The sequence below is a fragment of the Pleuronectes platessa genome, chromosome 19, assembly GCF_947347685.1.
Source record: "Pleuronectes platessa chromosome 19, fPlePla1.1, whole genome shotgun sequence".
Classification (NCBI taxonomy): domain Eukaryota; kingdom Metazoa; phylum Chordata; class Actinopteri; order Pleuronectiformes; family Pleuronectidae; genus Pleuronectes; species Pleuronectes platessa.
This window is the reverse complement of record NC_070644.1, coordinates 19,540,749-19,605,109: the sequence shown is the minus strand read 5'-3', so window position 1 is coordinate 19,605,109 and position 64,361 is coordinate 19,540,749. Positions and strand designations below refer to the sequence as shown.

Genomic DNA, 64,361 nt, shown 5'->3' with positions numbered 1-64,361 from the left:
TTATTGATCTTATGACCAAACAGGTGGAAATCAGCTGTTTCATTTACCTTCAAATATCTAAATAAACTCAGATTCATATTCAATATACATCTTTGTGTCCCCTTTGTAACAAGGCACTCTACACCATAGTGAGACTAATAGAGGATTATCTTATCTTATCTTATCTTAACTCTTCTTATCTTATCTTAACTCTTCTTATCTTATCTTATCTTATCATATCTGATAGCGAGGATGCAGACAAGTTAAAATGGCAAAATGACAAATATCCATCAAGGCCAATTGAATGGATTAAACAACATATTTAGTTTTTAACGATCTTTTAAATGATAAAGACAAAAACAAAGATGCTGTGGTGAAGACACTGATGCAGCTTCCAGGACCAGGTGAGATTTAAGGAACGTTACACGTGTCCAACCTCATGTCGTCTTTACAACCGTCCTCAGATGAATCATTAGTAAAGTGGCTGATTGACAGATTTCAGTATTTGGAGCAGAGATGATGAAACATGAACCAGCGTCTGAACCCTGGAGGATTTTCTAATTTTCTACGAATTATGTAACTGAAGAAAAACTGAAACTCTGGATTTATGAAATGTGGAGATGTCACCTTGGGCCCCAGAGGAATTCAGGTCTACTCTCATTTCATGCGTTTTTTATGAAACTGACGGATTCATAATGATAATAAAGAGCTGTCAGGTGGATGGAGGACGATGGTTCATCAGCTGCAGCTTCACTGTTTCTCCTCCATCGTGATTCATCCTCAGCTCCATGTTGGGATCGATACCCTGACATTGTGTTTACATGCACGCTGACATTAATGCACGAGCAGGAGCCAGACCGCTGCTGGTTCGAATCCCCCTCCTCCTGCTGTGTGGCCTTGACGGGTTTCATCCTGATATCACGATGACTTTTGAGAATGAGAGCAGGTTGTGGCCACGGTTCTTTAAAAGGCGTCTCCAGCCCCGGACCGAGCGGCTCCTCGTCCCGGAGGAGATGGAACCGAGCGGATGGATGGATGGATGTTCTCATCCCGGGATCTGGACCCTGAGGCGCCCGACGTGACATTTTAAATATAAACCCAAACGCACATCAACGTGTAAAACGCTCCCTGACGTTAAACCTCCCCAGCCCCCCCACACAGCGACCCGAGCGCGGTCCCCGTCCCGCACGACACCCACCTGCGTGTCCGCGGAGGAGAGGCCCGGCTCCGGCGGCTGCAGAACACGGCATCGCTCCCTGTCCGGTTCGCTCCCCGGTGCCTGCGCGCCTGGCTCGGCTCGGCTCGGCTCGGCTCGCCCTGGCTCCGCCGGTGCCTCCTCACAACTCGGTGGGATTAACGCGCTCCGCCCCTCCTGCACCGTGACGTCACCGCGGATTAACGGTGCACAAAGCGCCTTTGCTGATGCGGGTCGTTCAGACACAAACAGTTCCGTGTGAAGCCTCCTCCTCCTCCTCCTCCTTCTCCATCTCCTCCTCCTCCTCCTCCCACCCCTCCTCCCCCTCCATCAGCCTGCAGAGCTGCTGCAGCACCGGTGGCTGCGGTGTTACCACAGTCTGCCGGCGGGGGGCGCTGTGATCCACCTGTTCAACGCGGCAGAAGATCAGTGGCAAACACCTGAGAGAAGAAGACAGGTGGAAATTAAACGTCTTTTCCTAAAAGACAACAGCAGCAGAATTCAGTTTAGGAAAAGTGGGCAAGATTAAAGAATAAACCATAAAAATAACGTGCAAAGGAAATAAAATAATGCTCAAGATGCATTTCTACGGTGGTAGAGAGTTCAGCGCACTGCAAATTAGGAAAAGACAAGGAAATAACATAAATATGTATATATATGAATAAATAATTATCAGGATAAATGTTGTTTTAAGTTTAAAGCCTCATTTTTCTACAGATCTGAATAATATGTGTTTTATACATCTACACTCTGTTCCTGCTCAATGCAATTACTTGTTATATGATGATATAAGATATTGTTTTATTGCCCAGAACAGAAGTAAGTTCATATATATGTTTGTCATTTATTCATTTATTTACACGTGTCACTTTTCTGGTGAAACACTCTGACGCAGCAAAATGATCTAATGTTCAAACAATAAGAATAATTTAGTTCTGATGATCCTGAGCTTATTAATATCTCAGGATATTCAGCAGTGATGCTCATGACGCATCTAACTCAGTTATTAACCCAGCACTGAATATTAATGAAGTGTGTGTGTGTGTGGGGGGGGGGTCTCTATGTTGTGGTGCCACTCGGAGGCCGAGCAGATCAATAACACCCTCGTCTACACACCGTCGAGCTCCTGTGACACATCCACACCGACGTCACGTGCACCCCCCCCCCCCCACAACCCCCCCCCCCCCCCCCTTCTGCCGGAGCAGCCGTTACCGTGACAACCACACGTGACGGAGGATGGAGACGGAGTGCGGTTGCCATGGCAGCAGGTCTGTTAGGGCCCTCTCTCGTTATCGCAGAGTGCACGACCCCGCAGCCAATCAGGACGCTCCGTGACACAAAGTGTGTAACCTGCAGAATCAGGAGGTGAGAGCACGACTCTGCTGATGCTGCTGCTGGAGTCACCTCATCTCACACAACCCATTCTTCATCCAGGCGGGTTCTCTGCTGCTCTATTTCCGGAGAGGACATCAATAATTTGTGGTCTTTCCCTGCGTCTCTGTGCAGACGGGGCTGAGGATCTACTGTACAGGCTCTGACAGCTGGGTTGCATGCAGAGAATCCATCAGTGGAATTAACACACATCAATGTTTCATCATTTTCCTTCGCATGTCTTTCTCATATCACGCAAATAAAAAAAAGCCAGTGGCCTCGATTGAATGCATCCTGCAACTTACAATATGCAGATGAGACACCAGGGCCGGTCTGCAGGGGGCGCTCTGCAGCAGGATGGGGGGGGGGAACCAGATCCCTTTAACTCTGTGTTTGCACAATTAAGATTTTACTTCTACTTTCAGTGACAACCGGCTCTTGTTTTACAAATGTATTGAATTACATGGCGTATGAATGATGATAACGTGGCTCCATCCAATTAGAACAGAGCATCCACCCAGTGTCTGATGATCCAGACGTTTTCATACAGACACAGTATAATATTTATAATATTGTTGGGCTGCTCCCAGAGAAAAGGGTGGAGGACCTCATATACTGGGGAGAACATTAAATAACTGTAACATCATGCAAAACAATAACCTGTGCCCCCCCACTCTCAGTATTTATTAGAGCTCTGGCACAGATATGACAACCAGGAAATTAAACAGATGACTGATGATTTATGAATTGTATCCTTTGAACACAATCTCTCTTTCTTCTCTTCCCCACACTGCTACACTTGAATATGATGATGTAATGAGTCATTTCCAGTCCGACTGGGTTCCTGGTTGTTTTCACGAGAAACATCAGTAACAGCTGTGATCTTAACTTACACACGTACACACTTACACAAAAACGTTGCTAACGCAGAGGAGCTGGAGGAATGAGTGTGATCAAGAGACAGAGACAGAGAGTCGGACAGATGGATCACAAATGTGGATGAGAGAGCTCCATCGGAAAAAAAAAAAAAAGTTACTGCACAGTTTAATCTCCTGTTTCCAACATGGCACATTCTTCTCTCCTCTACCTCTCTCAGCCCATTCCCTTCTGCAGCTTCCCTCCAGTGAGGCTGTCACCAAAAAGTCCCTGAGACCCGACTTTGACTCATATTTCTGAATAATCTCTTTTATTCATCTTTGAGGATTCTGCCTCTCTGCCAATTTCCCGAATGGCTCATTTTTATTGAAGATAAAACTGCTGCAGACTTCAGATTAATGAATGCACCAAATGCTTGTAATCTGGTGAAGACTGAAGCCAAGACAAATATTTTAGACGATTGCAAAGTGTTTTGATTCTCTGTTGGTTTGGAGAACACAGTTTGGATCATTTGTTTATTCAGGCCTGTCCTCACTCAGCGAAGCATCGTTTTCCTCACAGTCTGAAAGTGTGATGCAATGATACAACTTACAAACAGTTGTGTATTCTTCACACCTATCGTCCAAAAGCACTTATAGTCAAAGCATTTGATGAGATTATGAACATATTAATAAGTTAAAGACACAAAACAGAGAGATCAGTTGTCAAAGACCGACCAAACTCCATCGTAGGAACTTGTGACCACATCACAACATCTGGCCCACTTCCACCCTTTGTGTTCTTTAATGACAACAGAGACTTTCTTGTGGTTAATGGAAGTTTACTGAGGTCCTCATTCAATCTGGAGAGGGAGGTAAATGACATGAAGATGGACAACGTGGGATGAAGCTAAAATATCCTGTCATCCTGAACTGGTGATAGAGGAGTTCAACCAATCGTGAGTCAGTCACCATCCACTAACACTAAGGAGGGGAGGGGGGTCATGATGGTTAGCTGTCATGTCGTCCATCTTCATACACACATATGTTTCCACCCTGTGTAATGTGTGTAGCTGTGAGGCTGGTCAACGGCCAACACACCAGATCCTCACCAGAAACCTCCTGCTGGCTTGAGTTAATCAGAAATCTGTCATTTCTACTGGTTCACTGTGGGAGTTCAATATCTCACTTTAAATGTTTCTACTATTTAATTCTGAAGAGAGTTTTTGTTTTTAGATAAGGCATCATTCATTTCTCTCTCAGCCAGAAGAGGATGCTCCGGAAAGTTATATAAACATAAATTTGCCTTTGAGCCAAAATCGTCAGGTTGTTTTTCTCATGAAGAAACTTCAAGATTATCTCCTCGACTTTATTAGTTTATTTCTTTCTTAACCTTCTCCCCTTCTTTCTCTCACTCGTTCTTCCCCCACCACCTCATCACTCACCTTCCTCCTCCTCCTCCTCCTCCTCCTCCCCCTCCCTCTGTTATTCTCCTCCTCCTCCCTGCACTGGCGTCCAGACACACACTTTTCCCCTGTGGAGATTGTGCAGTGTGCTGCCAGTGTGCGAGCTGGAGAGACACTCAGGCAACACACAGACACAACGGGGGAGGAAACTTCAAAAACAAAACTTTTTACTTGTTGTTTCTCCAACTTTGGCTTCAAGACCCACTCCAGCTTCTCCTGGTTTCCTCTGAGAGCTGAGTTCTTTCCCACTGAAAGCTGCGATGCTTCCATTGTGCCTCCTGACTTTTGCTGGTGAGTTTGTTTTAATGGTGCATGAGGGCACGGTGCTGTTAATGCCAGTTGCCGTGATTCATACTTACCATTCCCTCTCTCTCTCTCTCTCTCTCTCTCTCTCTCTCTCTCTCTCTCTCCTTTTCCCCTGTCTGTGGTGGCAGCCGTCGTCCAAGCCCACAACCAACTGCTGCCAGGCTCCTGCAGCTTTGAGTCCAGCACCTGCGAGTACACGTCAGACTCAGACTTCGCGAGCTGGACCCTGCACAAAGATGGTACAGCACTTCCACAGATCTCCCACTGTGTCTTCACCCCCCCCCCTGTTCAACACCTCTTCAGTTCAGATGCTTGTATTGTGGCTCTTACCAGTAGCAGGAACAGGTTTTTCGCTGTGATGCTGAGTTTTGGCCGTACCACCACATCTGGAGTGCATTGACTCCAGCATCTCGGTCTGCACATCTGGAGTCAGTGAAGGAACACATTTAGGCATTCTGCTGGAGTTGGTACCGCGGCTGATACAGACGAGCGCTGCACACGCCCAACTCCACGTTATGTCAGAGAATCAAAGAAAACAGACGAGTTGCTTTTTACGATTTAATTTACGTCACAATTTAAGTGTCTTTAATTGCTCGGACATTTGCTGCATCTGCACACATGTGGATTCATGTGTGGGGGTTGAAGTCCCTGCAGCAGAGGGGCCTGGCTGAGGGCCCCCAGCTGCACGGCCCTGTCACTTGAGATGGGGCCAGGTTTTAAAGAGGTGGAGGTCATGTTGATGTTGAAGGAAACTCTCTCAGATTTCTAACTTAGCTTTAATCATACAAAACCCCGTCCATAAACCAAACCACCTACTTTTGAAAAGCAACGTCAGCAAGAACCGGTTCAGGTGCTGGTCAGATTCCAGAGGCAGGTTGCTGCTGACACACCAGACACGATTGGGCAAGAGTCAAACTACATGTGTGCAAGTGCAGCTTCAGAACATATTTAAGATAAACTTCAATCTGTCAAAACAAGAATCTGAATTCTGTTTGACCCTGTGGTGAACTGTGTGTTCCTCTGCAGAGATGGTGTCAGGAGCTCTGTGCACAAACACCATGTTAACTATGGACAGAGCTAAGCTAGCTGCTTGATGCTAGCACTGTGTGTAACCAACAGACATCATGATCTCATCATGTGGCAAAACCACAAACAAACAACCAAAACAAAATCATTTTCAATTAACTTCTTGGCTGTTTGTCTGTAATTAGGATCAGAAATGTGGGAAATAATCCAAAATGTCAGTTTTCTCTTTAATCATATATTCAAACTGCTCATTTTGTTTGAGCAACAATTATTAAAAACTAGTAGTGTTGACAAACTAATATTATATAAATGGGACGAACGTGGATCAATCACATCTTAGTGCCTCAGGAGGATGGAGTGGTACAGTCACTTCCTCCACTCTCCTGCTGCCAGACTCTGCTGTGAAGGCCTGGTGATTTTTTCCCACCACATTTCTCCGCTCTAACTTTTCTATAAACCTCCACAGCCCGTCTCACCGTCTCCCTTTCCTCCGGGATACGTCAGCCTCTTTCTCTTTTTCCTGTTTCCATCCTCGGTGCCGCCGGCTGGTTAAGAAGGTCAGGGCGGTTGGTGCGTTAATGATGTGCTCATGCAGTTTCCTGCTCATTTACTCTCCGTCCACTTCTCTGGGCTCTGAGCTGCACAGTTTGAGCTCGAACCCCGAAAAACAAGTCGTGTCATCGATGCTTTGTTCTTCTTCTGCAACTTCTGCATATTGAGACAACATGTGTGCGTGTGAGGCCACGTTACGTAAACACAAACATTCATCTTGAATTCACTGGACTGAAAGTGTGGAGAAATGAGCTCAGCCCTGGTGGCTGTGTGTGTGTGTGTGTGTGTGTGTGTGTGTGTGTGTGTGTGTGTGTGTCAGTGAGAACACATGAATACACATGTGTTTGTCAGGATGCAGCAGCCCGGAGGCAGCGAGGGCTTTCTACAGGGGAAAGTAATAAGTGACAGACGAGTGCAGGGATCTCCGAGCGCCCTGCAGCACAGACACAGCTCACAGTCCATGCTGCTGTAAGAGCTGAGCTGGATCTCACGTTGCACCAGGTCACCAAGTAGTTTGTCTTTGGACATCCTCGTGCAAAATGTCTCCTTCTGTCAAAACACACATGCAACTCATCTAATTCCTCTCACCTCCTGGTTCCAGGTCACTTTGTGGCAGTGGACTCGGTGGATGAGCAGGACGCAGAGAGAGGTGCAGGTGAGAAACCCGGGCTCACCGGGGTTCTGCTGAGTCCGGCTCTGGAGCAGAGCGAGTGGAGCTGCCTGAGGCTGGTGTACCAGATCACGGGCTCTGGGAGCCTGGAGGTCCTGCAGCGCTCCGAGGGCCGGAGCTTCGACAGGCCTCTGTGGAGCAGCCGGGCCCCGTCCGACAGCTGGGTCATCTCCAGCATGGACCTGCAGAACAACACGGAGCCTTACAGGGTAAAGCACCGACCTCCAATCTGTGTTTAAAATGTTCCAGCGTCAGATATAAACACGTCTAAAGCTTCTCTAACGGTCTCTGAAGGATGTTTAGGGTTTATTCCATCGTATGGAAACATTAACAAACAGGCAGATGATGGAGCGAGAGAAAAGGGGCCTCGAGACCTCAAAGTGGAAAGGGTTCATCCTCTGAGGAGAAGGATTGTTTGTCATGTTTGAATCTGCAAGATTTCGATTCTTAGGATTTGACGTTTGACGTTTTGTAGTTGTGGTTAGAAAAGTTTTCTATAAATCTATGCTTATATATTATAAATCTAGTTTTATAAACGATGGAGTTCAAGGACCGCTGTTAGAAAAAATAAAAAAAATAAGAGATTTAGATTAAAGTATATAGAGAAAGATACCAAATGTTATGATAGTATGAAAAATGTAATATTACAAGAGAGAGAGTCTTACAATCTCCAGTAATTAATAATATTTGACAGCTGTGATTTTGAAAGCAGAAAATCTATTTCTTCATAAGAAAACCATCACAGATGCATGGTTGGGGGGGGGGCAACGTAACTGTCGATTCCTCTGAAACTGCTAAATTAGATAAATTACTGTGGTGATTGCAAACGAGCAAAATAATGTTGTAATAACTAAAGCTGCTGATTTTCCAGTTCTGTTTCTTCATAAACCAAACGGCCGAGCTGCAGAAATCCACCTTTCATGCAGCTGTTTAAAGAAGAGACAGATATAGGTGGAGATTAAACACACAGGCCAATATGAACACACACCTCCAGGGACACACATTATCCAAACACTGTGGGACCAGTACAGCACAATGTTTATATTACGTGCAGAGGCAGAGTCGACTCTGACAGGGTCGTGACCTCGGTAATGCTCAGCCAGGCCTGTGCTGTGGGGGGGGGGGGGGGGGGGGGCTCCGCACACAAAACACTTTCCAGTCCAGACCAAGGTGGAAAAATGTTAATTGTATATCACAGGTTTAAATTTAGAACTAAAAGGTTGTTGTTTACTTTTCTCTCCACACAAAAGCCACCAAACTATTCTCGAGTCGCCAAAACGACCTCAGTCGCTGTCAAGCACGTTTTCCTTTAACGTCTTCAAATCATCGCCTCAGATATGATTCATAACTGCATTAATATGAAGATTGAAAGCAGGAGGGAAACAGCTGGTCATGGTTCACTTCCTCTAAAGTGAAGGAATGTTTTAATTACATGATTCAATACAGTCACTAAAGAGCTTTATTAGACGTATGTATTTAACTACCTAATATCAGAGATATCAATCAGAAAGTGAATTAGGATAATTCCCTAAATACCAAACTGTAAAAGAAAGGCTGAGTAACATATTCTCTGGGCTACAGAGCTTTTTTCAGCCTCTTTTAGATCCTTGTTTTGGTTTCACTGCACATTTGTCTATTTCCTGTTCACTCCGTTCTACTTTTTAACAGTTAGTTCTTCTCAGGAGTTGGTGGAGACCAAAATCGAGTTAAAAGGAAGTGAACGTTGGTTAAAGTCTCCTTTAAGGTTTATAGATTTAAATATTTGCTGTTCGTTGCTTCAGAGTTTGACTCGTATAATATTAATCTAATTAAGTTACACACACACACATATATACGGGCCCTGACCTCATGTAATAATCCGGGTGTGTCTCTTCCTCTCTGAGTCATTCCACATCAAACCTGCTGCTCACGCGAGCTCGGAAACTAAATTGGATTTCTCAGTTTCTCATGCGTGACCCCCCCCCGACCCTCCGCACTGTAGCTAACTGTGTGTGATGTCATCGGTGTGTGTCTGGCTAACGTTACTGAGCACGTGTTGTTGATCAGGTCGTGATCGAGGGTAAACCTGGAGGGAGCCCCGGGAGCAGCGTGGCCATCTTCGAGATCCACATCAGCCCCGGATTCTGCCTGGGTCGGTGACTTCACACACACACACACACACACACACACACACACACACACACACACACACACACACACACACACACATCTGCTGCCATGTACAGTTACAGCAGCAGCGCGGTGTGTTGATGATTGTTCACGTTGTGTGTCTCCAGAGTGCGACTTCGAGGAGTCTCATCTGTGTGGATACAGCAACCAGTGGAACGCCAATGTGAACTGGTACGTGGGAGGGGGGGAAGTCCAGCTCCTCCACAACGGCCTCCTCGATGACCACACGTTCCAAAACAGGACAGGTGAGTGACATGTGACCCACATCTGCACAGAGGGGGGTCGGAGCCCTGCAGGTTTAACTGCTCTGGAATAATTTAACTAACTTAAACCAAATTTCTCCTTTTCACTGTCTTTTTGATCAATTTAACTATTTCCTTTCAAATCTGGGGGTTTTATGTTCTCGTCCCTCAGGTCACTTAATGTACGTGGACTCCATCTACGCCAAGACCTTCAAGGAAGTGGCCAAGCTGGTGTCTCCCATGACCACGGTGCCGATGTCCGGCTGCCTGAGCTTCCAGTACCAGCGGAGCGTGGAGAGAGGGAACCTGTTCTCCGTCTACACCCGCGACCGCCTGGGCCAGTACCAGGAGCTGTGGAGGCCGGAGCTGGAGCAGCAGAGCGAGTGGAGCGGGACGCTGGGCGAGTGGATCCCGGTGCAGGTGGACCTGAAGGCCCCGTACTCTGTGCAGGTCAGCGTGGGGGCCACACGTCACAGAAACAGATACTGGGACTTCTGAAATGAGTAGATTCAGTCTTCATGACCTCCGTGGTGGACGTTAAAGAGCTGTCGTGGCTGCTGGCACCAGACAAACCCTCCTTAAATCAACCTCTGTGCATTTATGTGTGTGTGTTTATGAGTCTGTCTGTCTCCATGCGTCCCTCTGTCCTCTCAGGTGGTGTTTGAAGTGACGTTTAACAGTCCAAGAGGAGGACGAGTGGCCGTGGATGACATTTCCTTCTCCTCAGAGTTCTGCAGCTCGGACACCGGTGAGCTCGTTAAAACAGTCGTGTTTATCTCAGAGTCAAATTGAAGGAGGTGGACAAAGGGAGGACAGGGGGGGAGGGGGGGTGAGGACACACAAACAACATATTTTACAAGAACTAAAAGACCATTGACCATAGAAGGAACAGTAGTTTGTCCTGTGGGTGGTCAAAAGAGGGGTCAAAGATAACATATCATCCTCCAGCACCTTTTAAATCTAATAAAGACCTGAACACTTCCACGTGTCTCCACAGAGCCGACCTTTGACCCCTCCGTCGCCAGCTGTGACTTCGAGTCCGGCTTCTGCAGCTACACCCAGGACCAGGTGACGGGGTCGTCGTGGAGGAGAGTGTCCGTGAAGCCCAACATCTTCAGGAACGGAGACCACACCACGGGAGCAGGTGGGGACACAGAGAACTCATCCTGTACTTTATCAACTGATTGAGTTTCTAACAGAAATGATGCAACCGGCTTTAAAACAGTGAAACCATTGAATAAAAACGCTCTGAAACAAAGAGAACTAAGATCTGCCTCGGTCCCTGACGAGCAGATTCCTCCAGGAATTAAACGCTGTCTCCTTCCTGCAGGATCCTTCCTGTTGGCTAACTCTCGGCTGAGCCCACGCTCCGGCTACGTCAGCCGCCTGGAGGGTCCGACTCTGCCCGGGAACATGAAGTACTGCCTGAGCTTCTACTTCTCTCTGAGGGGTGAGCGCCACCACCACACGAGCTCCTCTCACTCAAGGATATTAGATTCTCTCTGGGCCCGTGTGTGTGTGTGATTCATTGGCTGTGATTTATCTCACTGACTCACTGAGCAGAAATAACTCCGGCACCTGCAGGTTTCAACCAGACGGACCAGGCCCTGGCCGTCTATCTGCAGAGCGGCAGCAGCCAGGAGAAGATCTGGAGCCAGGGAGAGAAGTCCAGAGGAATCTGGATCGCTGCGGACTCCACCTTCCATACGTCACAGCCTTCCAAGGTCAGAGGACAGGAAGTGGGAACACAGTTCAGTCTGAGAGGGTGGAGGAGAGAGGGGAATGAGGAAAGGAAAGGAGGAGGAAACAGAAGGAAAGGAGAGGAGAGGAATGAAGGAGGAAAGAAAGGGAAAAGGAAGGAGGAGGGAGGAAGGGAAAGGAAAGGAAAGGAAAGGAAAGGAGGATGAGGAAACTGAAGAAGAGGAAAGGACATAAAAAAATAAAAAAGTAAGGTGGATAGAAGAAAGAAAACTAATATTTAAGCGATAGAAACTAAATTATTGTTCTCAGACAACACCTTCTCATCCTCACACGTCCTTCCTGATGAAGATCAACTCACTCTGAAGCACCGACCACAACAAAGTGTTCGTGGCTTCGGGTTTCAATCAGAAAACCATCAGTGGGTCAACCATCTCACTTCCTGTCCCCTGCTCTGCTCTTCAGGTGGTCTTCATCAGCACCTGCAGGAGCTTCTGGGACTGTGGCTCAGTGGCTCTGGACGACATCAGCGTGAAGCTCGGAGACTGTGAGCTGCCGGCAACAGGTAACAAGTTCAGACTCAGTGGATCTCAAATCCTCCACCATGACCCAACAGGTTCTTTAATTAAATCAAGCTGCACCAAACTCCCTAACACGATAGAGATAGTTACTGGCTTAGAGCCCTAATTTTCAAATATGATATAAATCTGAAATTACACACTCACAGATATCAGTCCCCTTAATGTGCCTGATTGTTATTATAAAGATCGAGGAATTCTTCCCTGGAAAATTGGCGAAAAAGTCACATAAACAAAGATGAGTCAGCTCATAAAGCTGAAGAAAGTGTAGAAAAAAACCGGCTGCTAACCAGGGCTCTATATTTAATCTGAAATTTAATAAACTTTTTGATACTTTAAAACTTTAAATACAAAACTTGGATCAGATTAAGATGCCAGACTGGAAAATGCAGCCAAAAGTTACTCATTGTTAACTTCAGGAGTCTTAACAGATTTTTCTAGGTCTTCTTTACAATTTCCTGAAAGATTTCAGTTTTTCCAGCTTTGAGCTTTAAGATCTGAGTCTCAGTGAAGATGACCCTGAAGAGAACAATATAGAACATGCATCATGTTATCACCCCCCCCCCTCCAGCTGCTGCAGACTCGCTGTCGTCCCCTCTGCCCGGTCACTGTGGCTTCGAGGCCGGGCTGTGCGGCTACACTCAGGACAAACAGAGCGACGCTGCAGACTGGGAGCTGAGGAGAGGACCCACCCCCACCTCCTACACGGGGCCCAGAGGAGACCACACCGCGGGACTGGGTGAGCGGCTCCTTCCCCTTCAGCCTCCACCACAGGAACATCTGCACGTCCACAGCTGTGATGACACCAACCTGTTGACTTCTGATTGACAGGATACTACCTCTACCTGGAGGCCTCGACCATGCTGTCCGGCCAGAGCGTCCGGCTGCTCTCTCGCCCCCTGAGGGGCTCCAGGGGGTCCCAGTGTCTCAGCTTCTACTACCACATGTACGGCTCCGGCACCGGCCGGCTCGGCGTCCACCTGGACAACGGAGGGGACGACGTGTTGCTCTGGCAGCAGAGCGGCGAGCAGAGCATCGCCTGGCTGAGGGCCAGAGTGGAATACCAGAGCGACAGCCTGCATCAGGCAAGAGAGGAGCGAAGTCTCTCCGAGCTGCTTTATTAGATTCTAGATTTAAGTACCAGGCGTGGATGGATTTGACTTGTGATGCAGTTCTCAATCTTTGATTTAGATTAATCTACATGTGTCTCTTAAATGTGTTGTTGGGTTTTTATTGGTCTTCAAGTGGAACCACAGCTTGACATGAGAAATTCAATATTCAGGAGCTGATGGGTTCATTTCAATAGGTTAACATACAAATACACGATATGAAACACAGTGAGGTTGAAGGAGAAAGAAAAACACTTTGAATAAACAGAATAGAATCTACACTGTAGATATTTTTGGCTCAGGCTGGATTTCACAGGATGAATTATAACTTTGCTGCCGTTTCGGAAAAAATGTTTGAACCAAATTTGTCCTGGAGGAGACGTAGATAAACTTGGAGCCAAATCTATTTTAAAAAATAACAGAAAACATTCCATGTAGAGAAATTGGGCAAAACTTCAAAGTATTTTGAAAGATTTATGAGAAGTTTATAAACTAGATTTCATAATGAATAACTATGAAGTGGATGTTTGTCTTGTTCCTTAGTTATCGGACTGCTCCAATTACTGTCTCACCAAACAGCTTCTGTGCTAAACGTCTGCACAGGACACATCTGTGATCTCATCCTGCAGACACACAAGTTGATGGCAGAACTTCATCAGTTTCTCAAAAGGGAGGAAGAGCGAGAGCAGGAGGAGGAATTAGCAGAATGGAACTTGGCCTCGACTGTGGGCTCAAATAAGACGCTGCCAAAACAAGAGCTGCTTCGCTTGTTAGAGGGTTTGATCACAGAAAACTGTGGCAGCTTTAAAGGAGACATGTGAGCAGATTATGTCACTGAGAAGAGAATGTTAGTGGGAACCAGTCTCCACCAGCGTTAGGTCACTTTCCCCATAAACGTGCCAACAGTAAGAAGTTGTGTTGAACCCACGGTCTTGCCACTAACAGGCTTTTGCAGAGGTTGTGTTTTCCACTGCTCTCTTTTCAATGGAAACAAGGAGACATTAAAAAAACAAACTCTAACAGCTTCTAAAATAATCTAAGATCTCCCTGTTTCCCTTCGTCTGGTCCCAGCTGGTGTTTGAAGCCACCAGAGGTTCTTCAGTGAGGGGCGACATCGCCATTGATGACATTACCTTGGAAGGTGGACCCTGCCCAGGTAAGAAAAAAACTAGATATTCTAGAGATTAAACATCCTAGAAAGACAGAAAATGAACCAATGTTTATTCAAAGATATAAAGCAGCTTCCTCGCTTTTTTTATTTCCCTGCAGAAATAGAGATCCAAGCCACCGTGGGAACCTCCAACGAGATCGAGTAGAGAACCGCTCAGTCGGATGCATGAACCCTGGATTCACATATTGTTTTTGCACATTAGACAATTAACGTGTTGTCCCCCCCCCCCCCCTGGAAAACACGTCAATCAGAACCTGTAGGAATTAATTTGGGTGAAACTCATCATGTAGTTCTGTTTTCATGGAGCCAAACATATCAGTTGTGTCACAGTCGACGTTTCCTTCCTGCTCCGTATCAACAGAGAGTTTGTTAAACTGTGTTTTGTCTTCACATGTATATGCATTAGATTAATGCTCCACGCTCAAATAAAGTGAGACGGTTCTTCCACACGACTCTTGTTCTTGTCTTTTCATCGGCAACAGCAGAGGCCAAGACACAGCTATGATACCCCCTGCTGGTTCTTTGAGAGAATACAGGTTTCAGGCCTCTCAGCATTGGTTTAAAATAACAAAAGAAAAAGGGTTTTGACTTTTGGTGTGGAGAAAAAACATAAATCCAAATAAAAAAATGAATATTCAAGCAGCTGCAAACAAACAAACACAAGGCGACGCAATGATAAAACCAATATATTCAGATTTATTCAAACCACTCATACTTACACTGTACATTTCATAGGAAAGGAATCACTAAAGTTTCATTTGGTCCCACGGACGCACGTCACATGATGCACGTCCCGTCTTGCAGGTGTTTCACGGACTCCATCTGCTGCGTCATGGCCAGAACCTCGTGAAATCCGGTGCTGAGTCCGGACATGTGCTGAAAGTAGGCCTCCTTCTCCACCTGCACCGACAGGTTATTCACTCCGGCGTCTTTCAAAATGGCCGTCACCTGTGATCAAGGGGAAATAAGCGAAGGAATCAGAACCTGTCCTCTCGGTTCTAATGTTGAGGTAACGTTCAGGAAAAGGTTTATTGTGAGACGGTGAAAAGAAAGAACAGGAAGTGAACCTGCTGCACGATTCTCTGCTCCACCACATCGGCCATGATCTGGAGGTGGATGGTTCCTGCGACCACGCTGGCCGAGTGTCTCCAGAAATGAGCGTCTCTGTACGACAGAACTCCTTCGATCTTCTCAAGCTGGAGAAACACAGGGAAATAAAGACCAGGATATTTAAATATCTATAAGAACCCATGGCATAAAACATCATGTTATATACTAAGCATCATTTTTAACATGTTATATTGTGTTTGGGAGACTGTGTCAATGCTCAAAATATAAATAGATTTACGACAGGGCCTGTTAAACTCCTGACAGCTAGATGGCAGTATTCTTTAAATCATACTTGTGGTAAACCTTCAAAAAAAGACTCCACTGATTTCAGAATCAACATCACTTCACACTGAATGTGACAAAGAGACGTAGAGTAACATTGTTCTCACTGCATGTGACCTCTCACCTTCTCCAGAGCAATGTTCAGCTCCTTCTCGTTCTCCGGGGGGGATCGTAGAAGAAGAACCTCGCAGGCGTCCTTGATCAGAGGGATGACGCTGAGGAAGATGAGCGTGGCGATGAAGAGCGAGCAGATGGGGTCGGCGATCAACCAGCCGAACTGGCGGATGAGGATGGTGGAGATGATCACACCAACGCTGCCCAGAGTGTCGGCGAGGACGTGAAGGTAAACACCTGGAGTCAAATAAAGAGAAAACATGAGAACTCAAATCTGGTAACGCTTCCTTTCTATTGGGTTTGTTTCTGTGTAACACACACACCTCTCATGTTGGCGTTCATGCCTCCACCGCCACCTCCACCTCCACCTCCCGAGCCATGGGAGTGCCCGTGGCTGCCGTGTCCACTGTGCCCTCCGTGGGAGTGGCCGTGATTTCCGTGGGCGTGGCCGTGACCTCCGTGGGAGTGGCCATGCTCGCTGTGGGAGTGGCCATGGTGCGAGTTGCTGTGTTCATTCGATGAGCAGCTTTTGCCGCCGTGGCTGTGGGCGTGGCTGAACGCGCAGATCCCCACCAGGTTGACCAGCAGCCCCCCGACTGACACCGGCTACAGGACACAGGAGAACCAGAAAACAGTCAAAACAAATAGTAATGTCAAACTCATTTGAACTTGGTTTTTGGAAGAAGTGAGGAACCAAGTGTACATTCGGTCACAAGCCGTTTTCCTCACCGTCAGCATGTCTGTGTTGATATTGGGAGGATCCAACAAGCGACTGACTGACTCCATGAACACAAAGAAAGCGATGACCATCAGGAACAGGCCGTTGATGAATCCAGAAAGTATTTCAACACGACCATACCTGTAGGACATTTAAAAAAGCAGCAGCATCTTAAATACATTAAATGATTCCAACATCTCCGATCAAAGCAGTTTCACATGATCTCAATGGACTTTTACCCGTAAGAGAAAATCCTGGTGGCTTTCCAGCGAGTCATGAGGGCAGCAAACAGACCCAGGACCAGAGCGGAGCAGTCGAACAGCATGTGGAAGCCGTCAGAGATCAGCCCCAGACTGTTGGTCCAAACCCCGTAAAACAGCTCCACAAAGGTGAAGGCCTGAAACGCACAGAGCAATGCATCTCTAATTCCAAGTGTGAAAAGAGAGATCTAAACATTTCTCTACACGACGGGGTTCAGTTGTGAGTCTCTGTGACGCTGCACGTACCAGGTTGAGACAGAGGAAGTAGAAGATTTGTCTGGAGTCGTATTCCTCCAGGATCTGTTTCAGCGAGTCCTTGATGAACCGCGGGAGGGACTGGGACGTGTGCTGCAGGGCGTCGCCCATGAAGCTGTACAGGGGGGTCCCCTCAGGCGAGTAGCCCACCAGGGTGCCCTTCTGACCTTTCTTTGAAGGAGACGAGAGGATGCTGGTCGCTGTGGAAAGACATGATGGCGAAGGAGAGACAGTGAGACGAGATCAAGGCTGATATCTGCAGCTATAGAACAAAGAAGAGGTCGATTCCCTTCTTCTTACCCATGATGAAGAAGACGGCGCTGACCAACACTCCCCCGGAGAGCACGTGCTCCGTGCTGACCTGCTGCGGCGGTTTGCTCATGGAGCGCAGCTGGTCCGTCAGTGGGTGGGTCCAGAAGTTGGCGAGCAGCAGGGCGCTGAGGAAGAGGGCGATGGTGCCGTAGCGAGCACATCTGGGCGTCTCCATCTTGGCGCTGCAGACGGCCTCGACGTAGAACTCCAGGGTCATCACAGAGAAGATGATCATCCCGAAAGGAAGGATGAGGGACGACCAGGAGTCTACTTTACTCTGGAGTTGAGACAGAGTGAAAACACAGGAGAAAATCAATCACAATTTAAAAAGGGGATTAAGGACATTGTGATTTTGTCACAGTTTTTGTCTTTGCACTTACGTCTGTGGTCACTGAGAGCACGATGACCCAGGGCAGCAGAACCACGGCAGAAACCAGGTTGTCGAGGGCGTAGAGGCGTTTTGCTCCACCTAATTCCACTGATAACTTCCTGGAGAATGTGTGAAATCCAACTTTCAGACACAGGGAGGCCACCAGCAGCACAACTCCACCCTGACAGGAAGAAAAGACACAATTAACACAAAAGAAAATGAATGTAGGATGTAGTAAAATGTGTGGAGGGAGCCTCTCTTACTTTGTGATCTGCAACCCCTAAAAACGCGATGGCGGTGTAGAGGAAATGAGTGAGAGCGCTGTCGTGATGTCCCTCAGCTGTAAGAAAACCAGTCAAGGCAAACTCAACACAATCAGTGACGTATGATAAATGCACAACACAATCCAAGCAGGTCGACAAACAGTGCAAACAGTTGATGCTGTGTCTGAGGAGCAAAGGATACGGTGCTCGGCCATCTTTGCCATGAGATCATCGTTGTCAAAGAGGAAGAGGCAGATGACTGCGATGATGAAGAGGGCAGCACCTCTGGTCTGTGCAGAGTAAAGGACATGACTATAAGGTAAGACGATAAACCTGAGAGGGACGAACATTCAAGGCTCAGAGTGTGTGTGTGTGTGTGTGTGTGTGTGTGTGTGTGTGTGTGTGTGTGTGTGTGTGTGTGTGTGTGTGTGTGTGTGTGTGTGTGTGTGTGTGTGTGTGTGTGTGTGTGTGTGTGTGTGTGTGTGTGTGTGTGTGTGTGTGTGTGTGTGTGTGTGTGTGTGTGTGTCCTCCTACCTTAGAGGGTCCCCCCCCAGAGCTGGTGAACAGGACGCCCAGAAGGGCGATGACCACCACGTCACTATGCTCAAAAAGCAGCAGCGTCCTGTGGAAGCCAGGGTTTAATTATTAACACTGTCAAACACTCAGTAAACACACAGACAGTTAAATGAACTGACTCACACCCACAAACTTGATGTCTTACACAAGTTTCTGTTATATAGAAAACTATTCACCTGAGAGGTCCACAGAGAGTCAGACCGAAGAATCCCAGGAGAGACACGACACAGCTGAAAACAGCATGTTTCAGTAACTTTATCCACTAGAAAGAGAAACAGAGGCATTAATACAAAGAGTCAGTGTTAACATGTATGTCCTGGTTGTGTTGCATGATGGAGAAGTGGTGGATAGAAGCAGAAATCCAACACACCTGTCTTTTGGAGATGACTTTACCAGAGGAGAAAGGCTTTTGAAAGAAAAGCAGAATAACAGCGCTCCTGTAAAAGAGAAAACTCTCTGTCAGCATCTTATAAAAATACAGAGAAATACAACATAATACCAAATACGAGTTCAAAACGATCCTTGAAATTAAAAGTCACAAGTAATAAGCTCAGGATTACTCACCCTAGTTTCAGAATGAAGATGAACTGGACGATATGAACAACTTTAAGGATATCGTACGACTCAAAGATCCCAAGAGCTTTGAGGACCTTGGAGACGACCAGTAGAACAATGTACCTGGTTAACCTGAGGAGGAAACCACATAGAAGAGGATGTATTATCTACAGTCTCCTATACCTTAAATATCAAATATAACAATATTACGATGAATTATAACAGTTACAGTTGATTGTAAATAAAACATAAAAATAATGTGATCAAGACCTCCAGAGAGTTTTGTGGTTGCTTTGTTGAGGTACCGTTACTTATCTGAAGTAATTCTTTACAGTGTTGTGGAACAGCAGTGATCAGTGCACGATGAAGAACATGCAAAACACCAATGATGTTGTTTGTGTGTTCAAAGATAAAATACGATAAAATAATCATGTATTGGTTCTACAATGGGGGGAAATGGCAACATTAGAGCATCAAGAAATAAGTAATAATAAGTAACATGCAATACTCAAGTTTAATAAATAATATACTGAGGTGTAAGAATACTCAGAGGTTAGAATACTTCGGTGAAAGTAAACTCAGGTGTAGGAATACTTCGGTGAAAGAATACTTAGGTGAAAGAATACTTAGGTGTAGGAATACTCTGAGGTCAGAATACTTAGGTGAAAGTAAACTCAGGTGTAGGAATACTTTGGTGAAAGAATACTAGGGTGTAAGAATACTTAGGTGTAGAAATACTCAGAGGTAAGAATACTGAGGTGAAAGTAAACTCAGGTGTAGAAATACTTTGGTGAAAGAATACTAGGGTGTAAGAATACTCAGGTTTAAGAGTAGTCCGGTGTAAGAATACTTAGGTGAAAGAATACTAGGGTGTAAGAATACTCAGAGGTAAGAATACTGAGGTGAAAGTAAACTCAGGTGTAGGAATACTTTGGTGTAAGAATACTCAGGTGTAAGAATACTGGACACACCATTCATCTGACCTGTCTTCACCTCACGTATTCTATAGTAAACCTTCACACTACCAGGATGAGGTTAGACTGAGACCCACCTGGAGTTGGGCACCTCGACCACCCCCAGCTTCCCTCCTGAGAGCACGTTGCTGCTGTATTTATCCTCCATGTTCGAGCCTCCAGCCTCGACCTGTAGTTTCTGTCTCTGTTAGCTGATCATGTCCGCGGCCTGGAAGCTGAAGACAACCCGGTTACAGCCGGAGAACAGACCCGAGCTCCTCCAGGCTCTCACGCATCCTCCTGTTCGAACCGAGTCTGTTTAAACGACGTGTAAACACACAGACAGCAGCGGCTAGCCGGTTAGCCTGCTAGCTAACCCCTCTGGGAAGCTAGTGTGGCTTTTAATCCAGAGTTTCTCACCACGTCACGTCCGCTGGGAGAACGTCAAATTCACACGAGCGTAAAACGATAAATGTTTTTATATAAAAGTCTGATTTGACGATAATAAGCGACGAAGAGCGGAAAGTAGAAAGAAAACAAGTAGCTCCACAGCACTTCCGGACACGTCACGTAAGTGCGTCGCTCATGCGCAGTATAGGCTCTGCGCAGAACCGGAAGTTGACTAATGGTTTCTTCTTTTTATTTATTTATCTCAATTGAAAACTTGAAAACATCAAGACATTGAAGTCATAACAAATAAAAACAAATAACAAGGCACATTATGTAAGAAGTAAATGATATATAAAATATTAATAGTAAATATAATATAAAATGATAATTACAGTGATAGCAGATAATTAACCTTAAATGCATTAAAAGAAAAGTAACAAGCCTGTTTCAGATTACAGTTTTTTGTGTTAATGTTGGGAGTAAAAGTAAGAGACTGTCAGAAAAACAAATATTCACTTAAAGTACAGATACTTTAAAAATCTACTTAAGAACTGTGACAAAGTACTTTTTTACTACTTTACTTCCCATTCATGTTTTCTGCTTCTTTCTGATTAAATTCATTAAACATTTTAAAACCTGTCACCACAATTTAATCTCTAAAGAAAATAAAAGATTTCATTGATATTATAAATGTGTTTTATTCGTCAGAAAGAGAACACACAACAGTTATATTTATATATGTTTATTATGATCAGCTCAAAAAGACAAATTTATCAACGATATTTATTCATCTTAGGACATTTCTGTTGCCTCCCGAGGACACGATTGATCTCCAGAGCAGATCCAGGTCAGTGAGGTCCACACAGTCCCAGTAGAACCTTCTGATAATGTCCCTTTGTGTCATTCTGTAAAACAGACAAAGTGTGGTGAGCTGAGACAAACTGAAAATTAATTTTTTTACTTTAATTATCTCTTCCTACCAGTATATGCTCCTGAACGCTGACGTCGAACATGGCCCTGTATTCCTCCACGATCTTCTTCAGGTCGATCTCGGAGCGACTGACCAGCACCCGGATCAGCGTGTCCTCACATGTGCCGTGGCCCTGAGACGACAGAGCAGAACCTCCACATGTAAACACGCTTACTACACACGTATGTTGGTCATGACATATGCTGAGGGGACAGCAGAGGGGTTCATACGCACGTCCATGGCCTTGTGGAGCTTCTCAGCGAAGAACGCAGATTTGTTCCAGGCTATTTTCACTGAACGACAGAGACACAAATATGAAAACATGCAGCGATCAGACACACACGACACAGTGGACCAGCGGGAGGTCTCTGCTCGAGTCCTCCAGTGACACATGATGCCGTCATGCTTACCGATGTCCACGAGACAGTCCTCGATGTCTCCTTTCAGCTCCACGAACAAGGCCTTGGGGAGCGTGAGGTCACTGACGGAGGCGTACTCCTCGAACGCTAACGGGTAAACACAAACAAACAATATGGATTCAGGTATAAATGCTGCAGATGTGTCTCCAAACCAGCAAAGACCAACAACAGTTTTACGGTTAGAAGGTGATTGTTGTTGAAATTGTTGAAGATCAACAACCACAGGTAAAGCAGACGTGAAGATGTGAAGCTGTGTTCTGGACATCCAGCTCATGTCTTGATTCATGTACTTTAATGTTTGACATAGCTTGACGTCTGAAATATGTGAGTATGATTGAATAAATGCGATTTTAAAATCGATACAAATCTAAATATAGTGTATTTCCTCATTCAGGTTGAAATATTATTTACATATTCCTTTAAATAAGCAAACCACAGACTCACAGGAGGAATTAAAAAAAAGTTTAACATCTCTAAGTAGACATGAGCTCTGAGTTCCTCTTACGCTGCTGGGTGTGTTCCACCTGACACATGAGGGAGTGTGGTTCCACCAGTTTGTCCAGATGTGCGTTAGTGTGTGTGTGTGTATGTGTGTATTCTCTTTCAAATGCCAGTTTTCAATGTCTCAGCCTCTGAGGCGTGAAACCAGGTTCACAGGTTTCTAACACTCACTCTTGGAGAGCTGCGGCCCGCTCCTCGAGGTCAGGATTTCGATGAAGGTGGACACGTTGGTTCCTTTGGTGTTTTCACCGGCTTCAAACAGAATCTGCAGAGAGAAACAGTCACAGTCAACCTGCTGGTACTTTCCTTCATCACCACAAACACAAACACACACTTCAGTTTATTTAAAAACCGCTTCCACATTTGCACGATTTCATTTTATAAAATTAAAATGATCTCTATCCAGTCGAGGGTTTCAGCTCTGTACTAGAAACAATCTCCTGAAAAGACATATGACCATTAAGATTCACTGGTCATGCATGAGCCGGTGTAAACAGGAAGCCAACTCAACAACTGCACTTGGTTGTTGAGTTGCAGAAAATATAACAAACGAGAAAAATAAGCAAAATCTAGTTTCAAAACACATTTTTCTTATAAAAATGTGTTTTTATCTTCAGTAGGAACCAATGAGCTACAGACAGAACAGAAACGTCAGAGAGCATTGTTGGTTTTTGTCTTTTCAGGGGATTTGACCACAGAAACCAAAGAACAACATCGGTCAGTGGATTCTCCTGACTTCACCTTTGCGTCCTCTTCGGCCTGCCTCCTGTTGATTTCACTGCTCTCGTCTTTGTTGGCCTTCAACATGGCCAGAAGAGCCTCGGTGAGGTCGCCACTGGTCTCCTTCTCGATGACCGCCTCCAGCTCCTGACCGTACTCTGAGGGAACAGCAGCGCTTCAGCACAAACAACAACACACTCTGCAGGAAAATAATGACACAACTACAGCGGCTGTTTGCAGTAATAACAAGCAGGTGATGACAGAGCAGCACAGTCTGGGAGTTCAGTCTTATTGCACTGCCCCCCCCCACTGGAGACACTGACGTCTAAGTGTCAGCAACATGTCAGATAACATGTGAAAACCTTTCAGGATCAACTGCAGTGAAACAAACATCAAACCTTGTTTATAAACCGTCTTGAGTTCTCGAATCTCCTCGTTCGACCTCGTCGCCAGAACCTCGACCAGGACGTCCTCGTTTGTCCCGAAGCCCTGAGGGAAGCCAGGAGGAGGAGAGGAGATTTTAAAAAGCAATTTGATGGAGAAAATTGTTATTGTGTGGTGACAGTAATAAATAAACTGTAAATATTGATGAAATAAACAGATCAACCCTCAATGTGCGTGATGGATTTTGAATGTTTTATATGAAATGCTCAATTAAAGCTCCTCAAATTTTTGTTTTATTAAATGTCTTGTGTTCATGCGACATGTGCACAAACATCCTAAAAAGAAAAGAAGAATCATATCCTAAAACAATGTAGACAGTTATAGGAGACTGCTGAAAGACTGGTGACAGAAAACTGAATACCAAATCAGAGAAGACATCGCTTCTTGATGACAGAAAAGTTTAAAGACATCTTGGAATATTCTGGTGCCCCCTGATCTTTACCTTTGTGGCCTTCCTGATCAGGTGGGCGTCGAACTGAGCCGGCGTCATGAGCAGAGCCAGAGAGACGTCCTCCAAATCTGAGCGGAGAGCCGACTTCAGATCTTTCTCCAGCTTCTGCAACGAGACAGATGAAAACACGAGGAGACGACTGATCAGTAAAATGTGTTTATCTCCAAGATTCAGACAGGAAACTTTTAAATTATCAATTCAGTACATAGCAAACAAACTCATGTTGTAGCAGAGCATATTTAACTTTTAACTGTTTAGCTATTTATGAATTTAAATATTCATTTATAAGAGGAAGGCTTTTTCTCATATCCTTCAAAAACATTACAGCAGGGTCCTCTGATGACTAACATTTTAATAAAATTAAATTGTGAAAGAATAATGGAACTTGTGAAAGTGGAAAAATAAGAATTGCAATTGCAGCTTTAATTCTAACGCAGTGGATGTTTAAGTTGCAAATCTGTAAATGCAAATCATGTGACACAGCGACGTCAGAGTTTAAGTTGTCGTTTGTTTCTTGTGTCTCAGTAAAATGAATTATGTGTCTCACTTTCCCAGTGGAAGCTTCATACACGGTCTTGATCTTCTGCCGCTGCTCGTTGCTTCTTCTCACCAGGACGGCGATGATCACGTCCTCGTCCACTCCTGCAACGGACACGTGTATTTGTAAAGTTCATTATTCCAACACAGAGGACATTCAGTTTGATTTACATAAAAGTACAGAGCAGAACTTTAAAAACCCGATATTAAAAAGCCACCAAACAGGTTATGTCTAATTTAAACGCAGGATGAAATGAAGACACAGGATAATAGATCAGTTTTTAATTTAAACAACCACACACCCACCTTTACTCTTAATGGCGCTGTTGAGAACTGAGGCGTCGCTGCTGGCGCTGAAGTTCGGGTGGGGGGTGACGGTCCCATAATACTTAGGCTTGGGTTTACCCTTCACCTAAAACCACAGGCAGACACGGAGCAGAGCAACATTCAGCTGCAAACCATCAGGAATTCAGAAACTGTCAACTATGTTCATGCAGGTTTCATCATCACAAGTCAGAGACAGGGACAAGAAAGATGGAGGAGAAACGGAGGAGGAGGAGGTGTCAGCCAATCAAAAACAAAATCTATAAGAAATCCAAACACTGAAGCACTGAGGAGAATCATCAGAAAATGAAATGGATCTAAAACCAGAATGACACCGTGTTTAGAGAAGCATCGGGCATGTCCTTGCTCCTCCAGGTGATATCTACTCACTGTGACGGTGTCATTGTCAGGGTCTCTTTTGTGGATGATATCTTGGAAGAACCTCTTGAAGATCGACATCTTTACTCAGCTGGAAGGGTTTTAAAAACCAAAGAAGAAAGACCTCACCCTGGTGCTGGAGACCTGTCGTCACAGATCACTGCTCAACTCGGTCTCTGCAGCGTCTCCGCCCAATTCTGGGCAGACGATTCTCAAGCAGGTTTATTTTGCACCTGCGGACGTGAAGCAGCCAATCGCCTGCCTCCTCTCAGAGGCAACATTCCTGCAGGTTGACGGTCGGAGGCTTGGACACAACGGACTGGTTGGGTGACATGTGATTCACCCTGTAGCCAAACAACTTGTCATTCTCCCAGAAACACAGCAAAACTTGTCGGGTGAGATAAAGGGCGACTGAGGCTCATGATTTGAAAAGCTGTGGTGAAGTAAACTCACATAAATACAGATTTGACACGACACATTATTGGTTTTTGCACAATTACATGACTGAGCCTGATGCTTCTCATTCTTCTCCTGGGCTTTTTAAGTTTTAAACACTTTACGGTCGACTTTATGTTTGGAATAAATCGATTTATGAAGCTTTTTATGGGTCGAACATGTCTGATAAATATCAAAATGAGGTGCATCTGAAGAAGAGTGGGTTTAAGAGAGGAAGTAAAGATTTGTGCAGTGGATTTAGAAATAACCAACTTTTTGAATCTCTCTCTCCATGCTCCGCCCCTTCCACCAACTTTCATGAAAATCTGTTTCTTGCAAACAAACCAACACAAACTCACGGGTGAAAAGATTTAAAACTTTTACTGCAAAGACAGAATCTTAAATCACAAAGTCAACGTGAGAGAAAAGTTAAAAAACTGTGTTTACATACAATACAGGAACAAACCGAGAGGCCGGTGGGATGATGAGGCCAAATCACCACAAGAGAACAGGATGAAAATATGATGAGATTGAACTTTTCCTTTTGTTTTCGTGAGCGTGGACGTTAACAAACATAAACAAAACTAAATGAGACCAACTGTGTCTCTACCGTCCATCAAACGGACATGTTGGTGTCTGCTCATGTGGGTTTTTAATAGAGACCAGAGGGGGCGTCGTCCTCAAACATAAATAGTTTTTGGGGTGAACACATCCTGCAGAGGCCATGGGGTTTCCCAGCTTGTTATCTCGGGGGGGCCCCTCTGCCGCGGCCCCGGCCCGGACCTGGACCCGGACCCGGCCCTGCTCCTCTGGGCCCCGGAGGCCGACTCACCGGCCTCTGGGCGTTGGGGTTGGGCGATGCCAGAGTCACGTCTTTCTGCAGGTTGACTCCTCTGCCGGGCTTCGTCCTGGTCGGCCTTGCTTCCAGCTCCGGGGGGTTTTCTGTTGAGATGTAGAACAACATGTGAGGGTTCAGAACACAGAGGAAACCAGCTGGGAGTCATTTCAGATTCACAGGAACTTTGTGTCTCAGGTTTCTGACCAGGCTGTGGTGGAGGAGCCAGGGCGGCGGGGGAGCCGCTGGGCAGGAGGTCCTCCAGGTCTTTCATGACCTGATTGGTGCTGTCGGTGTTGTTCCTCCGGTTCTTCTCCTCGTCCCGAGCCTGGACGGGGAAAAGAGAGAGAGAGGGAGGGAGAAGAGGAGAAGAGGAAGACAAACATGTTAAATATATACCGAGGGACGGGTGATGGTCTATATTTTAGTTATTTTTAACTAATCACATCAAAAGACCAAAACCAACAAGCCAGAATTTTCATCTCTGACACAGAGCTCCTATATGATGTGGTAAGTCTGGTTCATCGATGTGATTCCATAGACTCTGGACACACAAACACAAAATCTACTCTCCATGTGTCAACATTGTGTGTTTACCATCTGCATCTTCTTCTTCAGCTCCATGTTGGAGTTCATGTAGGCCTCAGACACGGAGTTCAGGTAGTAGATGGCCAGTCTGTGCAGGAGAGATGAGAAGGTTCATGACAGCTCCCCAAAGAGAAGCAAAACTATCAAGATCTAAGTCCTGCCTCCTCCATGTTGGCAGATGGGACATGGACTTATTTTGAATATGTGTCGTCCATCTTTATTTACAGTCTATGTTGTGTGTGTGCATGTGATGGTTTGTGTCTCCTCCACACTCACACCATGAGTAGCACAGCCGGGATGATGAGGCCCGGGTTGGCTGCGTAGCTGAAGAGCGTCCCCAGGAAGGCGGGCAGGTCCAGGTCGATGGTCTCCATGATCACATCGAACATCTTGGGCTTCCCGCTGAAGGGGCCGCAGTCGAACGAGGGCGGCAGGGTCATGATGGTGTAGACCACCGGCAGCAGACTGAGGAAGAGGATGAGGAGCAGCAGGCCCATGTAGAAGTTGTTGGACTTGGAGGCCTTGAAGACTCTCTCGTGGGGCACGTTGGTGGCCATCACGGCCCAGCACTGGTAGTACATGGAGCTGAGGAGGCGGAGCACGTTGATGCCGACCAGCCCGGGAGCGTAGAACGCCCCCATCCTGAAAGCAGGGACTCAAGTTGTGACACACATCTTCAGAAACTTTACTTTTGATGGAACACTGTAAAAAGTGTGTGTAAAACTGCAAATTTAATAATGTAGACTATTTGTCCGTTTTTTCTTTCCTCTTGTGTGTCATGTAGGTTTTTAAAATATTCATAACACACATAACGAGTTGAAGGTGGAATGATGTTACACAACTTCATGTTACATATAATTGGTGATACTCAGTCTTATTCCAAATGCTGTTCATAATGCAGAGCGGCTCCGAGGCAACCGGAGTCCTTCACTGGATATCATCTATTCACTCAGTGATACCAGATACAGGCAGCAACACACACCCATACCTGTCGACTCACACTGACACACACACACACACACACACACACACACACACACACACACACACACACACACACTGGACCCCCGATCACACTGGTGAGCTTGTTGGTTATGTAAAGAAAAGTTTGTACCAGATCATCCCTTGGTTGAAAACTAATCCGAGAACATTTCCACTGATGTCGAACTCTCCATACGACGGCTGAAAGAGAGAAAGTGAATTAAATAAAACTTTACGAACAACAAAGATAAGGTTTTGCTTTTATATATTAATATTATTATAACAGTTAAATAACCTGTCCCTATAGGAGGCAGTATTTAATGATATTATCCTTAAATGCAAACTTAACTATATGAAGAATAATGGGAAAAGGGAAGAGAAAACCAAAGATATATAAATATATATATATATAAATTATATTATATTATACTGCATTACATTGCATATTGCAATCTGACACTGTTCATTGTTCACTATTTAGATATGTTTATGTCTAAATAAATGTTACTTTGAATAAATATTAGAAAAAGGGAGTAAATAAGAAGTAAATAGTGAGTATATATATATTGTTTCTTTTTATTGCTTTTCTTATGTGTTTTGTATTTATTGTGTTTTTATGTTTTTATGTTTCTATGTTCATCGTATGCACCAATAACCAGAGCAGATTCCTTGTAGGTGTAAACCTACTTGGCAAGAAAATACTTTCTGATTCTGATTCTGAAGATAAGACATTTTCTCTGTTGGAAAACTTCACTGAGCCGTTGACCATAATTTAAGAAACTCACAAATCCCGCCTCCAGGTCCCAGCACCAGCAGTAGTTCAGGAAGCGGACGATGACGGCTCTGGCGAAGTCTCCGATCAGAATGGTCAGGTAGGTCACCTGGATGTCCGACACCGTCAGCTTCACAAACTCCTGGAACCCACCGACAGCAGAGAGATGAGTTATGGATTCATCATAAATCAACTTCAATAACAAGTCTGTCACTAACTGTTACAGGGATTTCATTACAATGCCGACGGCTGTTTCCCAGCAGGGTCCTCGGATGACGTCGCCCGGGTCCATGGGCGGAGGAGTGATGCTGGAGTCGTTGATCAGACGGGTCATGTTGGCGTGGTACTCCTTCAAGGCCCAGAGGGAGGCGTTCCTTATGGAGTCCTCTTGTGCCAGCTGCAGAGGCACAAAGAAGATATTGAGAATCATCCGTGGGAGGATCTCCTGAGAACATCCAGGGCAGATTTAAGGAATCTGACAAACGGCAAGCGACAAGACAAAATGTCCAGTGTTTACGTTTAATATCAAACTTCAACTCAACCAAACAGCCGATGAACACGTCAATCAACCGAGGACCGGTCCGATCAACACGCCATCGACTGTCCGAGGAGCTTCACGGCGATTTGATCTCACTCGGTGGAATCTGACCTTGTTGTTGACCTCGTCGAACAGGGCGAACAGGAAGGTGTAGAGGTTTCCCAGGAAGAGGGCGAAGATGCGTCCCAGCTGCCACTTGAGGGCGATTCGAGGGTGGTAGTCCTCCAGCTCGGCGATGGTCTCAAACAGGGGAGGACACACCAGACCCAGCAGAGACATGATGAGCTCCAACTGGACCAAGACAGGAACACACTCAGATTATGAAAACACGAAGCAGCAGCAGCTTCATCCTCAGTCATCATCGGTAGTTCCCCTTTCACAGCCATTACCTCGTTCTTCTCGTACCAGCTGAGGTCGGTCCTGTTTGCGAACTCCTGAGACCTCTTCACCACGAAGTAGATGAGGTAGCCGCTGCCGCCCAGGCTGCAGAGGATCATGAAGTTCGCCATGACCCTGAGGAACCTCCGCAGGTGGATGTTCTCGTCCTTCTGGTTCTCCTGCTCGTCCACTATCGACTCCTGTTCGTGGCAGAACGGGAACCGGGAGGATTCACAATCAGCGGGGGGGAAATTCAAATCTGTCACTGCACGGAACTTCTGACAATAAAGTTCCCGTGTATTGTTGCATGTATTTGTGTGTAGTTAAACTGGTTTTGCGGTGGTTACCTTGAAGCTGGTGGTGATGGAGGCGTACTTGTTGTCGGCGGTCTCTGAGTTGCCGATGAGGTAATCCCAGCTGGTGAACATCTTCCAGGCAAATGTGAACTCTCCTTCCTCCCCGTCGCCCCCCCCCACGTCAGCGTTCTTCGCCATTCTGGAAAATAAATAAACATAACGTCCATATATGGACACGGGGACGGACAGAGATCCATACAAAGATTCCCAGTTTATATATCTTTAAGTTATTTTTATCCGGTGCATTCAAGAAACTATGTGAAACGAAATTTATATAACTTTTATAACATTATTAATAACACTGCTCAGGGACAGGTGAAGGAGGCGGTTTGAGTTTAAGTTTCTTTTCCGGACTCACGTGCGGATCACGACCATCAGGCTGTAGCCGAAGCTGCCGATCCCGACCATGAGGTAGGACAGAGGCAGCCGGAACTTCAACAGGCCGATGGTCCTCTGGTCGTTGTAGAATCCGTAAAACAGGACCGAGTATTTGCAGTAGCCCTGAGAAGAGAAGGGATTGTGTTTTATTTCTCATCGGGGTCGGTTTGTGTAACGTGGATTCACTGCCATGTTAGTGAGGAGGTTTTTAGAAAAGGATTTAGATCATTCTGGGTAAATAAAAAGTGCAAAGGACGTTAAATCTCACAACAATGGTCGATATGCAGAAAGCTTCAGGTGCACAGATGTTTAAATAATTGCTAAACATTTTTCAACATTTATCAAACCCACATTGAAGTCCATGAGGACAGAGTAGTCCTGAGCGGTGGGCTGGTCTGCTTTGGGGACAGTCTTCCTGGGAATCGAACCATAGGGAAGTCCCATCAGAACCTGCAAGTGAAAATATATGAATATGTAAAGTTATTAGTCTCATATTCCAACTTCTTCTATGTGCAATCCTGTTTATACTCTATGCATTTCGTTTACATAGTATTTTTTATATTTTTTTACATTTATAATGCTCCTGTTTTTATATTTCCCCAAACTCAAATTGAACATTAACTTCTTTATTACTTTTTTTTATAATAGATTTGAATGCAGTTTTCAGAAGCTCATCACTTCACCTCGGGGATGACCACCAGGCCGAAGGTGAAGCCGAACAGGACGAGGTTCATGCCGTACATCCAGCGCAGGAAGATGAAGTAAGACGCCACCGAGGACCCGAAGTGACCTGAGGACATTGAGAGGACAGTTTTGGACTCAGTGTGCGTCCCCAAGCTGTCACTGTCCCTCTGGTTAACAAGCTGCTGCTCTTACTTTCCACGTCCTTGATCTTCCTCTCCCAGGGGATACAGGCCGTCCGGAAATTCTCAAAATCCCTTTGGAACTTGATCCATTTCTGAGATTTAAAAGACGAGAGAGAAGTTAAATTTGAACAAACAACGACAGAAACGGACGCAAGAGAAAAGGTTGTTCTTCACCTTCGTCATCATCACTTTGTAGGCGTACCACTTCCTCCCTTTTCCTTTCCCCAGAGCTCCTTCAAACTTATCCACAAACTGTTGAGCCTCCCTGTGAAGAGACAAACTCTCAATTCTCTTACTTTTCCATTCACAGTCAGATGCAGAGGTCGACTGATACAAGACATATTAGTATCTGTGTTCATGTTTTTACATTTTTACAGATTAAATAATGCAGAAAAGATGTGCATCTATGTTTAAATGCTAAGTAGAAAGATTTATGAAATCAACTTCTAAGTATTTGGTTGTGTTTTCCCTTTATTCAATTTTATTTCAAAAGAAGTTTGAACTGGAAAAGAATCAAACCTTATTTCTTTGTTATGAGGGTTTGATTACGACATCTTATATATATTTGTTACTCTCTAGTATCGGCATCGAACCTGAAACATCCCCATCGCTCAGGCTCTGACCAGAAGTGTGACTTGGACGTTTCCCACGTGAAGCTCAGAGAAGAAGCTGCGTCACATCTTCCTCATGTAAAATTCAGAGCAGCAGATTACCTGAGGTGCGTGAGGCGCCGCTTCATCCTCCACGGCTTGTTCCTGATGGTGGTGATCAGTTTCTTTTTCTCCTCCACCTCCTCCATCAGTCGGCCCATCTCGCCCTCTGACATGGACTCCTCCTCCTCGTCGGAGTCGGAGTTGGAGGAGGATGAACTGGAGGAGGAGAGATGGAGGAGGAGAGATGGAGGGAGAAGCTTAGGAGGAGGAGGTTTCTGAGTTAAGATGCTTCTCTGGGAGGATTCATATGTTAAAGGATTATTGGTAATTATCATTGTTGATTAAACGGATGGATTGATTGAAAGAGAAATCTCCTACCTGTCATCCTTTTTCTTCTTCTTCTTCTTCTTGTCCTTGTCGTCCTCCTTGTCTTTCCCCTTGTCCTTTCCCTTGTCCTTCCCTTTGGCGTCCCCCTTCTTACCCTTACTCTCCTCCTCCTTCCCTCCCTTCTTCCCTCCTCCCTTCTTTCCCTTCTTTCCTTTCCCATCATCACTATCCTCCTCGTCGCTGTCCTGAGCTTTGCCTCCTCTTCTCTTATTGGCTGCTCCTCCTCGTTTCCTCTTGGGTGCTTCGTCCTCGCTCTCGTCTTCATCATCGTCGTCCTTGCCGCCACGTTTCTTGGCGGGCTTCTTCCTGTTGGCACCTCTGCGTCCCCTGGGAGCTTCATCTTCCTCCTCGTCTTCTTCGTCCTCGCTGGCAGGTTTTTTTCCTCGGCCTCTTCCCTTTGCACCTCCTCTTCCTGCCGCCGGTCTTCTGTTCCCTCTCCTCTGGGGGGCGCCAGCTGCTTCAACACAGAATCAAACGCACCACATTGTAATCCGATGACTTAAGTCAGGGCCTTAAAAGAATGTTTCCCGATTGATCCACTCACCGTCACTGTCACTCAAATCTTCATCGACCTCGATCCCGACTGCAGGACCACGAACAAAACAAGGAAATCAAACACTGAACAGAATCTGAACGTTTCCATTGTTTCTGTCTCGACCCATTTCAAATCTGTCCAATTAACTAATTAACTAATTGGACAGAGATGAAAATATTGGAGGCGGAGCTAATAATCAGGTTGTTACTATCGGACTAATATCGCCCTGAATGTTTTTAAGCTGATTTCAGAAAACACTGTTTTCAGGACTTAAAAAATACTCAAAGTGTCTTCGTAGGATAGAAAACTTCCAGTTGCATTGATAACAAATTATCTAACTATAGTTTCAGGAACTCAACAGCAGACGGAACCTCTGACAAAAGCTTCACAGAATTCAATCCTCCATTTAGCTCCTGCTGGTGGAAATGAGCCAAAAGAAATAGAAAACGTGTTCGGTGGCCTCATGGCTCAGTTACATCATTTGAAAAGTTTAATAAGTGTATACAATAAGTTGTATGAGAGAAAATATCAGAATATAAAAGGTCAATTTTCCGAAAACAATTGAAAATAAACCAAACCTTTGATGTTGAACTCACCGTCGTCCATTTGAAGAACCTCACTTTTTCTGGGCATGATGTCGAGAGGATGAGAAAAGAGCCTGTGTCCTGTGCAGTGTTGGATCCGTCTTCCTCTGGTTCTCCTGTGGTTCTCCTCTGGCTCTCCTCTGGTTCTCCTCTGGCTCTCCTCTGGCTCGGCCGCCCGCCAGCGTCCAACTCAGGTATCTGACGGAGCCGTCACGATGACGACAGCTGCTGCATGTGACCCACTCTCTACTGGAGCTGTTTGCAAGCTGCACTAAGTCACATCGTGGAGAGCAGAGGGGATTCCACTGAGGAGGGTCGAGCACAGAGTCGTGTGGAATCCTGCAGGAGACGGGAGATCTTAATATGACCCTGATGATCTGGAGCTCACCAGTGGTTCATGTCAGGGTCCAACTGACTCTCCAGGGAGACTCGGCTGCTTTGTTTTTCCTAAATGAGCAAAGAACCTCTTTACCTCCAACGCTGAAACACTCTCACTGGTCTGGTCATTGGAGACGACACACACACACACAATTACACACACACACACACACACACTCACGCATGCAGGAGAAGACCAGACGGCCTTAAGATTTAATGAAGGTTCAGGTTTCTGTGTGCAGGCCTCATTAGGCCAGCGGTAAATACCCAGTGACGAGCTAGAAGCTGCAGAATTTAATGGGATCTTTTATGTTCTGTTGGTTTTGGAGGTGAACAGTAGAATTATTGCAGGAAGATGAGTCAGCGGCCTGAAGCCCAGACTGACAGCTGCTCCCTGTGTGTGTTTGTGTGTTTGTGTTTTTGTGTGTGTGTGTGTGCAGAACTGGAAACTGTGCAGAGAAGCTCCTCATTAAATAATGAGAGTACAGCTCATTTTTCACGTCCAAAATGATTCTATTACATGCTTGTCGGTTCAGGTGAGATGTGGATCCCCCCCCCCCCCCCTCTCTTTTAATATTGTGTAAGGAGTGGTTGCTCTGTGGGGGGGTTTACACACGTTCATAGATATTACTCCTCTAAAACGTCCCATCTCTCGATCTTAAAGAAAGTTAAAATATTTCTGGCTCCGCCCCATTATCCAGATCTCAGCCAAAATAGAAATTGAGAACACAGAGGTTCACATTTGATATTGAATTTTATTTTATGTTTGTCTTAACCAGTTTCATTTGTTACTTGTGACTGTATGTGGACATTATGCCCCCTAGTGGTTCTTCTGCAACACAAATGTTGAAATGGAAAATTCTCTGTAATAACACAACTACACAAAAAGCATCAGAGTATTTTTATGTGAGATCTGTTTTTTTCTTAAAATCTAAAAACGAACTGTCTGTTGAACATGTGGCATCAATTTGGATTTAGGGGCTGAAACCAAATAATTAAAAAAAGGTTGACGTCATCAAACCATTGTGACAAAGACGTTTTATTCAGTGTTGCACATCTTCTCTACAATGTTTGTGTGAGGTCACATTCTGGAGAAGTTCACCACACAAACTCTCTCCTGCTTTGAAGTAGCAGTCAGATGATCACAGGGTCTTTATATAACCTCACCACTCAAACCAATAGATAGATCAGATAGAGATAAGATAGTTCTCAGCCTGTTGGTCCCTCAGCCTCTGTGTGATACACTGAAACGTCTTTAGTGTCACGCATTCTTACACAGTCATGGTCCCCAGAGGGTAAATCCTACTTCACTGATCCCCGACTCAACCTTAAGGGATGAAAAATATCTTTAGATTCTCAGGTATCCTTTCACCCAACTACAGACATGGTACGATCCAGGATGTATCAGACTCAGGAGGAAAGAGTCGTTCTCTTAGTCACCATGTGGGAGGAGGGAGAAGATCAGAGTCCTCAGAGGATCTTCAGAGCTCTGATGGAGTCCAACTTCTACAGATCTTCATGGGAGGGGCTGATCAATGAGTTCACTGTGTGTGTGTGTGTGTGTGTTCCAGTTTAAACGTGCACCCCTCACGTGGCAGGTGTCATATCTGACCTGAGGCCACGCTCACTGCAGCAGATCCTGTTTCCCTCCAGATGCACGAGGCACATGGAGTCTGACAGTCAGCAGCAGGTACGTGTCGACTTCCAGGAAAACAGTTTATGCATCTTTTTAATAAACTTATTAAATTACTTATAACACTTTTACTGAGAGACAGTGTTTAGAAGCTTTACATGAGCAGAGCTCCACAGAACAGAGGTTAAACGTCTAATCAAGAGTCATCATACAATTTACTCTGTACTAATGGAAGATTATGCGCACTGCAGTATATAAATAAAGATGTTTGTACAAACTTGCATAACTAAAAGGATAAAAATAAACAACACACACGAAGCAGCCAGACCAAAAAATCATCAGAAATGGTAAATTATTAATAACCTACGTCCACAGGTCGTTCACAAGTCACCGCGACACACAACCACTCGGCTTCATACGATACTCACACACCAGCCGACGACATCTACTCCCACAAACACACACTTCTTGTGTTTGACACACGGCACACAGCAGGCCAACACTCCCCATGTGGTGAATCTGTCAGCTCACATTAAAAACTGATAAACATTCAATAGTGAAGTAAATTAAAAATGAAAAGATTAGTGGAGCTAAACATTTCCAAAGGCAAGAATTAATACAAGTGTAGGCTACTTGTCAGACAACAACACACAGCATACAAATCACTTTTCTGGATAACAACAACAAAACAAAAAGGAGAAAATAAAACAACGCTTGACACGTTTGGTTATGTGACTTCAGTGGATGGTTTTTAAAAAGCAGAAATCTGAGTGTCCGCCACCCCCCCCCCCCCTCGAGCAAATCACAGCATTCAGTCCAGTAACGACGGGAGAAGAAGGATTTCACTGCCACACTACATCATGATCCTGCAGAAGGGAAGAAGAGGAGCACTAGCCACAGAGTCTCGCTTTATTTTGAAGTCCCAGGCGGGTCGGACAGGTCGGGAGTCCGGCAGCACAGAGAAGCGTTTTTCACTCGGATAATAACTTACCAGGAAGCAAAGTCCCACCAAGTCAGGAGCGTTTAGCTCTGACCTCCAAGAAAAAGAAAATACAACCAGAGGGAAAGAGGCAAATGTCCATTTTGCTACTCAAGCCAGCAGAGAGCAAGCGCAGCGGCCGAGCTGGTCCAATCAGCCGGCAGCAGTAACAGTCAAGAGGCCAATCAGAAGCCTGGATGTGTCCGGACGCTTCCCGGGCCGAGGTCACGTGATCGCAGCCCGATCACCACGGACCGGACACACATCAACAGAGCTTCTCTAAAGGGAAACAACGGTTTTCTTCAGCGGTCTCGCTCAGTCACTTCTCAAAACATCGAAACTCCCACCCACACTGAATCCTCACACACAATATTTACTTGTTCAATACAACTCTTCAAATCTGTTAGACTCACACACCCCGAACAACAACAAAGCTGAAAATACACGTGAACTTCCATGCGCGGGGGGGGGGGGGGGGGGGGGGGGAGAGTCCTGAATGTGTTACAAGCCAGAAAAGAAAAAAAGAACGGATCCTTCAGGGAGAAGGTTTGGGCTCAAGTCTTTTTTTGTTTTTTTAAATCCGATCCACTCCCAGTATTCAAAGTCAAACTGAGAAGCCTCCTCATATTCTCTGGATCTTGTCAGCGACGCACACGGGGTTCTCTTTGCGGATCTTGGCGGCAGCTTCGGCTTTGTAGTCGTACGGGCAGTTGTGCTTGTCGGAGTAACGGTGAATTCCACAAAACAGATTCCCACAGCGGCAATCGAAACCTGAAACACCACAAGAGTCCAATCAATAACCAGGACACACACACACACGACTGCCAAACAATCACTAGACCCAGACACACTGAAGCTGGGGTTAGTGGCAATGACAATAAATCATTTATCGGTGTCTCACCTGTGAGGCCGATCTTTTTACGGCACATGAAGCAGCGTTTCTTCTTGGGTTTCTCGGGCTCTGGGGTTTCGGACTCGTCACTGCCAGCAGTGGACGGGCCGGAGGATGAGACTGTGGGTTGACTCACCACTGGAGACACACAAGAAACACACAAGACTCAGGGAAATCGGTCCGATAGGAAGCAGTTGTAAACAGAGAAGCTTCCTTGTATATGTGAGTAAAAGAGAAGATGAAGGAGTTATAGATTCTAATACTGGAAGACAGAGGTTCTTCAAAGTTATACATGAAATAATCTGACGGAAATGTTTCGGTCACGTGTGGTAAAACAATATCTGTCCAGGTGCTTTAAATGCAATGATTCCAAGAAGTTGTCCTACTCACATTTACAACTTTGTGTCCAATGGCCAAGTCACAGTCAGCGATATATAAGTAAAAGGTGTCTCAGTATACATTTTTATTGACAGTGAAAACAAACGCTAAACAGGAGGGTTTTATTTTCCTGTTTGACACAGTTTTCAATTAAATGTCACATTAATGTCTGTCATCAGTATCTGGCACCAACCTGGCTCTGTGAGCTCTGTCCTGCTCCCTGAGGCTCCTCTCTCCTCACAGGAGAGGCTCATCTCCGTCATCTGCTGGGTCATAGTCAGGGCCGACGAAGCCCCACTGTGAAGGATACACGCAATTAAACTCAAAATATCTATAAAAGAGGAAAACAAATGAATTTAATTACATTAATTATCATGCATCCAGCTCTCTTCTCACCTGAGCGCCTCGGCGGCGACAGCCTCAGCGGCGGCGGCTGCCTTGGCCGCCTCCTCTGCTGCAGCGACCGCGGCGGCTGCAGCATTGTTCAAAGTGGCCTCTAACCTCTGGATGGCCGACGCCTCAGCTGAGCCACTGCTGCTGCCTGAGGGAGGAGATTTCACTGCATGTTACAGTCAGACACAGGGACGGAGGCAGTGCAGCTGCAGACAGAGGTCACGACTTGTCTCCTACATGGCCATGGAAACTACACAGCAACCGGACAGACACAGCAGGTCTTACCCATAGAGCTCAAAGAACTGAGTCCTCCATTGTTCTGTCTGGACAGGTGTTCCTTGTGGCACACAGAGCACATGCCATTTGTCCTGGGGTTGCCAAAGAAACCACAGCCAGTGGCACAGAGGCTAGGAACTGGGCTCTGATTGGTCTCCTGGGCCATAGTGATGTGTGCCGCCTAGTGAGCTGACCTGGAGACACAAACAAACATGCTGCAATGATTAATGTTTGTGTTGACACAACCACGGGAAGTAAATCAGACTTTAACTGTGCAACAAGAGACCCTGTTCAAATATGCATCATTGTCTAAAGACCATTGGGGGGGGGGGGGGGGGGGGGTAAGACAATTCTGTTATTAAAAAATGATGGTCCAGGTAGTCATAATTAAGGGATAGTTCACCGAAAAGTCATCAAATTCATCCATTAACACTTCACCCCCCCCCCCATCTGCAGTGGTGAGTAGATGATTTGTAAATTTTCCATCATTCATTTATTTTTCGGTGAACTATCCCTTTAAACGTCATTGATAAGTTTACTATACATCATCTGCAATCATCAGTACTGTGATACTCAATCAGCTAAACACAACACAGGTGTCAACAATCAAGTACTGAGTCAGAAAATATTGATGCTGCATAGAAATGACGAATCCACAAACACCTGTTAGTTCACAGCTCACATCAGAATCAATACTTCATAAAAAAAGACTCTAAATGTTAGTTGTGTATCGGTTGAAATAATTTGATATCATCACTGGGTCCTGCAGCCAGTATCACTCTGTGCCGTCATAACATGGAAGTGTCATTTCACCCGGGGCTGTAATATTTGTGCTCGACTACAAATCACAGCCTGACTCCCCTCAACACGCTATTCATCAGCAGGTAGTGATATTAACAGCTTTAGTGACAACTCATAATCACTGAGCCGTTGACAGATATTCACATCTCATTTTGGCTGCTTCACACAACATTAGCACGCAACCCAGCTATCAGTTAGCAAACAACACTGACCGATATCAACCCTTTAACAGACTCACAGGTCGTTGAATCCATGTGAAGAGCTTTTCCACATAATTTAACTTCTCCATTCACAATAATAAGTAGAGTCGACCGATTTCAAGATTCAAGGCGATTTATTGTCTCTCCAAAACACGAGGTACATCAAAGGGAACGAAACTAGTAAAGATATTCTTAGTATTATTGGATTTAAGTATTATAATCTACCTTGATTCAAGTTTACTTGGTTGTATTTGTGTTTTGAAAGATAAAATAACGACCCATCTGTCTGGGACAAGCTGTATTTAAGACTGAAGATGTGCAGATATCATGCACGGGGACAGATGTTGTTTATAGTAACTTTTCATTGCATGTATTTGTTTGTTTGACTTGGACAATGCTCATTAATCAACAGCAAGATTACTTCAATCACGCCAGGGCCACGTCAACTGGTTAATTTCCATCTGATGTCCCCGGCCTAAACTTAAAATAAAACACACAGGTTCAATGCACAACAATAAATAACAACACAATCTGCACTGGCACCAGATTGCAGGTCTTGAGACGCTGTCACATGAGTCGTGGCTCCAGTGAGGCTCCACAGGCTGCAGCTTCACGTGGACGTGTGCGTGGTGGTGGCTCTGTCACAGGGGAGCAATGTGACACTGATCTCACGAGTTACCTCCACACAGCCCGGCTGTAAACACGTCTATTTATAGGGGGCGCTGCAGGGGGTCGGGGCTGGGATCCTGCACGTGTTTGTTATCCTCGTCATGGCGAAGGCTGCGACGTCCCACAGTGAACGTGGAGCGAGCAGATTGTGAGAAAAGTCAACACAACACCTGTAGATCGAGATCGAACTCGCTCCCTGCTGCCAACACGTCGTGTGAACCTGTAGCATGCTAACATCCCCCCGAGGCTACATAAACACTAACTTCACTTCCGGTTTAGATCTGTAAAGTCCCCCCCCCATCCCCTGCATCGCCGCTGCGGTGATAATCTGCAGCTTCCTGGAAAACACTGGGCCACAGCCGTGTCACTCCCACAAATCAACTGAGTCATGCTAGCAGGCTAATGGCGACAGCTAGCGGTGCTTCCTCAAACAAAAAAAAAAACTCCAACACGAGTCCGGGTTACGCGGACATTAAAACAAAAGTTATTAAAGTGTTTTCTACCAAACAGACAGACATCTTAACTTTTAATTCAACGGGTGGTTTGGATCAATAGCTCGCATGCTAACGACTGTTAGCCCCCCACAACAAGCGAGCAGATTCTCGTGATCCCTGCTAATGGTAGCATGCTAGCAGGTGTTAGCTTCAGCACAAAAACTGTCGCCTCCTGCTTTGTCTGGTCTTTGTTTCTCCTTCAGTCACGAACACATCACTCAAGTTGATGTTAACTTACAACAAACCAGCTTCGCCACGATTAAATCCGGAGTTAAAACGCGTTTATCACAGTGACTAGGTGCTAATGGCTGCTGATGCTAAAGTGTTGATTTAGCCACTAATGTACAAACAACACGAGCTTGTTTACAGGTGTCGGTGTTCGAGGATTAAAGTAGTGAAGTGCTGATCGTCTTCTTTATTCACTTCCTGGCTTTGTAGTGGATTTAAGTTAGGAAGCTAACTCAGCTAGCTGTTGTGCTTCTTGATTTACAGCCTCGCAGATGGTCGAGAAAAGTTTTCAGCGACACGTGTTGACTCAATGGATTATTTATTTAGATTCACGGTTCTTCTGTAATAAAACATTGGACTAAAAAGCGACTTAAAGATCGTTCAAGGTTTAACTTCTCACTCCGGAAACTTGTGCTAGCTGCCGATGTCTCCGTGGAGCCAGAGAACTCACCTTCCTGCCGCAGAGAAACGAGCTGTTGTCCTCCTCACTCGGTTCCGAGGAAAGTTCCGTGTGGACCGGGCGGATCGGACTCACTAGGGCCGTCTAGGTGGGTCTGTTTCTGCCTCTTCAGGCCACACGGGCTCCGCTGGATGTTTTCACAAACGTCCTCTGACGAGGAGCTGGAGACTGTTGAGGAAACATCCTCCACATCCGGAGAGACTCCACGCGACCCACTGCGCATGCTCCGGGCCCACAAGACACCTGTGCGCATGCGCGGAGGAACCAGGAACCAGGAGAACCGAGCCGGACCTCAGGAAGAGCGAACTCCCAGCGTGGCAGCGGCAGATCGGGGGGGGGGGGGGGGGGGCACCTCGGGACAACAACTACACAAAGTGCCACTGATGTGTTGTGGCAGCTGCCTTGGATGCCACTCTGTAGAAAGTCAGCTGCCTCTGGTGTCACACAGGCCACCACCCTGTCTGAGGGCAACATGTATTCAATGAGATATGTAAATACTGGTTTATGAAAGTTTACTAGTTAGTTTGACAGATCTCGGACTCGATATGAATCATGAAAAGCTCCACCTGTATCAGATCAACATGCACGACCTTGGACTGTATTCCCAGTATCAGCTACAGTGGGCCTGATACTGTATCTGAGTAAATTGTGATAAACCAAAGGAAAAATGTAAAAATGTTTAACCCTTGCCTTAAATTCTGCACAAGATGGTGAATAACTTCATGACAGCATTGATGCACAGAGATGTCACGGCTCATGTAGAAGTTTATTGACGTCAACGGCACCAAGGTAGATGGAAATACCTCAGAGGAACAATGTTTTAGTAACTCTAGGATCAAACAAACATATCTATTCTCTCTGGGCTGATAAATGTATTCAGTGTTTTTGTATTACAAGAAAGCAAAGAGAGACTCACACAATTTCCAATTGCATATAAACCATTTACAGATTTATTTACTCTCAAAGGTGGACTTTGGGACCAAGGGTTTTACTTATGACTGGATCTCACAGCTATTCTCCACGGACTCTTAGTTAAATACACTAACATCCATAAGAACATTTAAAATAGATGTATTGTTATTCCTTCAACTTAAAAATATTTGTTGTGAGTTATGAACTTCTATAAACAGTGACCAAACAGTGCATATACTAGACAAATGAGAAACAAAGCTGTAAACAACACACAGATACTGGCCTACTACTTTTAAGAAGGTTTTATTCTCCTGTCTACAGTATTTATATGAATTCAGTGAACTGACAATGACACCATGGACAGCAATTTGATACATATTTTTAAAATATATAAAATATACTTTTTATCCACATTAGCATATATTAAGTTAAATCAGCTTTATGCCTACGAACACACACACACATACACACACACACACACACACACACACACTATACATCGATAAATATTTAATAAATAAATATAATATATGTTCCTAAGAGAACATAGTATAAGCAACATAAGAACGTGTTAAATTTACATTTACAAGAAAAATAAATAAAAATAAAAATTAATTCAATTAAATATGCCTCCAGAATCCTTATTATTATTATCACTATTATTTTATTATTCTAAGAATTAAAAAAAAAAAAAATCCTCTAAACCGGAAAAGGAAGTGAGAATGTCTCACGAGTAGTCGTTGTCCGAGGAACGCATTTGAAGCAGGTGCGCTGGACCAATCAGACGCCGGCAGTAATCTGCGCTCAGCCAATCAGCTTCCAGAGAGCGAGGATTTAAACCAGGGCTGTGCATTTCGAAAGGAAACCGCATCATTCCCCTGAACGAGTCTCCATCTTTGAACGAACGAACACACATCGTGAAAATGGCTCTCCGTGTTACCAGAGTAAGTTATTTAAATCTTATTATAATGTTCCTCATCTTTGTTACTTCCGGCTGAACTTCGCTGAAACATTCAGAGGAAAAGTGGCTGTGAAGTTTTATATATTTGAGTTTAAATCGTCTCGGTGGGTTCTGCTCCTCCGGTTCTCCTCAGTGATCAAATTCTAACAAAATCCTATTGACGTGTTAATTCTCATTTAACTCGTCTCTTCCGGTGTTTCTGTGCAGAACCGTTTGGCCTCCGCCAGGACCGAGCTCCCCGGGAAGACGTGCTCGGTGACCGGGCCCACACTCAAGCCCCGGGCGGCCCTCGGTGAGATCGGGAACGTCGCAGTGAAAGAGGTGCAGAGGAAGGTGAGCACGCGATTTAAAGTTTCATAACGTTTATATAATATAGCTAATGTCTGTGGGTTCACATCCGTCAAATGAAGCAGCTGCAGAGTTTCTAACGCAGAGTCTCTACTTAAATCTGCAGCACAACAATGCTAACGCCCTAAAACCTTATATCTAATGTATATTCATGTATTTCTAAGTGCTCTTCAAGCTGTTGCATGTGAAGCAGTCATGTTGTGTTTGAGGTCATCAGCTTCACTCAAGACCTAAAATGGTGGAACAATAGGAATCTGCCTATGCATAGAGGGCCACCACCTTTTTAAAAAATGCACCCACTGTCATTTCAGCTCATAACATGGAGTCAAGTTTTTAACAATAGGAAATTGCCTATTTTAACACTTGGGAGCATTCCACAGGAAACCAGCCAGTGTCTTTGTCTCAGTGTAAATGACTGTTAGCTAGAAGCAGTTAATTTCCCTCAAGGCAGAGCAGCGCCTGTAAAACCAACAGAGCTGCACCAGGTTGAACATTTCACCACTTTGAAGAATAAACAAACCTTTAGTCTGAGCTGGAGTTTAATGTAGTTTGTGTGTTTGGCTGTGGCAGAGTTGCGTTGCCACATTTCTCCCCTGATTTAAAAAAAAAATCTATCCCTCATTTCTAGACCGTGAAGACCGAAGCAGTCAAGAAGACCAGAGTGGTTAAAGTGGAAAAAGCTGCACCAGTGGTTGAAAAACCAAAAGCACCAAAAAATGTTGTTCCCGTTAAGCCGGAGGTTCTGGAAGTGCCAGAGGTGCAGGTGAGTGCCCAGAGCCTCTTTCCCCATTAAGACCCAAACGACTGCTGGGTGTGGTGTGGTGGTTGATCTCCTGTTTCCACCGTGCAGGTTCTCCCTGAACCAGTGTCCCCCTGTCCCATGGAGACATCTGGCTGTGAGCCTGGCGACCTCATCCAGGCGTTCTCAGACGTCATGCTGGAGACAGCCGTCAGGGACGTGGACGCAGACGACTACGAGAACCCGATGCTCTGCAGCGAATACGTCAAAGACATCTACAAGTACCTGCGGCTGCTGGAGGTAAGAAGCGTCCAGGTCTCAGATCAAACTCCATGTGAATCTGCAGCTCTGCTTTGGTTCTAACCCAGAGTCTTGTCTCCTCAGGTGGAGCAGGACGTCAGGCACCATTACCTGGAGGGCCACGAGGTCACCGGTAACATGCGAGCCATTCTCATCGACTGGCTGGTGCAGGTCAGCCTGAAGTTCCGCCTGCTGCAGGAGACCATGTACATGACTGTGGGAATCATCGATCGCTTTCTTCAGGTGAGGAGTGAACCTTCACACTGCTTCCCTCTGCACAGCAGGAAGTGTTGGTCTGTTTTTACTAAACGTGTAAACCCGTCTCCTGCAGGACCACCCAGTCCCCAAGAAGCAGCTGCAGCTGGTCGGTGTGACCTCCATGTTCCTCGCTTCCAAGTACGAGGAGATGTACCCCCCAGAGATCTCCGACTTCGCCTACGTGACCGACCGGGCCTACACCACGCTCCAGATCCGAGACATGGAGATGACCATCCTGCGGCAGCTCAAGTTCCAGCTCGGCCGCCCTCTTCCCCTGCAGTTCCTCAGGAGGGCCTCAAAGATCTATGAGGTATCTGCATCTTGGCCCAAAAGAAACTAAATCTAACAGATTAGTGGATGTTCTATAAGAACTGACATGTCTGTCGTCCCTCAGGTGACCGCCGAGCAGCACACGCTGGCTAAATACCTCCTGGAGCTCACCATGGTCGACTATGAGATGGCTCACTTCCCACCTTCCCTGTTGGCCAGTGCTGCTTTCGCTCTCACCCTCCAGATCCTGGATGCTGGTGAATGGGTGAGCGTCTACTTCCAATGCTCTTCTAGATTTCTAAACCAGTGTAGAAATGAGGGAATTTTTATGAAAAAGCACCAAATCAATACACTTTTTTTTTTTTATTGTCCCTGTACTAAAGGAAGCAGTATGTCAGCTTAAACACTAACTATCAAAGTAAAACTACACAGAATCACTTCACTGTTTTCTTGTGAAGAAGGCTGTAGTTTAAGTTTTGTAAAGTTCACATTTTGGATCGAGCTCTCCGTACCTTAGAGTCTTAACTTCTTGGTGAACCCTTCCCTGACTCTGGACCATGTTGTGTCTCCTCAGGATGTGACACTGCAGCACTACATGGACTACACAGCAGAGAGTTTGATTCCTGTCATGGCGCACATTGCCAAGAATGTTACGAAGGTGAACGACGGGCAGACCAAGCACATGGTGAGTGGCTCCTCCAGCCAGACTGGTACTCTGCTCATGGACTGAAAAGTTAAACTTTGACTCTTGCTTTTACATTCCTGACCCTCTGTTTCCCTTCAGGCCATCAAGAGCAAATACTCCACTTCGAAGCAGATGAGGATCGCCAACATCCCACAGCTCAAGTCTTCTGTTGTGAAAGAGTTTGCCAAGCGGCTCCCACAGTGAGACGGCGGCTTCTGGCATCTTGTGCCAACTTGTACATTTGTAACTTAAGCATTTTTTTTTAGCGTGTCTGAAGGATCAGCACGCAGAGGACCCTGATGGCGGTTTGCCTGTTTTAACAATCGGATTTCACGTGGTCTCCGGCCGACTCTTACAAAGCACGCCACACGTTTTCTTTGGATTCATGATTTACGCCCCGTGAGCCTCAGTCAACCAGTGACTAATGCTACAATTCACTAGTTTCACCATGTCTGTTCAAAACGTGGCTCATTAATGCACTACTCTGTTTGCTGACAGCTTTAATTTGGCGTAGAGTCAATCCTGACACATCTGCACTCAGACTGTCACTTAGCTCCACCTCCAGCAGTCTTATTCCACCGTGTCACTTCCTGTTTGATCTGAAACGTGTGGCGTGCTTCAGAGGTCGGCCATGGAGGGATCCTGGGGCAGTCGTGGCCCAGTCCTAATCTTTTTTTAATGTTATGGTCTTAATGTGTGACAGTATGTAATATGTACAGCAATACTTTTTAAATGATTTTACTTAAATGTGTTTCTTAAAAGCATCTATTAAATGGCTCTGACCAGACTCTTGCTGCCTTGTCATGTGTATGGTTCACCACTAGGGGGTGGTGCACAACCAGAGTTGCTGGGCCTTGATGGTCAATGTGTAAAGTTTAGCTTCAGAGGTTCAGGTTGAACTGGGACAAAACTATTAGCTGAAACTCTGCAGGGGACAGGGTTAACAAGCAACTACTGTCCCTTAGCTCTTGGGCTTTTGAAAAATTAACTTTAATAACTCGGCTTTGTAAAACAAAACCTTTAATTTTTTTGTAGCATGATATTGAAACTACCATTACTCATTTGCCACTAAAGATGTCTCCATGGCAAGTTAATGCATTTCCTCCTCGACTATTTCACTTTAAGTAATTATGGATTTCTCCAAAGCTCCTACTTTACTAAGATTAAACTTTAATCACTATCTGAAATGGAACTTGCTGAAACCTGCAGATGGTTACAAAGGCTGTCCACCAGAGGGCACTGACGACTTGACTGTCATTATTTGAAATTCACCAGTGAGGAGCTATAGTCTTAAATATCCTATATGGGACTTATTGTTTCCCGCAATGCATGATGGTCCATTTTGCTCTAACAGTTTTAAAGAGAATTCAACAATCTAAGTCTAAAAGAAACCTTTGCAATTTATTGAGGGTTTTACTGCCAAATCTATTATGGAATACAGGAAAACTAAATTATTGAAGCATAGTGGATTTTTTTTTTTTTCGCAATTCTAATTGCAAGTGTCTTAAGGTCTCTCTCCATGCTGCCCATTAGTGTACTTGTCTTTGTTTGCACATGAATTTGGGAAACTCACATCCTGTGTAAGGTCTGATCAACTTTGACCATTGCCACATGAGGAAAATGGGTTTTATTAAAAACACTTGAGCAGCTTCGGTTCTATTCAGGATCACAATAACAGATTGTCCGACCTGGAGAAGCTAAATGGAATTCAGCCTCGTTGCTCCGGCCTGCGAGCGAGATCACGTTACGCTGAGTTTAAGGGTTTTTGTTCTTTTGATTTCCTCTCAGCTCAATTTAAATTCCATCTACGTCGACTACATCCGGAGACAATGTGGGATAATGCGTCGCCCCCCCCACCCCCCCCCCCCCCCCTTCTCTTGAGTCATGGTCTTTAATACTTGTCAGGACACATGGAGATCTCATGTAAGCTGCCGGCTCCTCGCAGCTTCAATTACATCACATCAAGCCACAAGTATTTAAAGCTAATGGACAAAGCAGAGTGGGAGCTATTATCACTTTAACCCCTTCACAGCTGAGACCCCGGGGGGAGGGGGGGGAGGCAGGCCCCCTCTATCCCATCCTCACACCCCCCCAGGGGGGAGGACCCAGAGAGCCCTGCTGTACACGACCACCTGCCATCTGCATGACGTCAGTCTGTGTCCATCAGCGGGGTCGAGAGGTCGGGATCACTCTGTTCAGACGAGAACACAAATCATCTGCAGCTGAAGGGGAGAGAAACAACATGCTGGGAGTTTGTTCCCAGTATGTTGAGAAATGTGACCTGGGAGACCAGTGGAGCTTCAGTGTCTGAGGCAGAGATGCAGCCAAAGGATGCTTTGATATGTTCAGACCTGGTGCTCCACACGGCCCTGGAGTGTGAGTGTGAGCTGAGCCCCTCCCGTCCATCCATCAGGCTCTCGCTCTGTTGTCTCCCACTGCAGACACTCCATGATTAGTCCTGGTTATCGTGGAGCGCCGGGCTTTTTCAAGGCACAGATCAGACTGGGAGTTCATACTTGGAGGCTGAGGTCATGACTGGGCAGCCGGGTCGGTTTACAGGAGAGATTCCTCCTGCGTGGGGCTCCGGGCCGATCTCTCGCAGCTGCCTGGAACACAACCCGGCCTTTCTGACAGGGATTCAGACGAGTGACATTTATTATGATGGAAAATTGAACGTAGGGATGAAGGAGCTCGAGAAAACTCTGAAACACTGAAGCTCCACTTCCTGTGATGCTTAAATTCACACAAATTACTAAATGAGCTGGTGTGGAGCCATGAAAATAGATCTGGGATTTCCTCAGTGACAGAACTACGTCAGAGAGGTTTGCCTCCATGAGTTGAATGAACGTTAAGTTGGAGGAAGTCAGAATATTGGATTTCAAACTCTCAGTGTAGAGCACATACCACAATTAAATTCCCTAGATCCAGATTCTTATTTGAAATTTGCACCAAATTGCACAGACTCTCAAATTTCTGTCCTCTGAACATTTCTTATTGTTTTCATCCACAACCTAAATGTGGAAAATGTTAAATAAGGTGAAAAAACATCCTGCATCCGCCCCCTGACCTGGATCTGCACCATAAACCTTCCACCGGGCTCTGGTTGAAACCCGTCCAGTAGTTTTGCAGGACTCGTCTTTATAACAGACAAACAACAATGTGCCCCCCCCCCCCCCCCCCCCCCCGTGCAGGTGGTTACCGCACTGATGTGCCTTAAACCCAGGAACCGAAAATACAAAGAGCTGTGGTGCTTGTCGTCTTTCCTGCAGCTCACACTCGACCCGTCCGCCTGGAGAAACGTTTCCCCTGCGATGAGAATAACAGACGTGGTGATCGGAGCTGATAGAGAAGCTGCTGGAATCCACTCGGCTTCTGAACATCTGCAGACAACAGAGCCGCTGCTGCAGAGCCGGACCTGACCTGACCTGACCTGACCTGAGCCGGGTGAAACAGCTGAGGCTGACTTGCTATTGGTTCTGCTAATCGCTCCTAATGAGCAAGATGGTGGCGTTCGAATAAGGGATATTTCGGCTTCATTTTCTGTTAGAGGGAAGAGGTGGAGATGCGTCATCCATCTTTATTTAAAGTCTATGATCCAGGATCCTAACCCCTGTTTCAATCTGCTGCAAGTGAAATCAGCTTTGAGAAAGAATAACACTCAATCTTTTTAATCTTGTTACTGAAGCAAAAGAGAAGTTTTCCCTGATAGGTGATAAATGAGGTTCGAGGATTATTCAGAATATCTGGAAGTGTAAAAAAATCTGCCTGGTTAGAAGCTGCTCAAAGTGAAAGATAGAATCTGCTGATCTTGACCCGAGCTCTTACATGAGAGCAGTGAACCACGGTGAGAACTGGATGTTGCCTGATCTTGCACATTTCAGTGTCCTTCCAGCCCAAACGCTTCTGTGCTCGTCCATGTTTATCCAAGCTCTCTCCCCATTAAGTGAATTTGCGAGTCAGCACTGAGGTCCAGAAGGAATGCAGAGCTTGGTCTCAGACCGCTCCATGTTCCAGAAACACAGATCTCACCCGCAGGCGGATCATCCAAGACCGGAGTCTGAAGTTTGGAAACTCTCCAGTCTAAACATCGTCCAAGATGGAGATTTAACAAGTGCACTCTTCAAGAAGTGAGTCAGCGCCCGGCTCCGCCTCCCGTCCACTGAGTCTGCACGTCTCAATTCAATAATGGCGAAGTCAAACAAACAGGCGGCCGGCGGCGGCGCTGTCGGGGGTTCTGTGGGGGGGGGGGGGGGCTAACAGGCCCGCACAGCCAGGCCTCCGGGTCGGAGAGCGGCGTCGAGCACAAATAAACACACGGGCACTCGTTTTCATAATTTGTGGATTCTTAAATAAAAATCATGTGCTTCCTGAACTTCGCTGACCTCTGACCCTCGATGTCACACGCAGGAAGTAGAATGAGACGATCCTCAGGACGCCTCGACCGAGCAGGAAGTCGCCCTCTCTTCAGAGACACTTCGTTGTGAGGACACTTTGAAGGAGATGGACATTTTAGAAACAAAGATCAGCGTGAATTGTGTTTTGAAAAAATGAAAAAACTACTTTCAAACAGTAGAATAGATTCATTCACTCCTCTTTTTCTTGAAGCTACGTATGTGTTCCAAGCGTTTGCTGAAGACGGAGCTGATCTTGAGCTTTCAGGCGTAACACATGCTCTTCATCGGCAGATTGAATAAACTCTCTGAGGTCCGCGAGGTCTTCACGTCCAAATACTGACCCTCAAAGTTTATTCTTGATCCTGGAACCAGCAGCTGATTGACACATCATCACTTTCTACATCATCACCTGGGCTTCATCAGCAGTTTTAAAGATATGATGTTACAGTTCTTTATTAAAATACCTAAAAACAACTACACCTATGTTGTATATTTTCTTGACTTGTGTTCTAACAACCATCCGGCTTCTGTTTTCCCTGATGAGGATCATGTGATATGTAAAAGTTCAGAACAGCTTCCTGCAATGACAAGAAAGTTGTCTGATGATGTAAATGTTTTATTTGACACACAACATAGTTAAAGAAAGAGAAAACCTGCCTCTTCATCCACATCCGAACCTTAATTCACCAGATTCTTCCTCAGTTCTGTGTAATCCTGCTGACGAATAAACCTACAAGACACACAGGGTGGTAACACAACCTCTGAAGTGAAGGAGTCCCATGTTCTGATGAAGACACAAACAGACACACACAGACGCACAGTCGAGCAACGCAAAACGAAGCCACTGCACAAATCCCACATTTTATTACATGCATGTTTTGGCAGGACCGGCTGTTATGGGGATACAAGGCGAGGTTATTATCTGGTTTCGGCGCTCAGAGGTTATTTTTGGCGACTGGACCCGATCGGAGCACGATGTGGTCGAGGGGGGGGGGGGGGGGGGGGGGGGGGACGATGACTCGTGGTTTTTCTGTTCTCCAACTGGTTTTTTTCCACCGGCCTTTTCTCCCCACTGGTTCTGGGGATTAATAGGTCTGGTCCAGCTCATTTTAAAGTGCCAGTGAGATGCTGGTGATGCTGCAGCAGTTTGGTGTTGGAACCGAGACAAAGATGACGCTGATTTATTAAAATCAAAATCTCTTTTTAAAGGAGACACATGGTTGTATTGGTTTATTTGTGAATGTTAAAGTTCTGTAGTCTGTTTTAAATATAGCTCGTCTCCTCCACGGTGAAAACACTGAAGCTCCTGAAACATCTCCAGAGACAGAGAGGTGGCGATAGACCGCACTTTTTAGGGGAGGGGCCTAAAGAGAAAGTAGCCAGTGTTGGAGACAGAGGCTGAAAAGAGGAGCAGCAGCTTTCTGAACATTTAAACCTTTTCACTAATCCAAACTATTAACCTTTAACGAGGCATCTGTCAGCTGGAAGATGCTGGTGTAACATCGAGTGGCAGCGGATGACGTAAATATAACTGTAGAGAATAAATCATCTTGTCTTGAAATCCACCCCCCCACATTTCAGTTCCTTCTTATCTGGCTCAGAAACGTTAGCTCACGAACTTTCTCACCAGTGGTCACGTACACGACTTCTTGATGTCGACATTACATCACAGCGACTGAAGCAGCGCTCGTTTGTACTCGTCAAACAGTTCCCGACTTCTTATTTTTTTTACAGAACCCAGTTGTGCCACAGGATTACCGCCGAGGTGCCGTTGAGGTCACGCTGCCGCGCACTGTGCCGATCGGAGGTCACGTTAGGGCCGATTCTCTCGGAGGGAGCCGGGCCAGTGTTTGTGTTGTGATTTACGAGATCGGTCCAAATGAGAAACAGGACCTTCCCATGAATCCTGCTCTCCGCGCTGTGATTACACTTTCCACAGCGGATTATTCCTCTTTATGTGATGACAAGCGCTACAGGCTGATTTATGAGCCGTGTAATGTGGTGCTGTACTGTTTTACAGTTTGATTTGCTCAGACGTTTATGTCATAAAGTCCCAAAAAAAAGAAAGGAATCGCTCGACTGGTTAGAAGCAGCATCGTGGAGCTGGTGACCCCGTCATGTGCCTCAGATCCTCAGGTGGATCCTCAGGTGGGATCCTCAGGTGGATCCTCAGGTGGATCCTCAGGTGGATCCTCAGGTGGATCCTCAGTTGAATCCTCAGGTGGATCCTCAGGTGGATCCTCGGGTGGATCCTCAGGTGGATCCTCAGGTGGATCCTCAGTTGAATCCTCAGGTGGATCCTCAGGTGGATCCTCGGGTGGATCCTCGGGTGGATCCTCGGGTGGATCCTCAGTTGGATCCTCAGGTGGATCCTCGGGTGGATCCTCAGATGGATCCTCGGGTGGATCCTCAGGTGGATCCTCAGGTGGATCCTCCTGGAAGCTCCAACGTCCAGGTTGAAAACTGAAGGTGGGCCGAGCTTCTGCCATCAGGACTAATCGGGACCCTCGGCTTTGGAACGACCCGCCTGAGGAGACCAGACAGAGACAGTGACGTATTTTAAATCACTTCTTAAAAACCAATTTTTATAGTGTGATGCCGTGTTTTTACTTTTATTTTCACATTACTGCTTTTCATCGTACACAGCTCTATATTCATTTATTTAATTTGAACACCTTCTTTCAGACCACCTCAACGTGCTCTGTCTCCTTGTCACATCCTGTGTAAATATATTATATTTATATTGCTGTCAAAACTCTGTTCTTTAAAAGTGCTATATAAATAAAGCTTGTTATTTTTATTATTACCCACTGCTTATTTGTATTCACAGACTCACAGCGTGCACAGGTAACAGAAATACACTGTTATTGATGTTGAGTTCATCTTTGATTAGCACTGATGTGAACCCCCCCGACCTGCCCCGGTCTTCAGAGACGTCTCTTGCTCAGTCCAGCAGGTTCTAAACCAACCTGTGAGTCAGTTCACCTGGAAGACGTCACCTCTGCACTGTGATAAATCCTCAGTGTGTCGGGATGGAAGGGGGGGGGGGGAGGGGGGGCACACTGCTCCTGCTGACATGCTGTAAATCAACCTCTGGGGTCACTTGGTTCTCTCCTCTGTTGTGTGCATGTTGCACAGAGAACGTCCAACCACTGGACCATAGCACCTCCACTCCACGTCCACAGAAATCCGAGCTATGATCATTAACTGTGTATCAGTGTTTGTCATTTCAGAGAATGTCTGAGTTGTGAGCCCATATGTGAACACAGCGGGTCAATATGAGTGTGTGTTGATTTCAAGTTGTTCAGTTCATGTCTGACAGCAGCTGTAACGTCATCATGTTGTGAAAAAAGAGCCAAGAAACAGAAAAGTTGAATCCATAACAACATCAAACATATTAACGACATAATTCAACTGAAAAGTGAATTCCTGTATTAAAAAAACATTGAATTTAAGTGAATCTCTTGGTTCCATAAGAAGCTGCACAGTTGTAACCCGGCTGTCACCTGATCTGATTCCTCACAGAGTTAATAACAGCTTCATCTCCAAGCTGCTGAATAAGCACTTTGTCAAATTAGAATGGAGTCATTTATTCCCCCCTCAGCTTTCACCTCATGAGGGTGAGATCCTCCTCCTCCTCCTCCTCCTCCTCCTCCTCCTCCTCTTCCTCCTCCTTCTCCTTCACCTCCTCCTCCTCCTCACTCCACACTCTCTCATCTTCATCAAGAGGATGGAGATAATTCCACCATTCGTCACATCATGAAGCCGGATTTCCTCGATCGCAGAGCGTTTTCCTTCCGGTCACCTCAGACGGATAAACCTCGTCATCTCTCACACACACACACACACACACACACACACACACACACACACACACACACACACACACACACACACACACACACACACACACACACAGACACACACAGAGGAACCTCCAGGGAGCAAACAGGCAACAGAAGCACAGTTATTGATTATATTAGTCAATAAAGGCTAGTTTCCTCCCCGACTATTATACTAATGCACTTAGGGTGAATGTCCCGGCCAGCCTCGCAGCCCAGGTTATAAAGTGCACCAGAGCTCCTCAATTATTCACAAGGCCCCTTCACCAGCTCCGGGCCTCCATTAGAGACAGCAGGGGGGGGGTGTTGACGGTGATGTCACCCGGCCCCATGGAGCCAGACGAGGGAACCTGGGACCAGACGATGGAGTCAGCTGTGGACGAGCACAGCTCTGCCGGAAGAGCAGACCCCAGCAGACCCTGATGGACACGAGGGCTGACGATGCATTGTTTGTGTGTTTGTCAATACGAGCTTGTGTAACCAATGCTCCTAATGGCTGATGACTGCTCAGGGAGAAGAGAGGTCGCTGAGAAATGGAAGGATTTGCACCAGTTACCTCTTTATGACTTCAGATGTGTGAACACTGCTCTCATACTTGTGACATTGGGAACTCGGGGGCCTTTAGTGACAGGAAATGAAAACAAAAGACACAAAAATTACAATAAATGAGACAAAATGCTAAACTCAAGTCTTCAGAATGGCAGATTTGGCATCACGGTGCTTTGCCACTTGACTCAGACTGTAGCTGCCAGACGCATCACCACCATCACTACCATCTGACATCAGACGCTAACTGCAGTTCCAGGAAGAAGTTGTGTTATCGTTCTGAACCGATGACTTGCATCAATAAGTCACTGCTTTAAAACAACCTCCACATAAACCACTTGACATCTGACGTTTGCCAGCTCCTCGCCTCCTCCTGATACTGTGAACTCTCACGAGAGGCTATGAAAACAACGACAATGACGATAAAACGTGAAAACACACACAACTTGTCGCTAATAGAAATGTTAAAAAGCACGTGAAACCGGCCGTGCACGTCTCCGGCGTAGTGTGAGGTATTTCCTGCTCGGCCGCCGGGCTGCTTCTGTCTCATTTCTGGGAAGATCATCTCACAGCGTGCACAGCAAAAACACTAAAGCAGTGGAAAATCCACACAGTCAGCAGCAGAGTCAAGAAAGAAGAAAGTAACTCAGCTGCCAAGAGTCGTCTTTCCCCCCCCCCTCTCTCTCCCCCTCTGTCTCCCTGTCAGTCTCTCGCCCTGGGGGAGAAGGGAGCTTCTTCTGAGGTGGACGAATCAGACGTGAGGAGGACATTTGTGCGGTGGAGGACCAGTGTAGAGACGTTGGCTCTGGACGCAGCTGTGCCCTGAAGTCGAATGAATGCTGTTTGCAAATCGAACCCTGTGACCCACGAGTGAGTCGAGCTGTGTGAGGGTCTGAGGAGGAAACACAGAGCTGTGGTGCTTCTCCAGCTGCAGCATGAAAACTTACAAAGTGGAGAGTTTACAGAGAATACACACAGCAGCCCACATAGATGACGACAAGACACATGACAAACAAATGCTCCCTAAATAACCATGTGAACAGTTTAAATATAAATCCTAATAAGGAAAGCACGAGCTGTATAATTGAGGCCGTTTTAAAACATGAATCGCTTCCTGAAGATTTGAGGATTAAAGTGAATTCCCTGAGCGTGATGTCAGAGCTGCGTTCGGCCTTTGATCTGAACCTCTGGTGACTGTTCGCTCCTCAGGTCTCAACATGTTGAGCTGTCACACTGATTATTGAGAGCGGCCGAGAGGAATTCAATTAGCAGTGGCCGGGACCTTTGGGCGCCAGATGCCATGTAACCCGTTGACCAAACTATTAGACTGATCGTGTCATGAAAAGAAGAATCGAGCCGTCTAATTAGATTTCAATATCAGGTTTCATTTACACAGAGAGGCGATGTCTGTCTGAGCAATAAATCAAGTGATAAGTGGGTTTGTGGCTGGAGACAGATGGAAGAGCAGATGTTCACTTTAAGATCAAATAGAGACGACAACTCTTCTCTAAAATAATCACATCTTCTCTCTTAAGAAAAATAGATAAAGTTGTGAAATCAAAACTTTGCATATTCTTAAATGTTATTTGCGAAATAAAAGACAAAATTATATGAAGAAAGACAAAAGTAGAGAAGAACTGGTTGTTTAATTGACTGATCTATGATTTAGATTCTAACCAGTACAAACTGTCAGACATGGTAATGATGCTACATCAAGATTTAAACTAGACTGTTGGTTTGGAACCAGGCTTCGAGTGGAGACCTGAGAAGAATCCATGAATCACTTCCTGTCGTCTGCAGTCGTCCGGCTGACGGCCGAGTGTCTGTGGTCGGAGTGACCTCGGGCCTCCGTGCTCTCACCTTCCACGGGGGGGGGGGGGGGGGGGGGTGCATTTCCTCCTCAGGGATCAATAAAGTGGATCAGAGGAGAACTCTACGATGACCTCAGTTTTTCCAACATGTCTTCAGGGCGGTTCTCCAGGTTTAACTGCGGCCGGGGTCAAGATTTGACCCCAAATCAAGCTGCACTTTGTTCCTCGTACGTAATCGCTAAGTACTAATTATTTTTTTAAGAAGTCTGAAGATATCGTTCAATAACAAAACGTTTAAACTCCTGTAATAACATTTCATGGCAGCAGCCTTCCTCCTTCAAAGCTGGAAATTCCTGCAGATTTCTGTTGTTTTCCTGTTTCATCCCTCAGGAGTCTGAGAGAAGTGATGATTGTTGTGTTTCCAAAATGTTGAAATATACTGTGTCAACACGAAAAAGGAATTGTCTGGTCATATGGGCATAATATAAAAAAAAGCCTCCTTAAAGCTGCAGTAGGTGGGATCACCAGAGAAATACCAAACCACAACTACTCACCATCACTTGCACTATTTGTTTTATCAGTATCTTCTTGCACATCATCTGCACAACAAATACAATTACATGACAAAAACTGCACAAACACACGTTTATATCCTGACTGGATCAAAACATGTCGGTGGGAACTGAACCCCTGCTCCAGTGAGAGATCTGGCTTCAGCCCCATTCAGCCTCACAAGTAAATCAATCCAAAAATACTGCTGCTGCAATTTAGTCCAAAAATAATGTCGTGATTTTTATCTTTTCGACCCAGACGCAATAATCTCTTTGCCCAAAAAATAGGTTCCAGATGTTGGTGTTGTTTTTCTCCGAGGTACCCCATCGAGGGTGAAAGCCATTTATTATTAGACTGTGCAAAAGGAACACTGTTCAAACAGAGATGTGGAGAAACCACACACACACACACACACAGACTCACACACTCACAGACTCACAGACTCACACACAGATGAGCGTCTCTGGCTATAATTAGCCGTCCACCTCCTTTCACTGTGTCAGCTGTTTCAGACCCTTCAGACCCTCACCGGCCTCCATCAGTCTCCCTCTGTCCCCGGTATGAACATGTTTAAAAACCCGATCCCTCAGTTTACAGTCTGTGGTGCCGGTGCATTAACGACATGTAAAGACTGTTTCCTGTGTCGCGGCTGCTGCACCATTAAATCCCCCATTCAACTGTCCGCAGGTTTATTTCTCCAGAGCCTTATCGTGCACAGGGTATAAGCTCCAGGAACCGAGGGACGGGGGGGGGGGGGGGGGGGGGGGGGAGCTGTGTGCGGTGCCACTGTCTGATAATGAAGTCCGAGACGGCTTCAGTGGACACACAACCTTTGTCCTGCTGTTCCTCGGCTATTAATAGAGAATAGAGCCGCTCTTCAAGGCCAGCGAGTGTTTCACTGTCTCCCTGAAGTGTTATACGGAAAAAAGCCTTATGGTTTTTTATTTTTTGGGTTATGTGCAGCAATAATTAAAGGTTAAATTCAACATTCAACAATGCTAGCTCCGTGTCTCCACCATGTTAGCAGATGGGACTTTTTAATCAGTTTGGTTTTAATTGGTTTAAATGATCCAAATGATCATGATTGACAGGTGAGACCGGCTCATGATTGGTCGAGCTTGTGTATCTGGTATTTGAAAAAAAGCAGACTATGAAGTTTAACCTCATATTATTTCTCTTTATTACTTACAGCGGGTTGAGCGTTGCTCTGAACTCTCAGTCTTTGTTATTGTGGATAAATGGTTTCAGCACGTGGACCGATGGAGCTCAGATATTCACCAGTGAGTCATAAAGTCGGGACGTTTTTAGTAAAGTTGTGTAACTTATGCTAAACAAACTGTTTCCAGGAGACACACGTACCTACCGCTGTGTGTTTCTTCCTGTTAACCGTTAAAAAGTTAAAAAGCCCTTTTTAAAGTTATGACATATTTTACATGGGGAGCCTTTTGGCTTTTACAGAACTCATAATGTTACGCAATCCAGATAAAGGTTTTATGTGGAAGGTGTTTTTGTTTTGCAGATAAATGTGGAGAGCAACATCTGGAAGCTGTTAAACCAGAGGCTGTGTAACTTCATATTGAATGAGTAGTTGGATTTAATGCGGTTTTTAATCTAATTTAACATGAATGTCAGTCTGAGAAATCATGAATATCTCACTGGGATGATTCTTAAAAGTATTTTTCTACTTTACTATGTAGGATAAATCAGTTTGACCCTCTCTTAACTTGGCCGACATGAGGAAATATTAAATTTAGACGGTTAAAACCCTTTGGGAACATTCTTGGTATAAATATCTGTAGTATTGCATTTTTAAACGAAGGCTGAAGACAAAAATGGTTCAAGATTTTTATAGGATATTAATATGGGCAAATCAAATATTTGTTGTACTCCAGTAAAGTAAAGATAAGCACTTTAGTACTTTGAGAATCTGTAGGATTATGGTTGGTTTTATGATATAGTATCTTTCATAACCTAATACAATACTACAGATAAATAATCAGGAAAGACATAACTCTCTTGATGGAGGTGAAGATTTTCATTCAGAATTTAAAAAAATGAAAGGATCTACTTTGCCATAACTGTTTGTCTCCGGTGATTTACGAAGCCCCGGAGTTCACCACAGAGTCGTTTGGTCACAGTTTACATTCTTCACATGCTGCAGATCTGCTGAGTGTTTTTCCAACCAGAAGCTTTCTCCTGAAAAAAGGTGCCGACATTCCCAGAAGCCTGTCGTCCGTTCTGCTGAGTCACCGCTCGCACTCTGTACTTTGTCAGGAATGCTGTGCAGTCGTTGGCCGAGTCACTTTTAACGAGACCCACAACAATCAACCATCACGAGCTTCTCTTTCAACCCCCGCCCCCGGCCGCCATCTTTCACTCTTAACCTGCGTTTCCTGGTAGAAAAGAATCCACTAATCATCCTCTGACTTCATTCACAGGGAGAACAAACACACACCAATCAAATCTAGTTATCTGTCTTAATCGTATTTAAAGCTGGATTAAATGTTTTTCTATTTTAAATTCAGGATCTGCACCAAACTCCACGTATACTCAGGCCGTCGGGTTCTGACCACACGTCCTCCTCACATGTCGTCACCTCACGCCTGTGACACGTCAACGAGTCGATGCCACAAACAAACACTTCAGGAACCATCTCTTCCGTTTCTTTTGTGCACTAATCCGAAGCTAAATTACAACAATAGGTCAACATCACAGCTCCCATCAGAAAGCGTCCTGCGGCACAAAGAGCTTCACGGCGGAGGGGGGGGGGGGGGGGGGGGGGGTAATCCGGCCTTGTTGTTTTACCAGGAAGCCATTTTTGGACGAGTGCTTTTCTTGGCGTCACCTGTTCAAAGAGTTCCCACTGTTCCAGCATCATGGGTCTAACATCAGTCTCCACACCGAGGACGAGTTTAATTAACTTTACGGCAAAACAACGCACTCGAACGCTGCAGGAGATCCCCCCCCGACTTCCTTTTAATGCTCGTGGCTAATTCCCTCAACACAACGGGACGACAAACAATTCAACGTGGCCGATCCAGCGCCTGTGAAATGGTATAAAAGACCTCGGTTCGATCCCGGAGTCAGAACAGCAACACAAGCTCTCTGGAGGGAAACAAATCCACCGAACCCAGCACCACCTCACCCCACCTGGAAGATCTTCACCATGAGGCAGTCCTGCATGTCCATCGTCTTCACCGCGGCGCTCATATTCAAGTGCTGCGACCTGTCGGGGGCGTTACCCATGGGCAAGGCTGAGGACGGCTCCTTGGAGCAGGAGACTTTCGCCTCGACGGAAAACGGCTTCAGCGACGCAGACCTGGCCGGCGAGGAGAAGCCGAGCGGGCCCCGGGTCATCGTGGTGGCCGACCCCAGCGTGTGGAGGGACCTGCGGGTGCTGCACAACGGCCTGTCCCTGTACAAGAGGCGAGCGGACCACAGCGACCAGGCGGCCCAGCACAAGGACGCCAGCCAGGGCGGGAACATCCCCATCCTGAGGAGGGACAACATGAGGTGCATGGTGGGACGGGTGTACCGGCCATGCTGGGAAGTCTAGGACACTTGACAACCTCCAGCTGAGATGTAACATAACCCAAGATCCTGTGTATCTATATTTAAATTATTGCAGATGTGAGAATAAAAACCGTTGAATTCTGCCTCAGATCTCGTGCGTCTCTTTTCAGTTTCTTGTCAGATCTGCTCCTACATGGTGGCACAGACCTAAAGAAGCTTTCTGAGCTGTAGAGGTGTTGGAAGGTTTGTTGTTGAGCTTTAGACGGAACCAGACTTGTTGTTCCTCTGCCTCTGATCTTCACACCTCCCGGTTTCAGCTGCGTACGGGTTCTTCTCCTCTGAATCAAAGAAGCTTCTTTTTTTAAACATTCAAAAACAGACACGATGGTAGACAGAGGAGAGGAATGTGTGAAAAAACACTGTATGAAGTCATGAAGCCAAAAGGCAAAAGGCAGGAAATGCACAAGGTTTTATTTGAAGATGCTTCTGAATGTCTTCATGTCCCGTAGCCTCTCTGTAGAGAAGGTTGCTTCAATGTGACTTCCAGCTCCTCTTTCCTCTTAAATCCGAGACCTCTTCACTTTAGATCTTGCAGAATGAGTTCATCCTCCACAAGAAGGACGAGCCACAGACGTCTAATAATACCAGAGTGTTAAGCAAAGTGATTTCCTCAACTTTCAATCACGATAAGAATCAAGAGTCTTTACTTAAAATGCTCAGAACTCATTAATCCTGTGTGACGTTAGAGAAAACCAGTCACTCCAGTGGGTGAACGTGCCGAGCGATGGATAATAACATCTGTTGAATGCATCAACGAAATAAACATTTTTCATACATTCCTGGAAAGCAGAGTAGCAGAGGTAGGAACTATTCAGCATGTTCAGGTGTGAAGAAGCAGTCGTCTGCAGAGGGTGATGGTGGCCGAGACGCAGCTACACCTCGTCCAGAAGAAGAAGAAGAAGAAGGAAAACAAAAGGCCCGAGTGCTGCTGAAGGGGACGGGGACGGGGACGGGGGGGGGGGGGGGGTTCTCACATGGCGGCAGCACCTCTGGCAGAGCGGCACGTCTCTTTGTTACGACAGTGAGCTGCACGGCTCCAGTGTTATTCCAGCTAGGTCAACACAGGACGCACATCTAACAGCGGTGAACGGATTAACAGACACAAATTGAATTACGCCGCTGAGATTCCAACACAGCCCGTTCCTGAGGTCTCGCCCAAATCTGTTTTCATTCACTTACAGACAGGTTAAGGATTCCTGGACCGCAGCATGCACGGAGGACTTCCTGTTCGGGGGGGCCGCACACGAGACGCTCGCCTCCCAGGCTTCCTGCGGGGAAAAGCTTTTCTGGCGGGAAAGCAACTGAACCGAGGAGTTTTGTTGCTTGAAACTAACCAAACAACTAAAAAACGATGAAGACTCCTGAGTGAAGGTCCTGTGTTTGACCTTCATCGTTTTAATATCACCTCACCTCTAATTTAACTGAACAAAAATCCTCTTTGGCCCTGAACGCCTCCAAATCAAATCCAAAGCGGAAACCTCACATTTGATTTACTTCTAAATTATGAAGCCCGAGTAAATAACTTTATTAAATCTTGCTTAAATCAGTTTATTGTTTTTAGACAAGCTAAGATTAAAACTTTACCTCATTGCTGCAGGTACTTGTTGTTGTTTACTTCACTTCTGCTGTGGCTGCAGGTAAACACTTTCCTCTCTGAGCGATGAGCCGACTCCAGAAGGGAGGGAGGGCTGGGATGTGACCTCAGGAGAAGATGAAGGTGAAAAGATGAAAAGATGATTCTCACATCTCATCAGTGCATCTGCAGGGATGCTGGTCGCCAGGGAGACGGTCAGTCAACATGTCAGAACAATGCATTTTTAAAAAATAACCACGGAGACGGTGGAGAAATCCTCTCAGCATCAGGTCTGTGCACGGCGTGATGGTGTCATGGAGGACGTGGAAGGGTTTCGGAGAATCTGATCCTCGTGCAGCTAAAACTCACGAGCCACAGTGACAAGACACCAGCCACAGTGACCACACATGAGCCACATTGACCACTCACGAGCCACAGTGACCACACACTCGCCACAGTGACAAGACACGAGCCACAGTGACAAGACACGAGCCACAGTGACAAGACACGAGCCACAGTGGGAACACCGGACGAGGGAATGCTTCTCCGGGGTTCAGGAATTTGAGACTTTCACTTGAAAAGCTCCTCACACACGTTTGCACTTGGAATATGTTTTGAGTTATTTTTGGATAAGGGCTTCTGAATATCACTGGATTCCTTCGCCAACACATCGTTATTTTGTCGTGTGGCAGCTTTAAGTTTTTGTGTGTGCTGCTGCTCAGAAGTGGTTTCTCTCCGTAAAAGATGATGTCAGCTATTTCCATGCGCCACTCAGAGTTTAATGATGTAAGAATAAAGACCAGCCTGTGTCTGAAGTCATTTCATATTTCATATGCACTTCACTATACGATGGAATGTTTCAGACGCCGTCTCAGAATCTGATGACAGCTGCTGGTTTGTCTCTTAAATATTTTTACATCTGAAAATCACAGGTAAAGTCGTCACTTGAGATATAACTGAAGATCCAGATGTGCTTTGATGAGAAAGTTCTACTTTTTAAATAGTTTTCCACATGATGTCAAGTCACATGGTAAAGATTCTAAATGACAGAATTTTAATTTAATCACATCTCATCATCCTTGGGAACAGTAAATGTTTTTTTGGTGTGAATGTTGGTTTGTGACATGATTTTTAATGTCCCTAAACATTTGCCTCATAAGTTTATTTCTCAATCTCTAGTTTCACGTCTTCTTCAATTCAGCTGATGTTCATTTTGGGAATTATGATAAATTTAGAGTCAAATAAGCCATAAAGCACCTTGTGCATTGGGGCGTGGATACTATGTGATTGACAGCTAGAACTGTGCAATGGTTGCAGATTGTACCTGTCGGTGGGTGTACTTGTGTCCTCAGGCTCCACCCCCTGCTTCTCCAAATATGGTAACAATTCTGGTTTCAAAAAACAAAGATAGACGAAATATAAAACTTAAAAACGACACCTAGTGATGGTCTCATGATTTTAAAAGCCAGGGATTAAAATCTAATCACGTAATTGGGGCTCAGTGTAAAAGTAGAAGAGTAACATTTCTTATAACTGCATTTATGATTAATGATCAGTGTTTATATAACAATATATATATATATATATATATATATATATATATATATATATATATTCAAGCTTTTTTGGTGCTTTCAACTGTTTTCTAAAAGTTGTCATCAGTGAATAAGTCTCGTAACAATATGAAATATAAATATTAAGTTTGCCTTAATGATTTTTAACCCAACGCGTGGTCTGTAATTTGTGTTTATATATGTTCTGTTGTTCATATTTACACTTATTTAATTTCCCCTTATAATAATTGGAAGCAGATCATACAAATAAGGTAAATACTTTATATTCACTTTGTTATAATTCATATTCCTTTGAGCCAGTGCTCAAACAGATATAGTTGCAAATAACCTGACCTCTTTGTTTATAACTATTTTTCTCAGTTTATTTTAGTTCACTGTATCTAACTTTATTTTAAATTTTTTCTTTACTATTTATATCTTTTAATATTGTATGTCTGTGTTGTTTGTGAGTGCTGCAGTTAAACTCGTTGTTCACGTTGCTTATGTCAATAAAGTTGTTTTAAAACAAAACAAAATTGAATCCCGGAAAGAAGCTGCCGTTGTCATGGCGACACTTCCGTCATCAGAGCCCCGCTGCCAGGTGACACCTGTTAGCTTAGCACTGCTACTCGTTAGCTTAGCGCTGCTAGCCGTTAGCTAAGAGCTGCTACGATGAGCCGACATGGAAG

The 64,361-nt window shown here is 45.4% G+C and overlaps 8 protein-coding genes across 9 annotated transcripts in view; 4 read left to right on the top strand and 4 right to left on the bottom strand.

Moving 5' to 3' along the window:
- The first annotated feature begins 4,909 nt into the window (after positions 1–4,909).
- On the top strand, positions 4,910–14,831 carry LOC128425398 (MAM domain-containing protein 2). Of its 2 annotated transcripts, none has more exons than XM_053411987.1 (15): positions 4,910–5,156; positions 5,300–5,410; positions 7,351–7,628; positions 9,466–9,550; positions 9,696–9,833; positions 10,003–10,280; positions 10,485–10,578; positions 10,828–10,974; positions 11,161–11,280; positions 11,415–11,554; positions 11,994–12,093; positions 12,678–12,845; positions 12,938–13,191; positions 14,287–14,371; positions 14,485–14,831. In XM_053411987.1, the coding sequence occupies exons 1-15, from the start codon at positions 5,126–5,128 to the stop codon at positions 14,529–14,531; spliced, it is 2,076 nt and encodes a 691-aa protein (XP_053267962.1). In that variant the 5' UTR covers positions 4,910–5,125; the 3' UTR covers positions 14,532–14,831. The 2 variants fall into 2 exon arrangements, with proteins under 2 accessions (XP_053267962.1, XP_053267961.1); XM_053411986.1 differs by having other exon boundaries at positions 11,394–11,554.
- A 231-nt stretch (positions 14,832–15,062) lies between these two features.
- slc30a5 (solute carrier family 30 member 5) lies at positions 15,063–20,741 on the bottom strand. The gene is made up of 16 exons (XM_053411985.1): positions 20,253–20,741; positions 19,211–19,333; positions 19,017–19,083; positions 18,823–18,908; positions 18,605–18,692; positions 18,273–18,360; positions 18,071–18,147; positions 17,818–17,988; positions 17,426–17,714; positions 17,117–17,325; positions 16,850–17,007; positions 16,622–16,751; positions 16,216–16,498; positions 15,903–16,129; positions 15,454–15,582; positions 15,063–15,334 (listed from the first exon to the last, which is right to left on the bottom strand). The coding sequence occupies exons 1-16, from the start codon at positions 20,321–20,323 to the stop codon at positions 15,164–15,166; spliced, it is 2,367 nt and encodes a 788-aa protein (XP_053267960.1). The 5' UTR covers positions 20,324–20,741; the 3' UTR covers positions 15,063–15,163.
- A 529-nt stretch (positions 20,742–21,270) lies between these two features.
- LOC128424752 (annexin A1) lies at positions 21,271–25,508 on the bottom strand. Its single transcript, XM_053411126.1, has 11 exons — positions 25,301–25,508; positions 24,893–24,998; positions 24,597–24,691; positions 24,041–24,154; positions 23,553–23,643; positions 23,176–23,312; positions 22,606–22,699; positions 21,925–22,020; positions 21,749–21,807; positions 21,525–21,647; positions 21,271–21,449 (listed from the first exon to the last, which is right to left on the bottom strand). Exons 1-11 carry the CDS (start codon positions 25,367–25,369, stop codon positions 21,393–21,395), a joined length of 1,041 nt encoding a protein of 346 aa, XP_053267101.1. The 5' UTR covers positions 25,370–25,508; the 3' UTR covers positions 21,271–21,392.
- A 957-nt stretch (positions 25,509–26,465) lies between these two features.
- tmc2a (transmembrane channel-like 2a) lies at positions 26,466–33,623 on the bottom strand. The gene is made up of 19 exons (XM_053411413.1): positions 33,587–33,623; positions 32,996–33,038; positions 32,462–32,881; positions 32,129–32,284; positions 31,590–31,680; positions 31,426–31,507; positions 31,233–31,339; positions 30,901–30,999; positions 30,530–30,672; positions 30,163–30,310; positions 29,827–30,015; positions 29,549–29,728; positions 29,138–29,296; positions 28,913–29,041; positions 28,261–28,328; positions 27,423–27,788; positions 27,156–27,234; positions 26,739–26,886; positions 26,466–26,644 (listed from the first exon to the last, which is right to left on the bottom strand). Exons 1-19 carry the CDS (start codon positions 33,621–33,623, stop codon positions 26,466–26,468), a joined length of 2,823 nt encoding a protein of 940 aa, XP_053267388.1.
- A 2,172-nt stretch (positions 33,624–35,795) lies between these two features.
- LOC128425026 (AN1-type zinc finger protein 5) lies at positions 35,796–41,585 on the bottom strand. The gene is made up of 6 exons (XM_053411510.1): positions 41,347–41,585; positions 38,513–38,697; positions 38,231–38,375; positions 38,028–38,131; positions 37,466–37,594; positions 35,796–37,335 (listed from the first exon to the last, which is right to left on the bottom strand). Exons 2-6 carry the CDS (start codon positions 38,667–38,669, stop codon positions 37,187–37,189), a joined length of 684 nt encoding a protein of 227 aa, XP_053267485.1. The 5' UTR covers positions 38,670–38,697; positions 41,347–41,585; the 3' UTR covers positions 35,796–37,186.
- A 1,470-nt stretch (positions 41,586–43,055) lies between these two features.
- ccnb1 (cyclin B1) lies at positions 43,056–46,615 on the top strand. The gene is made up of 9 exons (XM_053411134.1): positions 43,056–43,211; positions 43,436–43,561; positions 44,205–44,339; positions 44,427–44,615; positions 44,700–44,858; positions 44,947–45,183; positions 45,268–45,408; positions 45,718–45,828; positions 45,928–46,615. Exons 1-9 carry the CDS (start codon positions 43,191–43,193, stop codon positions 46,030–46,032), a joined length of 1,224 nt encoding a protein of 407 aa, XP_053267109.1. The 5' UTR covers positions 43,056–43,190; the 3' UTR covers positions 46,033–46,615.
- Positions 46,616–60,139: 13,524 nt separating this feature from the next.
- Positions 60,140–60,529, top strand: pmchl (pro-melanin-concentrating hormone, like). Its single transcript, XM_053411600.1, has one exon. It carries the CDS (start codon positions 60,140–60,142, stop codon positions 60,527–60,529), a length of 390 nt encoding a protein of 129 aa, XP_053267575.1.
- Positions 60,530–64,264: 3,735 nt separating this feature from the next.
- The window catches only part of spag8 (sperm associated antigen 8), a 3,735-nt gene continuing 3,638 nt past the window's right edge, over positions 64,265–64,361 (top strand). The window contains exon 1 of the mRNA XM_053410672.1: positions 64,265–64,361. This exon is cut by the window's right edge and continues 109 nt beyond it. Coding sequence (XP_053266647.1) covers positions 64,345–64,361 — 17 coding nt within the window. The 5' untranslated portion in view covers positions 64,265–64,344.

Bases quoted from the DNA above. Each gene is read 5' to 3' on its own strand.
- pmchl (XM_053411600.1), top strand. From the start codon at position 60,140: ATGAGGCAGTCCTGCATGTCCATCGTCTTCACCGCGGCGCTCATATTC.
- slc30a5 (XM_053411985.1), bottom strand. From the start codon at position 20,323: ATGGAGGATAAATACAGCAGCAACGTGCTCTCAGGAGGGAAGCTGGGG. The intron at 19,084-19,210 runs GTGAGTAATCCT...TCTCTTTTACAG, and splicing joins ATCTTCATTCTGAAACTAGG to GAGCGCTGTTATTCTGCTTT. The intron at 17,989-18,070 runs GTAAGAGAGGCT...TCTTCCTGTCAG, and splicing joins TAGGGGTTGCAGATCACAAA to GGTGGAGTTGTGCTGCTGGT.
- tmc2a (XM_053411413.1), bottom strand. From the start codon at position 33,623: ATGCCCAGAAAAAGTGAGGTTCTTCAAATGGACGACG. The intron at 30,673-30,900 runs GTGGGTTTGATA...TTCTCTTCTCAG, and splicing joins CTGTCCTCATGGACTTCAAT to GGCTACTGCAAATACTCGGT. The intron at 26,645-26,738 runs GTGAATCTGAAA...CGGAGCTGGAAG, and splicing joins ACCTGAGACACAAAGTTCCT to CAAGGCCGACCAGGACGAAG.
- LOC128424752 (XM_053411126.1), bottom strand. From the start codon at position 25,369: ATGTCGATCTTCAAGAGGTTCTTCCAAGATATCATCCACAAAAGAGAC. The intron at 24,155-24,596 runs GTGAGACACATA...GTCTCGTTGCAG, and splicing joins ATGAAGCTTCCACTGGGAAA to AAGCTGGAGAAAGATCTGAA. The intron at 22,021-22,605 runs GTGAGTGTTAGA...TTTACCCGTTAG, and splicing joins CGGGCCGCAGCTCTCCAAGA to CGTTCGAGGAGTACGCCTCC.
- ccnb1 (XM_053411134.1), top strand. From the start codon at position 43,191: ATGGCTCTCCGTGTTACCAGA. The intron at 44,859-44,946 runs GTGAGGAGTGAA...CGTCTCCTGCAG, and splicing joins TCATCGATCGCTTTCTTCAG to GACCACCCAGTCCCCAAGAA. The intron at 45,829-45,927 runs GTGAGTGGCTCC...GTTTCCCTTCAG, and splicing joins ACGGGCAGACCAAGCACATG to GCCATCAAGAGCAAATACTC.
- LOC128425026 (XM_053411510.1), bottom strand. From the start codon at position 38,669: ATGGCCCAGGAGACCAATCAGAGCCCAGTTCCTAGCCTCTGTGCCACT. The intron at 38,376-38,512 runs GTAAGACCTGCT...CTCCTCCCTCAG, and splicing joins CAGTTCTTTGAGCTCTATGG to GCAGCAGCAGTGGCTCAGCT. The intron at 37,336-37,465 runs GTGAGACACCGA...GTGGTGTTTCAG, and splicing joins TAAAAAGATCGGCCTCACAG to GTTTCGATTGCCGCTGTGGG.
- LOC128425398 (XM_053411986.1), top strand. From the start codon at position 5,126: ATGCTTCCATTGTGCCTCCTGACTTTTGCTG. The intron at 11,281-11,393 runs GTGAGCGCCACC...CTCACTGAGCAG, and splicing joins CTTCTACTTCTCTCTGAGGG to AAATAACTCCGGCACCTGCA. The intron at 12,094-12,677 runs GTAACAAGTTCA...CCCCCCCTCCAG, and splicing joins CTGTGAGCTGCCGGCAACAG to CTGCTGCAGACTCGCTGTCG.